At 52.2% G+C, this 71,375-nt stretch overlaps 2 protein-coding genes and 2 pseudogenes across 2 annotated transcripts; all 4 read left to right on the top strand.

Annotated features, from left to right (window-relative positions):
• Positions 1-1,615: 1,615 nt before the first annotated feature.
• On the top strand, positions 1,616-3,499 carry LOC145715433 (ubiquitin carboxyl-terminal hydrolase 17-like protein 6). The gene has a single exon (XM_081795443.1). It carries the CDS (start codon positions 1,892-1,894, stop codon positions 3,497-3,499), a length of 1,608 nt encoding a protein of 535 aa, XP_081651569.1. The 5' UTR covers positions 1,616-1,891.
• Positions 3,500-21,856: 18,357 nt separating this feature from the next.
• LOC144616088 (ubiquitin carboxyl-terminal hydrolase 17-like protein 6) lies at positions 21,857-23,726 on the top strand. Its single transcript, XM_081795444.1, has one exon. It carries the CDS (start codon positions 22,119-22,121, stop codon positions 23,724-23,726), a length of 1,608 nt encoding a protein of 535 aa, XP_081651570.1. The 5' UTR covers positions 21,857-22,118.
• Positions 23,727-42,245: 18,519 nt separating this feature from the next.
• Positions 42,246-43,935, top strand: LOC145715434 (ubiquitin carboxyl-terminal hydrolase 17-like protein 6; annotated as a pseudogene).
• Positions 43,936-61,559: 17,624 nt separating this feature from the next.
• Positions 61,560-64,413, top strand: LOC145715420 (ubiquitin carboxyl-terminal hydrolase 17-like protein 6; annotated as a pseudogene).
• Positions 64,414-71,375: the final 6,962 nt, after the last annotated feature.

Below are 71,375 nucleotides of genomic sequence, written 5' to 3' on the forward strand. Positions count from 1 at the left end.
CACTCAGACAGGAGCAGGTGTCTCGTCTTGGGACAGGGGTCAGCTTTATGCTCCAGGAAGGTCTGGAATGGACTGGCTCAAGTCACTACGTTAAATAGGGCAACTTGCTTTGCTCAGACCAGTCACGTGAGACTTCCTACCATCTAACACCGTCCAGTGAAAACACAACCGGTTTTCTAGGACGAGATGACAACCAAAGGGAGAGATGATTCCTTGCAGAAACAGGTCCAAACGTGGCGCCTGCCAACGGATATTTGAAGAACAGGGAAAGGTGTGCTTGTGCCCTGGCCTCGCTCGCCCCCCTCCTCTGCCCACTCTCTGGTAGATTCTCCTTGGGGTGTGGTCCTGAGAGTGGCTGGCGCCAGGCTGGCCCGGTGGAGCAAAGGCCTGGACGTGAGGCCGGGCCAACCGAGGGCGGAGAGCACTGGGATGAGGTGTGGGCATGGGTGTGGCAGGGGTAAGGATGCTGCGGGTAAAGGTGGGGCCGTGGTCCGGTCCCATGCAGTGAGGCCAGGCAGAGGCTGAAGGAAGCCGTGGGTGGGGCTGGAGGGCACCAGGCAGGGAGAGGGCCGTGTCTTCAGGCTGTGGTCACAAGAGTCTGAAGACTCCTTTTGTGCATCCCATTGTGTGTCCTCCTTGACCTCTTGCCCCTTTCCTTCCCCTCACATGAGTGTGTTTGGCACTGAGACACCTCACGTGCTCGCAGCCTTTTCCTCCTAGTTGGTGACCCTGAGGAGGTGACTGTTTAATTGAGGATCCTCTCTCCCTCTCTCTCTGTCTCTCCCTGGCTTGTCCACATGAGCGCTCTCTCTCGCTCTCTGTCTCTCTCTGTCTCTCTGTCTCTCTCTCTCTCTGTCTCTCTCTCAAAATAAATCAATTAAAATGTTAAAAGTGAAAAGCAAACAAACATTAGAGAAGAAAGCACATTTTCAGTAGACCTGGTCAGTTCTGAAATCTGGTCTAGAGATACTGACACATTAAAGCCACAGTTTCCTCGAGGGGACATTGTTCCTTGCATGTCTAAATTCCCATTTCAAACCGTCTATAAATGTCACAAATCCACAACAAACATGTCCTGAACCACGGGAACCTATACCTACCTTGCTATGTGATTTGCTAGGAATACCAGTGACAATTTGGCAAATGATGGGTTTAGGATTTGTTCTCCTATTGGGAAGGGAGCTACAAAATGAAGAAAGCATTTACAAAGCCCGAAACCAGGCAAAGGATATTTCTTGGGACAATTTCTCGGCCACCCCTTGGTAGACAGACGTGTTTCAAAGGACCTTCGTGATAGTTGTATACACGGATCCTATGGAGACAGTTCAGGAGTTTTAGAATCAAATCCATGGACAGTCATCATTCCAGAATAATTTGCTGGTGTCCCATGCATTCTGGCTGACGGAGAGGAGGTGCTCCTACATGATACCAGAGCTCAATCGGTAAAATGATTTCCATAGCCTAACAAATTCATGGCCGTCATTCCTTGACACTTTGTGTTATCTAAAAGCAAAGTGGATACTCAAAAGAGGATTTCCTCTAGGTTGGAAATGCTCAAGTCCGTCTGTCCAGAGAGGGAGCAATGGAAATGAGGGAGGTGGAGAAAGTGGTGAAACGTGTGTGTGTGTGTGTGTGTGTGTGTGTGTGTGTGCCTCTTGAGGAGGGAGGGGCAGGAGGAAGGCTGGGCTGAGTGGTCTGTCTGCAGAAGAGTGGCCACACCCTAAGACCCTTCATCCAACTCCAGCTGGTGGCTGATTGGATGACGTGGTCCTAGTCAGGTGGGTGGGGCGAGCTTTACGAGGGCTGAGGAGAGGGCCACAGCTATCATTCTGAGACTGGCCTCCTGAGAGAAGCATCGCTCTGCAACGTGAGGCTCCACGTTTCAGGAGACATGGAGACGCCCTCTTCCCACTGCCCAGAGGAGTCTCAGTTCCATGTCTTTCCAAACCTCAAACCTTGCGGGTCAAATACGGGTGGTGCTGAAGGCCACAGAGGACCCACTCTGCCTGAGAAGCCGTCACCGTCATCGCACACACCCTGCGACCTGCCGAACGGTTGGGCTCCCGCGTCAATAGGTCTGCCCCCCGCAAAGAAACCCGTGAGTTGGAGGAGACCTTCTGTGGTTGGGGCCGGCCTGCAGAACCTGGGGAACACGTGCTATGCGAATGCGGCGCTGCAGTGTCTGACGTACACACCACCCCTCGCCGGCTACATGCTGTCCCAGGAGCACTCCCGAAGCTGTGGGAGGCAGCCATTCTGCGTGCTGTGTGCTCTGCAGGCTCACGTGACCCGGGCCCTCTGCCGTCCGGGAGATGTGATCCGGCCTCCGCCAAAACTGCTCGCTGCCTTCCACACACACAGGCAGGAGGATGCCCATGAGTTTCTGATGTTCACTCTGGATGCTATGCAGCAAGCGTGTTTGCGTGAGGACAAGCCTTCAGAGCCTCAGGCTCAGGACGCCACCCTCATCCGGCAAATCTTTGGCGGGTACTGGAGGTCTCAAATCCAGTGTCTCCACTGCCAGGGTGTCTCCAGCACTTTGGACCCTTACCTGGACATTAGCCTGGATATCAGGGCGGCTCAGAGTGTGAGCCAAGCTTTGCAACACTTGGTGAAGCCCGAACAGTTGGATGGTGAAAATGACTATCGTTGTAGTACTTGTCTCGACAAGGTACCCGCTTCCAAGACGTTGACTTTGCACACTTGCTCCAAGGTCCTGATGCTGGTATTGAAACGATTCTGCCATTTCACGGGCAGCAAACTGGCTAAGGAAGTGCAATATCCTGAGCGCCTTGACATGCGACGATACGTGTCTGGGCAGAACGGGGGGTCGCTGACTTATGTGCTCTATGCCGTGCTGGTGCACGCGGGCTGGAATTGTCACAGCGGACATTACTTCTGTTACATCAAAGCTGGGAACGGCCAGTGGTACAAAATGGATGATGCGAAGGTGACCGCCAGTGATGCGACGTCTGCCCTGAGCCAACATGCCTATGTCCTCTTTTACATCCAGAAGAGTGAATTGGAAAGAGACCGTGGGAGTGAGCCAGGTGCTGGGGAATCCACATCCCTCCAGGCTGACCACGCAGGCACGGCTGCGGCCCAAGGGGGGCCCGAAACCGACCCCGACATCGAGGTGCCACAATTGGAGGATCACGTGGAAGAGACACCACCGCCAGCAATCACGTTAGACCAGTGGAGATTCCTCCAAGAAAGCCACCGTCCCAAGTCCGAATTCAACCTCAGGAAATTAGAATTTGCCCTTCCCCCCGGTGCAGTCCTAATTCACCAGTCCAAATACAGAGACGAGATGGGAAAGGATCACCGTGAACCAAACATCTACCGGCTCAACAGTTCAGCCAGGGACATCCCACCTCAGAGCGCAACGGCCATTAACCGAGTCCCTTGTCTCCCAGGCAGAGCCAGAGCTACCAAGAGGAAGAACAAGAAGGGACAGAGGTCTCAGGAAGCAGTGCAGGGATCCCACTACAGGCCTTGAGATACACGCCTGCCCACGTGCACACTCACCCGCCCTCACTCACTACTCACTCACTCACTCACAGTCCCTTGTAGGCCATATTTTGTGTGTTGTAGGTGGGTGCGATCCAGACATGTGGAGGGACCATGAATCTGGCTGGATTCATGGGCTATGGCGTTCCAGTGGACCTGGAGAATCCTGAGCTTTAAGGCTGGCTGTCTGTAATGAGGTTATTGGAGAGGTGTGGATTATGCTGGGGACTCGCAAGGTTTCTCCCCTCCATCAGCACCGAGGATCATTGGGCACTCTCAGAGCCTGAAAGGGTCAGAGGGAGTGGCCAATGAGGCATGAAGGTGGAAACAAGGCAGAGCCCCGGGAGTCCCTGTGAAAATGCCTGGGACTCACGGTCCCATCATCCCATTCCCTACTCTCTGTGTATCGGTAAAGTCCATGTGCCCAAACATGTGCGTGTGGGGACTCTCGGTGATATCCCAACATGCACCGGCAGGGGAAGGAGTTTGAAACAATCTCAGTGCTTCCACACGGAGAAGTGGCAAATGACCAGGAAACGGGAAGAACTCTAGCTCTACGTGGGAGCAGACAGCCTTTTCAGGAATGTTTTGTGTCAGAAGGAGAGGAGCAGAAGGAAACACGAATTCATAACTGTGCAAAGTGTTTCCTTGTATACATAATCTATTTTGTAAAGTCTCCACATGTTCATGTGAACATTGGCTAATTGCCTGGAAATGGCAAAGAGCAAATAAATGCTTATTTCTCAGGAGACGGGTGGGTGGAGCCATCCTGGCCCATGTTCATTAGATTCGGTTCCCTTAACAATCCCCCTCCCATGAGGCTGCAGAGCAAATGGGGGAAAGGAACCTTCTCCCACCTCTTATTGCTCAGCCACCAAGCAGCTCTACCTTGTTCCGCAGAGTTGACCACCATCCCCCCATCGGACAATCTCCTCCACAAGGGAGGAGGCTCAGGGATTTCTGGTCAGTTGCATTGCAATCTTGGTCCTCGGTTGTACACCTCAGAAAAACAGTCTCAAGTGGACACCGAGGCAACAATGTGGTATTTCAGGTCAGGGTATGGATGGATGCTCTAAGTCACAACTGTATTTCATTTCTCAGGAGCGAGAGACTCACTAAATACATTGTTGAATGGGAATTAGTGCATCATCCTTCAATTCCCCCCAGGGGAGGGGGGCCATATAGGAGATCTCTGGTCGTTTGCCAATGGCACTGACAGGGTAAAGCCTGTTGTTGCTGCTGCTGCTGCTGCTGTTGTTGTTGTTGTTTCCAGTCTGCATTAAACATACATACCACACTTAGTGGGAACTAACGTCAGCATGTGAATTTTGTACAGGAAATCTTATTGAATTCTGGATGTTCAAATATCAGAGCCGATAGAGGAAAAATACTTTTTCTTCATCTACTTTTAAAATTTATTGGTCTGTTGTTTTCATGTTTTAAACATGAAATAAAACGTTTAAATAAACAGAGAGAGACACACACACAAAAACAGAGACAGAGTGTTGGCATGGGAGGGACAGAGAGAGAGAAACACAGAATCCAAAGCAGCTCCAGGCTCTGAGCTGTCAGCACAGAGCCCAACGTGGAGCTCAACCCCACGAACCATGAGATCCTGACCTGAGCTGAGGTTGGACACTCAACCGACTGAGGCACCCATTCCCCCCTCCATTTTCCAAATTGAAATCAAATTTAGTTAACATTGAGTGCAGTCTTGGTTTCAGGGGTGCAATTTAGGGCTTCGTCACTTACATGAAACACCCACTGCCAACCCCCACAGGAGCCCTCCATAACGCCCGTTGCAAAGGGAGCCCACCCACTCCTCCCCTCGAGCAACCCTCACTTTCTTCTCTACACTTAAGGGTTCTCCTGGGGCACGTGGGTGTCTCAGCCGGTGTGCACTCTGATTCCGTCAGCTCATGATCTAAGGCTTTGAGACTTCAAGCCCCGTGTCCGGCGCTGTGATGACAGCTCAGAGCCTGGAGCCTGCTCTGGATTCTGGGTGCACGCCTCTCTCTGACACTCCCCTCGTCATGCTCTGTATCTCTGTCTCTGTCTCTGTCTCTGTCTCTGTCTCTCTCTCTCTCTCTCTAAGATAAAGAGAAAACAAAATTTTTTGAAGAGTCTCCTATGGCTTGCCCCCCGCTGTGATTTTATCTTATTTTATTTATTCTTCGCTTGCCCTAGGTTCTTCTATTTTGTTTTTTATTCCACAGATGAGCGATGACATGGCACTTTCTCAGTCAAAGAGTTCGACAGGGCTAGCTGGATGTTAGATCTCAAAAGACATGCACACGTGAAATCTATCCTTCCTGTGGATTTGATTCTAAAGTGGGCAGAATCGTGGGTAAAGCGCAAACAGTGTATGTGCAACTGAGCCACGAAGGGAAAAGCCACAGAAAATAACCATGCTAGGTCATCCTGTAGAAATTTGGGGATCCAACTTTCTCTTCCTGGATTCAAACCTGAATATCACACGCACACACACACACACACACACGGACAATATTTGATCTGGATCTCAAGACGGCCTCCATAAGCATCCAGTCAGCTCCCCAGATGACTAGGACCAGCTCTTCCTGGGTGGCCGTGTGTCACGTGTTCCACCCACACATGATGAAGTCCACACCTCTGGCTCTGTAATCCGTGGGGGAGGTCACAAGAGGGAGTCTTGCACACTGCTCTCTGTCCAGCAGGGGGCGCCGCTGGCCAGCACGGGCATTGCCTAGACTTCCAGGAGGACCTGGCTTTGGGCACTTGCTCAGGCTGGCAGGTCGGAGTCTCCATGCCTTGCGCTGCAGCCTGAGCATTTCGTGGGGCATAAAGGCGACCATGAACATTTACAGAAGGTCTGGTGGGTCTAGGATTCCCTCCTTGTGACTTCACTTTGGCCGTGCTGGACCCTGGACTCTGAGCTAAAATAGACAACCTTGAGCTGCTCGGGCCACTGGTGACGATATATTTTCCAGGCATTCCAGGAACTTTTCTTTCAAAATATAAATCCAGTGAAGTCAAGACATTCAATTTTAAAAACTGTTGACAATTAGCAAAGAAGATTGCATATGGAAAACCAGGAGGTGGCCTCACGTGCGGTGATGTGGGAGCAATCATGGCAATGGGAACAGCGTTATTTGGTCTCGCCAAATCCAGCCAGCCTAATCTGGATTTCTCACGGAAAGCTTAATTCAGAGAAGTCACCCTGCAATTCCTAAGGGTATTGGTGACGATACAGAAAAGGCAGTGTGGGGGGAGGGGCCAAGATGGCAGAAGAGCATGGAAGTGTTCTTTGCGTCTTGCATCCATAACATGCAGCCACATCAACACAAAACCATCCTGCACGCCTCGAAAACTGATCTGAGGATTCACGCAACAGGTTGCCCAACCTGAACCACAGAACTCAGTGGGGACGAGGCGCAGAGAGGTGACCTGGGGAAGAGAGAAGCCACAGAGGGCAGGGAGCTGTTTTTGCCTGCAGAGAGAGGACGGAGACAGGGGCAGAATATGGGGAAAGCAATCCCCTCGCCCTCCCCTCCCCCCGCCAAAAGCAGCTGGGGAGGAAGTGGAAATGTGGAAAGAGCCACAGGCACTGAACCAAAAAGGGAGGAAGGAGAAAGGAGCGGGTTTCAATTCCATGAAGACTGTACAAACAGGGGGAGGGCAGAGTGCGAAACTCCGCATCTGATACCTGGCGGTGCTCTGGTCGGAAGGGCGAATCCCGAGAGCAGAGTGAAGACTGGAGGGGTGGAGGAGGGGTGTCTCGAACCACACGGAGAAAGGCGGTTCCCCTGCTGCGAGGACACGAGGTAGTCTGTGTGGCCACCCCAGCCGACCCCAGAGGTCCCAGCAGACCCCGGAGAACAGCCACATTCGCTGGTGCTGGAACAAGGTCGTTAAGGGGGAAGCCCGCTACCAGAGGTGTGTGGTGATTTTCCATAATCCTCGAAACGCTGCTGCTACACCATCGCGCGAACGTTTTCGGGCGCAGGCTGGCACCCAGCCTCAGTCTCTGGGCATCGGCAGCGGCACGGTGTTGCCGATGTTCCCGGGTGCGGCCGGCACCCGGCCACTGCTCGCTGAGACCCTGACGCAGAGGATCTGAGCAGGTCTCAGCCGCGGGCCCTCACAAGGGAGGGGTCGGGAAACACAGCCGCCTGGGAGGTAAATCCCACGAGGAAGGTGCCGCCTGGCAACCTGACGGCTGGGCCACGGACAGTGTAAAAGCGGCGAGTGGACAGAAGCCGGAGAGAAAGGACGGGGGTAGGATTGCTGGTCGCAGACAGCCGAGTTCAGATACTACAGACTGGGCACCTGAGTGACGCCAAGGGCTCCGCTCCCGCGCATGCGCATATGCACCTCCAAGCGCCCCAGCAATCCGCACTTGTAGGCTAGCTGCGCCATCTAGTGGAGAACAGAGCCGTGACACTTAGCACCGCCCAACTGGGCCAACCTGGCTCTTCAGGAACCCAAGTCTCTCCGCCTTCTGAGTGTATGGACTACAAAGTGCTTCATCCTTTGACTTCTAGGGGACAACAATGTAACTTCAATCGTATTTCAGTCTGTTCGCTGGTCCATCTCTTTTCTTGTCTTTTTCATTTCTTTTCTTTTTCATGAAGACAGAAAGAGAAAAAATATGTGGTTATTTTCCAGGGTTTAAAATAATTTCCTTGAGTTTTTGTCGACTATATTCGTTCAATTTTTTGTAAATGTGTCAAATTCCATTTGAATTCCATCATTTCAGTTTATCCTATTTCACTGTGTTCTTTTTTCCAAATTTTCCAACGGTTTCCTTTTTTTATGTTCTTTCCCTTCTTCCTCTAATCTATCAAGCCCATTTCAACAACCAGACCACAACTCACCTAGGATCTAGCACCATTTGGGTGATTCGTGTGTGTGTGTTGTTTCTTATTTTTTAGTTTTGAATTCTTTTATCTTATTCATTCCTTTCCTTCGGTCAAAAGGACGAAGCAACGGAATTCACCCCAACAGAAAGAGCAGGAAGAAAGGACAGCCAGGCCCTTAACCAACACAGATAGAAACAAGCAAGATGTTTGAACCAGAATTTAGAATCACGATACTAAGAACACCAGCTGGGGTCGAAAGTAGATGAGAATGCCTTTCTGCGGGGATAAACGAAGGCAAAGCTAGCCAGGATGAAATAAACAAGGCTACAAGCGAGCTGCGATCTGGAACAGATGCCACAGCGGCAAGGATGATAAGGCTGAGCAGGAAACCAGCGATAGAGGGGACAAAGCAATGGAGAATAACGAAGCAGAAGGAAAGAGGGAGACTAAAGCAAAAGAGCAGGATTTAAGAATTCGGGAACTCAGCGACTCATTGAAAAGGAATAACATCACAATCATAGGGGTCCCAGAAGACGAGGAGAGAGAAAAGGGGGTAGAAGGGTTATGTGAGCACATCACAGCAGAAAACTTTCCTAACCTGGGAAAGACACACAAAATCCAGGAAGCACAGAAGACTCCCATTAGATTCGACAACGTCCAACCATCAACAAGGCAGAGCCTAGTGGAGTTCACAAAATACTCAGGCAAGGAAAGAATCAGGAAAGCAGCAAGGGAAACAAAAGTCCTTCCCCTACAAGGGACGACTGACCACATTTGCAGCAGACCTATCCACAGAAACCTGGCAGCCCAGAAATGAGTGGCAGGCTATATTCATCGCACTGAATCCTAAAAGTATGCGGCCAAAACTTATTTGTCCAGCAAAGCTGTCATTCCAAATAGAAGTAGAGATGGAAAGTGTCCCAAGCAAAAATTAAAGGAGTTCCTGACCACTCCACCAGCCCTGCAAGACATTTGAAGGCGGACTCTCCCAGGGGACAAAAGACATAAAAGAAAAAAACAGACCACAGGCAGAAAACACTGGCAAGGATCAGCGAACACCACCAGCAACTCCTCCAACTCTACAAGCAACACAATGGCAATAACTTCATACCTTTCAGTACTCACTCCAAACGTCAATGGACTCAATGCTCCAATCAAAACACATAGGGTAACAGAATGGGTGAGAAAAGAAGATCGTCCATATGCTGCTTACAAGGGACCCACTTGAGACCTAAAGACGCCTTCAGATTGAAAGCAAGGGGATGGAAAACCATCTCTCAGGCTCATGGTTGGCAAAAGAAAGCAGGAGTAGCCATACTTATATCGGACAATCTAGACTTTAAAATAAAGACTCTAACGAGACACGTAGAAGGGCGTTATATCATAATTATTGGGTCTGTGCACCAAGAAGACCTCACGATTGTAAACATTTGTGCACCAAATGTGGTGCGCCCAAATAGATACATCAATGCATCACAAACATAAAGAAACTCATTGAGAATGATACCATACTAGGAGGGAACGTCAACACCCCACTTACAGCAACGGACAGCTCACCTAAACCCACAATCAACAAGGAAGCAATGGTTTTGAATGACACACTGGACCAGATGGACTTGACAGATATTGTCAGAACATTTCATCCTAAAGCAGGCAAATATACATTCTTCTCCAGTGCACACGGAACATTCTCCACAATAGATCACATACTGGGACACAAATCAGCCCTCAACAAGGACAAAAAGATCGACACCATATCGTGCATATTCTCAGACCACAATGCTATGAAACTCGAAATCACGACAAGAAACAATGTGGAAATGTAACAAATACTTGGAGACTAAAGAACACCCTACTTAAGAGTGAATGGGCTAACCAAGAAGTTAAAGAGGAAATTAAACAGTCCATGGAAGCAAAGGAGAACGGTAACACCACAGGCCAAAACCTCTGGGACGCAGCAAAGGGGGTCATTCGAGGGAAGTATATAGCAATCCAGGCCTTCCGAAAGAAAGAAGAAACGGCTCAGAGACACAACCTAACCGTTCACCTTAAAGTGTTGGAAAAAGAACAGCAAAGAAAACCCCAAACCGGCAGAGACAGGATATAATGCAGATTAGAGCAGAAATCAATGCTATGGAAACCAAAAAAAAAAAAAACAAAACAAAACAAAACACAAAAACAAACACAAGTACAAAAAGAAAACAAAACAAAACAAAACCAACGACACTAGAACGGATCAGTGAAACCAGAGCTGATTCGTTGAAAGAATTCACAAAATTGATAAATCCCTAGCCAGTTTGCTCAAAAAGAAAAAGGAAAGGACCCAAAGAAAGGCAATCAAGAATGAAAGAGGAGAGATCACAACCAACACAGCAGAAATACAAACAATACTACGAGAATATTGTGAGCAATTATACACCAATAAAATGGGCAATCTGGGAGAAATGGACAACTCCCAAGAAACATATAAACTACCAAAACTGAAACAGGAAGAAAGAAAATTTGAACAGACCAAAAGAAGTAAAGAAAATGAATTAGTAATCAAAAATCTCCCCCTCCCCCCACCCCCCACGAAAAGAAAAATACAGAGTCCAGGGCCAGACGGCTTTCCAGGGGAATTCTCCCAAACATTTAGAGAAGAGTTCACATCTATTCTCTTGAAGCTGCTCCAAAAGAGAGAAACGGAAGGAACACTTCCAAGCTCTTTCTACGAAGCCACTATTTCCTTGATTCCAAACCCAGACAGAGACCCCATGACGAAGGAGAACGATGGGCCCATTTCCCTGAGGAACATGGATGCAAAACTGCTCAACAAGTTGTCAGCCGATCGGATCCAACAGTAATATATCCAAAAAATGATTCGCCACGACCAGGTGGGATCTATACCTGGGATGGAGATCTGGTTCGATATGCACAAAACAATCAATGTGATTCATCACATCTAAGAAAAGAAAGGACAAGAACCACACGATCCTCTCAATCAATGCGGAGAAAGCATGGGACAAAATACAACATCCTATCTTGATACAAACCCTCAAGAAAGTAGGGCTAGAAGGACCATATAAGTCATATACGAAAGACCCAACGCGAATATCATCCCCCATGGGGAAAACCTGAGAGCTTTCCCCCTAAGGACAGGGACAAGACAGGGAGGTCCACTCTTGCCACTGTTATTCACCATCGCATTGGAAGCCTTAGCCTCAGCCATCAGACAACACAAAGAACTCAAAGGCCTCCAAATTGGCCGGGAGACGTCAAACGTTCCCTCTTGGTGGACGACATGATACTCCATATGGAAAACCCAAAAGATTCCACCACAAACTGCTAGAACTGATCCATGAATTCAGCAAAGTTGCAGGATGTGAAATCAATGCACAGAAACGGGCTGCATTCCGATACACCAATGATGAAGCAACAGGAAGAAAAATCAAGCATCGGTCCCATTGACAATTGCACCCAAAATCATAAAATACCTAGGAATAAATCTAACCAAAGAGATGAAAAACCTATACACTGACAACTACATGAAATTTTAGAAGACAGAAAACATAATGGAAAAAGATTCCACGCTCCTGGTTGGGAGGAACAAATATGGGTAAAATGTCAGTACCACCCAAAGCAATCGACATACTCCAAGCAACACCTATCCAAAGAACACCAGCACTCCTCGCAGAGCTGGAACAGACAATCCTAGAATTTGCATGGGCCCAGAAAAGACCCTGAAGAGCCAAAGCACTGTTGAAAAAGAAAGGAAAGCTCGATGCATCACAATCGCAGTCCTCAAGCTGTAATTGCACAGCTGTCATCATCAAGACAGTATGGTACTGGCACAAAAACGGACACTCAGCTCAAGAGAACAGAAATGGACCCACAAATGGATGGCCAACGACTCCTTGACAAAGCAGGAAAGAATATCCAATGGAATAAAGACAGTCTCTTCAACAAGCGGTGCTGGGAAAACTGGACAGCGACATGCAGAAAAAGGAACCCGCACCACTTTCTGACACCGTACACATAAAGAAACTCAAAAGGGAGGAACGTCCTAAGTGTAAGACAGGAAGCCATCAAAACCCTCGAGGAGAAAGCAGGGAAAAGCCTCTGTGATCTGGGCCACAGCAACTTCTTACTCAACGCGTCTCCGGAGGCAAGGGAAACAAAAGGAAAAACGACCTATTGAGAACTCATCCAAAGAAAACTCTCCTGCGCCGTGAAGGAAACAGATCAGCTACACTAACAAATCAGCTCAATCATCAATGGTAGAAGATATTTGCAAACGACACATCAGAGAAAGGCTCAGTAGACAAATCGATAAAGAACTGATCACACTCAACAGCCAAAAACCAACGAATCCAGCGAAGAAATGGGCAAAAGTCATGAATAGACACTGCTCCAGGAAGACATCCAGATGGTCAACTGACACATGAAAAAATGCTCAACCTCACTCATCACCAGGGAAATCCATATCAAGATCACAATGAGCTACCACTTCACACATAATGTGTCATAATGGCTAACATTAACAAGTCAGGCAACAACCGATGTTGGCCAGGGTGCGGAGCAACAGGATCTCTTTTGCACTGCTGGTGGGAATGCAAACTGGCGCCGCCACTCTGGAAAACAGCATGGAGGTTCCTCAAAAAACTGAAAGCACAGCGACCCTACAAGCCAGCAATTGCACGACTAGGTATTTATCCAAGGGATATGGGTGTGCTGTTTCCAAGGGGCACCTGCACCCAAACGCCCCCAAAAGCTTCCAGCAGCACTATCAACAATAGCCAAAGGATGGAAAGAGCCCGAATGTCCATAGATGCATGGAATGGAAAAAGAAGAGGTGGCACATAGAGATACAATGGAACATTACGAGGCGATCGAAAGGAAAAACAGGGTGCCATTCGCAACGATGTGGCTACAAGGAGAGGGTATTCTCCTCAGCGAAATGAGTCAGAGAAAGACAACTATCACATGACTTCACTCATATGAAGGCTCTAAGGTGCAAAACAGATGAGCATCAGGGAAGGGAAGGAAAAATAATATAAAAACAGGGAGGGGTACAAAACCAAGCAGGGAGGGGGCCAACGGATATTTGAAGAACAGGGAAAGGTGTGCTTGTGCCCTGGCCTCGCCCGCCCCCTCCCCCGCCCCCACTCTCTGGGGGCTTCTCCCTGGGGAGTGGTCCTGAGAGTGTCCGGCACCAGGCTGGCCCCGTGGAGCCACGGCCTGGAAGCGAGGCCAAGCCAACGGAGGTTTGAGAGCACTGGGAAAGGGTGTGGGCACGGGTGTGGCAGGGGTAAGGATGCTGCGTGTAAGGGTGGGGCCGGGGTATGGTGCCATGGAGTGAGGAGGCCAGGCAGAGGCTGAAGGAAGCGGTGGGCGGGGCTGGAGGGCACCAGGTTGGGGGAGGGCCCTGCCTTGAGGGCAGTGGACAGAGGCCACAGGAGCAGCCTCCCGGAGAAGATAGGAAAGGCCAAAGAAAAGCGCACACGACGCGCAATACACGCCAATGTTCAAGGAGGGAAACCATCCAGGGTGCCCACGGCACTGCCGACGCAGGCCCTCCACCTCGGCCAGTGGGGCCGCTAGCTTTTGCACTGCTGTGGGAGAAAGGTGCTCGCTTGCATGACACTCAGGAATGCCCCGCCGATGGGGTTGCACCTTGTCCCTTGGGTCTGGCCCTTCGGGATCCCAAAGACATCTCCCTGACACAGTGTCCGTGGCTGAGGCCAGCCAGGCCAGGCCAGGAGAAACGGTGGCAATCACACCAACATCCCCCAATGGGAGCAAAAGCGAAACAGAACGTCCGAGTTGATGGGCAACAACAAAGAGCCCCAAACGAGGGGCGTCGGACACAGGGAGCGCCCCCCCCCCCCCCGCGTCAACACAGGGACTTGTCAGGAACAGCGACTTGGGTCACGAGACCAAGTGCCAAGGCAGCTGGTTCCCAGGGGACACGGGACATAGGATCCCATTCCTCCGAAGGTCCCAGCAAGCGCAGTCACCGCCCTAGAGACAGAAAGGGGAACGGGGAGGGCAGGGCAGGGTGTGGAGTGAAGGGACACTGCAAATAGCTCATGGACACACCGCTCCCGTTGGGAAAGGGAGAAGCTTGGACACGGAGGACGCCGAAGGGGCCCCCAACCACAGGAACGTACGTGAGGCCAGGGGCCCCGCAAGCTTCCCTGGAGGCCCACGAGAAACACCAGTTTACGAATGAAACAGGCATGCACACACGAGTCTCTTTTTCCAAGGGTGAAGATGTGTTCTGAAACGTCTATCTCCACATGCATGCATACCAGTTACAACGGCAAGAAATCGCTAAACCTCCAGGATTCGTTCCTAGTGTGGAGACGTGAGGAGCACCAAGGTGATGGGCTGCCTGGGATTAAAGTGCCCGAGAGGTCACGTGACCTTGGGCGGGTCTAAGAGTCCGGGAAGGAAGGAAGTGTCCCTCACTGACCGTCCCTCGGGCACGCCGGACGGACGCTGAGTCTCCGCCACGGCAGTCCGCCTGCCACCCGCCGCTCTGGACGTCTCGGTGTCTCCTGACACACAGGAGGAGCACGTTGGCGTTTCAGGTGGGTTGGGACGATGTGGGGCTCACACGAGCTGGCACGGAAGTGGGACAGGGAGGAAATGGAGGTTGTGATGCGCCTCGACTCACCAGGTGAAGGACGCTTTAGTGTTGAAGACGAGTGTGAGAACAGAGACTGAGGAAAGGCGTGGCTCTCGGTGTTCCTGAGCACATGAGGTTCTGCTTCCAAAGGAACTGAACCCCAGAGTCGGACTGGTGTGAGGGCGTGCGGGAGCAGTGACAGCATCCTGCTCCATGTCGCCGTGGGGCCTGAGAGCCTAAGGAATTTTCTTGTTCACCCGAATTTCACGGCAAATACTCATTTGCCACGGCTGACACGTGAGTTCAGCGTGGGGCCCCGTCAAGGCCACATGAAAGGAAAGGGTTCAGGCCCTGCGTGGGGAAGCTTCCAGTCGAGTCGAGCAGAAACGAAACGTTTTCATTGACTTTGTCTTTGAGGGTGGTTTCTCTGGGGGTCAAGTAGGAGAGGTACATTCTGGAGAGGCAAGCATCCTTCTCGGTGCACATGCAACCCTGGGTGCCACAGGGAGTATCGCCGTAGCGTGGATTGCGGTGTCCGTGGGGGCCAGGACTTTGTGTGTGGTCTTCCTTCCGGAGGGCCCTGGGAGAGACTTCCCGAAAGTCTCTCCGGTGAGTCACGCAAGACCACCTCCACGGCCTTGCCTGAGGGTGCCGTCCTGCGGGTGGGTCCACGGGAGAGCGTGTAGAACATGCAGGAGGGAGAGGTCCCACCTCCCAGGTGAGGACCGTGTCTGACCTGGTGGGCATGACGCCCCCTCGTGCCCGCTGGGGGAGGAAGGTTCATGAAGGAGTCGTTGTGTCTGTGGGAATGACTCTCCTTTTCCCATTGACTCAGCAAGTCCAGAAACCCATCTTCAAGCAAGGCTGACTTGACCCTTCAAGGAGATGGGGCAGATGGCGGGTGGGCACACCCAGCACGTACCTTCCAGACCCTTGAAAGCCCCAAACGGGAAGAGGCAACGGAGAGCAGCCATGGCGCCCAGGGTTCCCAGGCTAGAGGACGAGGATCCTCGGGTAAGTGGAGCCCTGGAGGCGTGGTGAACCAGTGGGTGGGTTGGAGGGGCTGGGTCGGGTGGGGGTGGGGGAGCCATGCCTCTGAAGCCGGGGATCGCACAGGACGAGGGAATGAAGACTCTGTGTCCGGAAGTCGGTCGTCCTTTCCTAGCCCACGGTGGCCTGCCTTGGCATCTCAGCAGCCTGCCCGTTGGGATAAGCTCCCTCGGCCGGAGGGTCACGTCCAGCCTGGTGTTTGTCCCCATCGTGGCGTGGGGCTCATTCTACGCGGCCTGAGACCTGCAATCCCAACTCCCGGTCCGTCCCTCACAGAGGCTTGGGTAGAATCCTAGGCACTTCCATCTCCTGGCACCTCCTGAGCCGTCCACGATGTGCCCTGTCCCACACCAGTCCTCCGCTCCCCGAGTGTGTCCTTGTCATGTCCTTTGCAGTAGGCCTGTGATTGGTGCTGATTCACTGAGCACCCCCCCCCCCTCCTTGGTCCGCAGCTCAAGTGTAAGGACTGCGGAGCCTTTGGGCACAACGCATCCAGCACCAGGTGCCCCATGAAGCGCTGGGACGGGTGCCTGGCCCCCCAGGCCTTTGTCCCCAGGAAGCCGAAGGAGAATGTGGAACCACGCCAGCAGCAGGACCAGCACAAGCCCGGGCCCTTCAACCAGGCTGCGAGGGACATGGAAGAGGGACAAAGGTGAGGATGCGGCCGGCTCCGGCCTGCCCGTGGGCTGGCAGCTCAGGTCGCTGAGTCTCTGTACCCGGACACTGGGTGCTGTGTCGTCTTCACACACACACAGGGGTGGGGGAGGCAGAGAAAGGAGCTCCCCGCCCCCCAGGGGACCTCACGAGCCTATTGTGCTGCTCTGGGGGAGTCCCTGAGGCTGTGTGTCCTGGGGTAGGGAGACAGGGGGAGGCGGCAAATGACAGGCAGTGGCGCACACGGCTCTCGACACGAGGACGTCTTGGGCCAACCTGGACGGCTCGCTGGAGTGGGAGCCAGGGGGGCAGATGAAGAAAGGAGATCTTGCCCAAGCCCCATCACTCGCTCCCCAGGTGAACACACGAAATGCCGCTCCTTCACCTTCCCGTTCTTGGTCGTGCAGGCGAGAAGCCCAGCAGAGGAAGGTGCTGCTGCAGAGATTCCCCAGGATAGCCCCTGGAAGGCAGCAGCGAGCCTGGAGGGACTCCACAGATTCCTGCGACTATGTGAGGGTGAGTGTCCCCCGTCCCTGCTCTCGTTCTCTCCTGGGGACGGGGATGTGACGGGCTTCCCGGCCCTCCTGGCTGAGGAAGGGGGTCCACCCCGATTGTCAACATTGGGATTTCCGTGCGGGTCCTTTCCAGCCACGTTTGCCGGGTGTCCATGATCCGGCAGGATTCCTTGCATGTGTGCTAACCGGGTGCCGGCTGGGCGTGCCAACATAATGTCGGGGCGCTGTGCCCACACCTAGGCCTCTTGGGAGGCACAGGCATCTTTCCCTGGTGACACATAGACCCGCCCCATTGGCCATCCAAACTCAGTAGCCCCCACCGCGAACCTCCACCTGCAGGACGCCTGTACTTTTCCTAGAAGCCTGAATGGACGTGCTTGTCCACTTCGGGAGGCAGGCACGATGCACAACCTTTCTGGTCCGTCGCTCCCATGGAATCAAAGCATCAAGGGGCTACTGCCCAGTGTTTCTTCCCGATCGACGCTGAGCTGGAGGCCCTTGTCCTCTGTCAGTACAATCCTTTCCCGTGTCTCCCGGTTGCTTGCGTTTCTGTCGGTCTCTTTGCTGTGCTTGTCGTGCATGTGTCCTTGGTGGGGAGGAAGGACTAATGGCCGTTGTCTGTGTGTTGTGTGTTCCCACAGCATCCGCACAGGCCGATGCCCGTGTACAGCACCAAGAGGGTGTCCGTGCTGGAGCCGCACGTCCCGGCTGAGCCTCCTAGCGGGACGCCTGACACGACACAGCTGTCCCCGTCGGCTGCTCCTCTCGGGAGACCTGCGGCGAGCACCTTCCCGCCTGCTGGCCGACAGGATGCCCAGCAAGTGGGGACCCCTGCCCCGCCTGCCCCGCCTGCCCCGGCACACCAACGCTCTGCCCGGGATCCAGGCCTCGGTGTCCAGCTGAGACAACACCGGCCCCGATGTGCCTCCCTCGAAGCTTCCAGGGCCGTCTCCAAGGCGGGTGGCATTGGCCACGCCCAGGCACCAGCCAAGCGTCCTGAGGGGAGCCCTGATCCTCCTCCAACCCGTTTGGCTGCGAGTCCCCAGCCCCACATCCAGACACCAGGCACGAGATGGGCCCCGCTCCCCGACGACACGTGCCAGAACCCCCGAAAGAAACCACGTTGCAGCCCCTTCCAGCCACCCCACAAGAGCACAGGGAGCACCCATGTGGGGCTGCGCCAGAGTCTGTGTCGTCCAGCAAGGACAAGTGCATGTGGTCCCACGGGGGCAGCCCAACTGACCAGGAAGACCCCTGCCTCGGTGCAAAGCAGGGGCCTCCAGCCTCCACGCCCCCAACCTCACCTGGACACTCTCCAGGCGTGCCCCTGGCCTCTGTGTCCGCCCTGTCCGCAGGCACCCGGCCAGCCCCTCCGAATGGTCCTCAGCCGCCTGGACAAAGGCGGCTGGAGCTCCAGGTTCATAGCAGCTCCCTGTCTGCCACCTCCCGAGAGGCCAGTCCCCCCTGGCCAGGGTCCACCCATCACACACCAGTCTGAGGGAGGCTGTGTGCCTGTCTCCCTGAGCATCCTCCACGATGACCTGCAGCTTTCCTCGTCCTTGGAGGAGAGCGACCGGGAGTGAGACACCTCATGTCCTCGGACACTCGTCCTCTGGCCCTTGTGACCCCGAGCAGGTGACTGCGGAGCGGAGGCCAAGGCAGGGCCGTGACCTAGTTTTGCTAAAGCAGCAATTCCCCCAAAGACCTGCAAGGACAAAAACTTGCGTCCACACTGTGTTTGGTGTCCTGCTTGGGGCGGGGAGTGGGTTGAGCGCCCACGTGCAGACGCTCATGGCGCACTTTTCCTTTATGCAGCTACACCTTCTGGTTCACCGGCTCCGTCTCAATCAACAAGGTCTCGTTTCTTCCGTTTCAATAGATTCTATGAGAAATTCAGCGCCAGGATTGCAAGAGGTCGTCCACTCGAATGTCAACTTAAGGATCTGCGAAATGAATGTGTATCGGGTTTGCGAATGTCTGAATTTGGGGACACCGGAGGAATGATTCCAGTCTGGGCTGGGCAAGTGGAGGCAATCTTTCGTTTTAGAATAGTTCACTGATATCGTTTTTCTGCAGATCATATCGGGGACTATTTTACATGCTGTCTGCATTTTTGTTTTTCCCTGGTAGTGCAACATTGTGTGTAGTGTTACCACAGCTAATAAAATTTGCTCAGAGACGACCGAATGTGCATGGTTTTCTTTTTTGTGTGTACACTGTAGTTTCCCGTCACATAGAGTAGAATCCTGCATTTGTTCCCAAGTGCACTTGGGACTTGGATCCTCACCTAGTGGAGAACAACTAAGGATTCAGAAGCAGCAAAGAAACACGGGTTAACCTCTCTTCTCCTTTCAAGATAAAGTCTCTCCAAGTGTCCTGGGAACAAGACAATGCTAGAGGTGAATTCGAAACCGATGAGGGTCGGGATGCCTGAGTGGCTCAGTCAGAGAAGTGTCTGACCTGGAGGCGGCTCACGTCATGATCTCAGGGTTGGGGAGATTGAACTTTGAGTTTCCCTCCCTCCTCGGGATCGCCTCTCTCCTTTTCTCTCTAACCCTCCCCCACATTCTCCCTCCCTCCCTCTCTCTCTCTCTCTCTCTCTCTCTCTCTCTCTCTGTCTCTCTGTCTGTCTCTCTCTCTGTCTGTCGACATAAAAACCCATGAACCGAAAGAACATGTGCATGGGAAATCACTCAGCATTAGGGGCTGCTGTCCACATGTCTCTCAAAGGCATTTTCATTCACAAGTCACGTCAAGGAGGGTGGCATAGAAGAGATACAAAGGAAAGGATGAGAAAGACATTCCACAGATAGATACTAGAGAGGGGAAGGAGACACGAGAGTTAGGAGATAGACACGTAGAGTGATGAGCGATTGATGAGAGAGGACAGAGAATTAGGTGGTCAAAGGTTCTTTGGAAGCCATTCTGCAGGCCTCTTTGCCCACGTGGCAGGTGGCCGGGGCTGAGGCTAGAGAAGCAAGGGGGTGTTCGTGGAGTCTGAAGACCGGCAGGCTCCAGACCCGGGGAGAATGGCCTTGTCGGGGCCAGGCACTCAGACAGGAGCAGGTGTCTCGTCTTGGGACAGGGGTCAGCTTTATGCTCCAGGAAGGTCTGGAATGGACTGGCTCAAGTCACTACGTTAAATAGGGCAACTTGCTTTGCTCAGACCAGTCACGTGAGACTTCCTACCATCTAACACCGTCCAGTGAAAACACAACCGGTTTTCTAGGACGAGATGACAACCAAAGGGAGAGATGATTCCTTGCAGAAACAGGTCCAAACGTGGCGCCTGCCAACGGATATTTGAAGAACAGGGAAAGGTGTGCTTGTGCCCTGGCCTCGCTCGCCCCCCTCCTCTGCCCACTCTCTGGTAGATTCTCCTTGGGGTGTGGTCCTGAGAGTGGCTGGCGCCAGGCTGGCCCAGTGGAGCAAAGGCCTGGACGTGAGGCCGGGCCAACCGAGGGCGGAGAGCACTGGGATGAGGTGTGGGCATGGGTGTGGCAGGGGTAAGGATGCTGCGGGTAAAGGTGGGGCCGTGGTCCGGTCCCATGCAGTGAGGCCAGGCAGAGGCTGAAGGAAGCCGTGGGTGGGGCTGGAGGGCACCAGGCAGGGAGAGGGCCGTGTCTTCAGGCTGTGGTCACAAGAGTCTGAAGACTCCTTTTGTGCATCCCATTGTGTGTCCTCCTTGACCTCTTGCCCCTTTCCTTCCCCTCACATGAGTGTGTTTGGCACTGAGACACCTCACGTGCTCGCAGCCTTTTCCTCCTAGTTGGTGACCCTGAGGAGGTGACTGTTTAATTGAGGATCCTCTCTCCCTCTCTCTCTGTCTCTCCCTGGCTTGTCCACATGAGCGCTCTCTCTCGCTCTCTGTCTCTCTCTGTCTCTCTGTCTCTCTCTCTCTCTGTCTCTCTCTCAAAATAAATCAATTAAAATGTTAAAAGTGAAAAGCAAACAAACATTAGAGAAGAAAGCACATTTTCAGTAGACCTGGTCAGTTCTGAAATCTGGTCTAGAGATACTGACACATTAAAGCCACAGTTTCCTCGAGGGGACATTGTTCCTTGCATGTCTAAATTCCCATTTCAAACCGTCTATAAATGTCACAAATCCACAACAAACATGTCCTGAACCACGGGAACCTATACCTACCTTGCTATGTGATTTGCTAGGAATACCAGTGACAATTTGGCAAATGATGGGTTTAGGATTTGTTCTCCTATTGGGAAGGGAGCTACAAAATGAAGAAAGCATTTACAAAGCCCGAAACCAGGCAAAGGATATTTCTTGGGACAATTTCTCGGCCACCCCTTGGTAGACAGACGTGTTTCAAAGGACCTTCGTGATAGTTGTATACACGGATCCTATGGAGACAGTTCAGGAGTTTTAGAATCAAATCCATGGACAGTCATCATTCCAGAATAATTTGCTGGTGTCCCATGCATTCTGGCTGACGGAGAGGAGGTGCTCCTACATGATACCAGAGCTCAATCGGTAAAATGATTTCCATAGCCTAACAAATTCATGGCCGTCATTCCTTGACACTTTGTGTTATCTAAAAGCAAAGTGGATACTCAAAAGAGGATTTCCTCTAGGTTGGAAATGCTCAAGTCCGTCTGTCCAGAGAGGGAGCAATGGAAATGAGGGAGGTGGAGAAAGTGGTGAAACGTGTGTGTGTGTGTGTGTGTGTGTGTGTGTGTGCCTCTTGAGGAGGGAGGGGCAGGAGGAAGGCTGGGCTGAGTGGTCTGTCTGCAGAAGAGTGGCCACACCCTAAGACCCTTCATCCAACTCCAGCTGGTGGCTGATTGGATGACGTGGTCCTAGTCAGGTGGGTGGGGCGAGCTTTACGAGGGCTGAGGAGAGGGCCACAGCTATCATTCTGAGACTGGCCTCCTGAGAGAAGCATCGCTCTGCAACGTGAGGCTCCACGTTTCAGGAGACATGGAGACGCCCTCTTCCCACTGCCGAGAGGAGTCTCAGTTCCATGTCTTTCCAAACCTCAAACCTTGCGGGTCAAATACGGGTGGTGCTGAAGGCCACAGAGGACCCACTCTGCCTGAGAAGCCGTCACCGTCATCGCACACACCCTGCGACCTGCCGAACGGTTGGGCTCCCGCGTCAATAGGTCTGCCCCCCGCAAAGAAACCCGTGAGTTGGAGGAGACCTTCTGTGGTTGGGGCCGGCCTGCAGAACCTGGGGAACACGTGCTATGCGAATGCGGCGCTGCAGTGTCTGACGTACACACCACCCCTCGCCGGCTACATGCTGTCCCAGGAGCACTCCCGAAGCTGTGGGAGGCAGCCATTCTGCGTGCTGTGTGCTCTGCAGGCTCACGTGACCCGGGCCCTCTGCCGTCCGGGAGATGTGATCCGGCCTCCGCCAAAACTGCTCGCTGCCTTCCACACACACAGGCAGGAGGATGCCCATGAGTTTCTGATGTTCACTCTGGATGCTATGCAGCAAGCGTGTTTGCGTGAGGACAAGCCTTCAGAGCCTCAGGCTCAGGACGCCACCCTCATCCGGCAAATCTTTGGCGGGTACTGGAGGTCTCAAATCCAGTGTCTCCACTGCCAGGGTGTCTCCAGCACTTTGGACCCTTACCTGGACATTAGCCTGGATATCAGGGCGGCTCAGAGTGTGAGCCAAGCTTTGCAACACTTGGTGAAGCCCGAACAGTTGGATGGTGAAAATGACTATCGTTGTAGTACTTGTCTCGACAAGGTACCCGCTTCCAAGACGTTGACTTTGCACACTTGCTCCAAGGTCCTGATGCTGGTATTGAAACGATTCTGCCATTTCACGGGCAGCAAACTGGCTAAGGAAGTGCAATATCCTGAGCGCCTTGACATGCGACGATACGTGTCTGGGCAGAACGGGGGGTCGCTGACTTATGTGCTCTATGCCGTGCTGGTGCACGCGGGCTGGAATTGTCACAGCGGACATTACTTCTGTTACATCAAAGCTGGGAACGGCCAGTGGTACAAAATGGATGATGCGAAGGTGACCGCCAGTGATGCGACGTCTGCCCTGAGCCAACATGCCTATGTCCTCTTTTACATCCAGAAGAGTGAATTGGAAAGAGACCGTGGGAGTGAGCCAGGTGCTGGGGAATCCACATCCCTCCAGGCTGACCACGCAGGCACGGCTGCGGCCCAAGGGGGGCCCGAAACCGACCCCGACATCGAGGTGCCACAATTGGAGGATCACGTGGAAGAGACACCACCGCCAGCAATCACGTTAGACCAGTGGAGATTCCTCCAAGAAAGCCACCGTCCCAAGTCTGAATTCAACCTCAGGAAATTAGAATTTGCCCTTCCCCCCGGTGCAGTCCTAATTCACCAGTCCAAATACAGAGACGAGATGGGAAAGGATCACCGTGAACCAAACATCTACCGGCTCAACAGTTCAGCCAGGGACATCCCACCTCAGAGCGCAACGGCCATTAACCGAGTCCCTTGTCTCCCAGGCAGAGCCAGAGCTACCAAGAGGAAGAACAAGAAGGGACAGAGGTCTCAGGAAGCAGTGCAGGGATCCCACTACAGGCCTTGAGATACACGCCTGCCCACGTGCACACTCACCCGCCCTCACTCACTACTCACTCACTCACTCACAGTCCCTTGTAGGCCATATTTTGTGTGTTGTAGGTGGGTGCGATCCAGACATGTGGAGGGACCATGAATCTGGCTGGATTCATGGGCTATGGCGTTCCAGTGGACCTGGAGAATCCTGAGCTTTAAGGCTGGCTGTCTGTAATGAGGTTATTGGAGAGGTGTGGATTATGCTGGGGACTCGCAAGGTTTCTCCCCTCCATCAGCACCGAGGATCATTGGGCACTCTCAGAGCCTGAAAGGGTCAGAGGGAGTGGCCAATGAGGCATGAAGGTGGAAACAAGGCAGAGCCCCGGGAGTCCCTGTGAAAATGCCTGGGACTCACGGTCCCATCATCCCATTCCCTACTCTCTGTGTATCGGTAAAGTCCATGTGCCCAAACATGTGCGTGTGGGGACTCTCGGTGATATCCCAACATGCACCGGCAGGGGAAGGAGTTTGAAACAATCTCAGTGCTTCCACACGGAGAAGTGGCAAATGACCAGGAAACGGGAAGAACTCTAGCTCTACGTGGGAGCAGACAGCCTTTTCAGGAATGTTTTGTGTCAGAAGGAGAGGAGCAGAAGGAAACACGAATTCATAACTGTGCAAAGTGTTTCCTTGTATACATAATCTATTTTGTAAAGTCTCCACATGTTCATGTGAACATTGGCTAATTGCCTGGAAATGGCAAAGAGCAAATAAATGCTTATTTCTCAGGAGACGGGTGGGTGGAGCCATCCTGGCCCATGTTCATTAGATTCGGTTCCCTTAACAATCCCCCTCCCATGAGGCTGCAGAGCAAATGGGGGAAAGGAACCTTCTCCCACCTCTTATTGCTCAGCCACCAAGCAGCTCTACCTTGTTCCGCAGAGTTGACCACCATCCCCCCATCGGACAATCTCCTCCACAAGGGAGGAGGCTCAGGGATTTCTGGTCAGTTGCATTGCAATCTTGGTCCTCGGTTGTACACCTCAGAAAAACAGTCTCAAGTGGACACCGAGGCAACAATGTGGTATTTCAGGTCAGGGTATGGATGGATGCTCTAAGTCACAACTGTATTTCATTTCTCAGGAGCGAGAGACTCACTAAATACATTGTTGAATGGGAATTAGTGCATCATCCTTCAATTCCCCCCAGGGGAGGGGGGCCATATAGGAGATCTCTGGTCGTTTGCCAATGGCACTGACAGGGTAAAGCCTGTTGTTGCTGCTGCTGCTGCTGCTGTTGTTGTTGTTGTTTCCAGTCTGCATTAAACATACATACCACACTTAGTGGGAACTAACGTCAGCATGTGAATTTTGTACAGGAAATCTTATTGAATTCTGGATGTTCAAATATCAGAGCCGATAGAGGAAAAATACTTTTTCTTCATCTACTTTTAAAATTTATTGGTCTGTTGTTTTCATGTTTTAAACATGAAATAAAACGTTTAAATAAACAGAGAGAGACACACACACAAAAACAGAGACAGAGTGTTGGCATGGGAGGGGCAGAGAGAGAGAAACACAGAATCCAAAGCAGCTCCAGGCTCTGAGCTGTCAGCACAGAGCCCAACGTGGAGCTCAACCCCACGAACCATGAGATCCTGACCTGAGCTGAGGTTGGACACTCAACCGACTGAGGCACCCATTCCCCCCTCCATTTTCCAAATTGAAATCAAATTTAGTTAACATTGAGTGCAGTCTTGGTTTCAGGGGTGCAATTTAGGGCTTCGTCACTTACATGAAACACCCACTGCCAACCCCCACAGGAGCCCTCCATAACGCCCGTTGCAAAGGGAGCCCACCCACTCCTCCCCTCGAGCAACCCTCACTTTCTTCTCTACACTTAAGGGTTCTCCTGGGGCACGTGGGTGTCTCAGCCGGTGTGCACTCTGATTCCGTCAGCTCATGATCTAAGGCTTTGAGACTTCAAGCCCCGTGTCCGGCGCTGTGATGACAGCTCAGAGCCTGGAGCCTGCTCTGGATTCTGGGTGCACGCCTCTCTCTGACACTCCCCTCGTCATGCTCTGTATCTCTGTCTCTGTCTCTGTCTCTGTCTCTGTCTCTCTCTCTCTCTCTCTCTAAGATAAAGAGAAAACAAAATTTTTTGAAGAGTCTCCTATGGCTTGCCCCCCGCTGTGATTTTATCTTATTTTATTTATTCTTCGCTTGCCCTAGGTTCTTCTATTTTGTTTTTTATTCCACAGATGAGCGATGACATGGCACTTTCTCAGTCAAAGAGTTCGACAGGGCTAGCTGGATGTTAGATCTCAAAAGACATGCACACGTGAAATCTATCCTTCCTGTGGATTTGATTCTAAAGTGGGCAGAATCGTGGGTAAAGCGCAAACAGTGTATGTGCAACTGAGCCACGAAGGGAAAAGCCACAGAAAATAACCATGCTAGGTCATCCTGTAGAAATTTGGGGATCCAACTTTCTCTTCCTGGATTCAAACCTGAATATCACACGCACACACACACACACACACACGGACAATATTTGATCTGGATCTCAAGACGGCCTCCATAAGCATCCAGTCAGCTCCCCAGATGACTAGGACCAGCTCTTCCTGGGTGGCCGTGTGTCACGTGTTCCACCCACACATGATGAAGTCCACACCTCTGGCTCTGTAATCCGTGGGGGAGGTCACAAGAGGGAGTCTTGCACACTGCTCTCTGTCCAGCAGGGGGCGCCGCTGGCCAGCACGGGCATTGCCTAGACTTCCAGGAGGACCTGGCTTTGGGCACTTGCTCAGGCTGGCAGGTCGGAGTCTCCATGCCTTGCGCTGCAGCCTGAGCATTTCGTGGGGCATAAAGGCGACCATGAACATTTACAGAAGGTCTGGTGGGTCTAGGATTCCCTCCTTGTGACTTCACTTTGGCCGTGCTGGACCCTGGACTCTGAGCTAAAATAGACAACCTTGAGCTGCTCGGGCCACTGGTGACGATATATTTTCCAGGCATTCCAGGAACTTTTCTTTCAAAATATAAATCCAGTGAAGTCAAGACATTCAATTTTAAAAACTGTTGACAATTAGCAAAGAAGATTGCATATGGAAAACCAGGAGGTGGCCTCACGTGCGGTGATGTGGGAGCAATCATGGCAATGGGAACAGCGTTATTTGGTCTCGCCAAATCCAGCCAGCCTAATCTGGATTTCTCACGGAAAGCTTAATTCAGAGAAGTCACCCTGCAATTCCTAAGGGTATTGGTGACGATACAGAAAAGGCAGTGTGGGGGGAGGGGCCAAGATGGCAGAAGAGCATGGAAGTGTTCTTTGCGTCTTGCATCCATAACATGCAGCCACATCAACACAAAACCATCCTGCACGCCTCGAAAACTGATCTGAGGATTCACGCAACAGGTTGCCCAACCTGAACCACAGAACTCAGTGGGGACGAGGCGCAGAGAGGTGACCTGGGGAAGAGAGAAGCCACAGAGGGCAGGGAGCTGTTTTTGCCTGCAGAGAGAGGACGGAGACAGGGGCAGAATATGGGGAAAGCAATCCCCTCGCCCTCCCCTCCCCCCGCCAAAAGCAGCTGGGGAGGAAGTGGAAATGTGGAAAGAGCCACAGGCACTGAACCAAAAAGGGAGGAAGGAGAAAGGAGCGGGTTTCAATTCCATGAAGACTGTACAAACAGGGGGAGGGCAGAGTGCGAAACTCCGCATCTGATACCTGGCGGTGCTCTGGTCGGAAGGGCGAATCCCGAGAGCAGAGTGAAGACTGGAGGGGTGGAGGAGGGGTGTCTCGAACCACACGGAGAAAGGCGGTTCCCCTGCTGCGAGGACACGAGGTAGTCTGTGTGGCCACCCCAGCCGACCCCAGAGGTCCCAGCAGACCCCGGAGAACAGCCACATTCGCTGGTGCTGGAACAAGGTCGTTAAGGGGGAAGCCCGCTACCAGAGGTGTGTGGTGATTTTCCATAATCCTCGAAACGCTGCTGCTACACCATCGCGCGAACGTTTTCGGGCGCAGGCTGGCACCCAGCCTCAGTCTCTGGGCATCGGCAGCGGCACGGTGTTGCCGATGTTCCCGGGTGCGGCCGGCACCCGGCCACTGCTCGCTGAGACCCTGACGCAGAGGATCTGAGCAGGTCTCAGCCGCGGGCCCTCACAAGGGAGGGGTCGGGAAACACAGCCGCCTGGGAGGTAAATCCCACGAGGAAGGTGCCGCCTGGCAACCTGACGGCTGGGCCACGGACAGTGTAAAAGCGGCGAGTGGACAGAAGCCGGAGAGAAAGGACGGGGGTAGGATTGCTGGTCGCAGACAGCCGAGTTCAGATACTACAGACTGGGCACCTGAGTGACGCCAAGGGCTCCGCTCCCGCGCATGCGCATATGCACCTCCAAGCGCCCCAGCAATCCGCACTTGTAGGCTAGCTGCGCCATCTAGTGGAGAACAGAGCCGTGACACTTAGCACCGCCCAACTGGGCCAACCTGGCTCTTCAGGAACCCAAGTCTCTCCGCCTTCTGAGTGTATGGACTACAAAGTGCTTCATCCTTTGACTTCTAGGGGACAACAATGTAACTTCAATCGTATTTCAGTCTGTTCGCTGGTCCATCTCTTTTCTTGTCTTTTTCATTTCTTTTCTTTTTCATGAAGACAGAAAGAGAAAAAATATGTGGTTATTTTCCAGGGTTTAAAATAATTTCCTTGAGTTTTTGTCGACTATATTCGTTCAATTTTTTGTAAATGTGTCAAATTCCATTTGAATTCCATCATTTCAGTTTATCCTATTTCACTGTGTTCTTTTTTCCAAATTTTCCAACGGTTTCCTTTTTTTATGTTCTTTCCCTTCTTCCTCTAATCTATCAAGCCCATTTCAACAACCAGACCACAACTCACCTAGGATCTAGCACCATTTGGGTGATTCGTGTGTGTGTGTTGTTTCTTATTTTTTAGTTTTGAATTCTTTTATCTTATTCATTCCTTTCCTTCGGTCAAAAGGACGAAGCAACGGAATTCACCCCAACAGAAAGAGCAGGAAGAAAGGACAGCCAGGCCCTTAACCAACACAGATAGAAACAAGCAAGATGTTTGAACCAGAATTTAGAATCACGATACTAAGAACACCAGCTGGGGTCGAAAGTAGATGAGAATGCCTTTCTGCGGGGATAAACGAAGGCAAAGCTAGCCAGGATGAAATAAACAAGGCTACAAGCGAGCTGCGATCTGGAACAGATGCCACAGCGGCAAGGATGATAAGGCTGAGCAGGAAACCAGCGATAGAGGGGACAAAGCAATGGAGAATAACGAAGCAGAAGGAAAGAGGGAGACTAAAGCAAAAGAGCAGGATTTAAGAATTCGGGAACTCAGCGACTCATTGAAAAGGAATAACATCACAATCATAGGGGTCCCAGAAGACGAGGAGAGAGAAAAGGGGGTAGAAGGGTTATGTGAGCACATCACAGCAGAACACTTTCCTAACCTGGGAAAGACACACAAAATCCAGGAAGCACAGAAGACTCCCATTAGATTCGACAACGTCCAACCATCAACAAGGCAGAGCCTAGTGGAGTTCACAAAATACTCAGGCAAGGAAAGAATCAGGAAAGCAGCAAGGGAAACAAAAGTCCTTCCCCTACAAGGGACGACTGACCACATTTGCAGCAGACCTATCCACAGAAACCTGGCAGCCCAGAAATGAGTGGCAGGCTATATTCATCGCACTGAATCCTAAAAGTATGCGGCCAAAACTTATTTGTCCAGCAAAGCTGTCATTCCAAATAGAAGTAGAGATGGAAAGTGTCCCAAGCAAAAATTAAAGGAGTTCCTGACCACTCCACCAGCCCTGCAAGACATTTGAAGGCGGACTCTCCCAGGGGACAAAAGACATAAAAGAAAAAAACAGACCACAGGCAGAAAACACTGGCAAGGATCAGCGAACACCACCAGCAACTCCTCCAACTCTACAAGCAACACAATGGCAATAACTTCATACCTTTCAGTACTCACTCCAAACGTCAATGGACTCAATGCTCCAATCAAAACACATAGGGTAACAGAATGGGTGAGAAAAGAAGATCGTCCATATGCTGCTTACAAGGGACCCACTTGAGACCTAAAGACGCCTTCAGATTGAAAGCAAGGGGATGGAAAACCATCTCTCAGGCTCATGGTTGGCAAAAGAAAGCAGGAGTAGCCATACTTATATCGGACAATCTAGACTTTAAAATAAAGACTCTAACGAGACACGTAGAAGGGCGTTATATCATAATTATTGGGTCTGTGCACCAAGAAGACCTCACGATTGTAAACATTTGTGCACCAAATGTGGTGCGCCCAAATAGATACATCAATGCATCACAAACATAAAGAAACTCATTGAGAATGATACCATACTAGGAGGGAACGTCAACACCCCACTTACAGCAACGGACAGCTCACCTAAACCCACAATCAACAAGGAAGCAATGGTTTTGAATGACACACTGGACCAGATGGACTTGACAGATATTGTCAGAACATTTCATCCTAAAGCAGGCAAATATACATTCTTCTCCAGTGCACACGGAACATTCTCCACAATAGATCACATACTGGGACACAAATCAGCCCTCAACAAGGACAAAAAGATCGACACCATATCGTGCATATTCTCAGACCACAATGCTATGAAACTCGAAATCACGACAAGAAACAATGTGGAAATGTAACAAATACTTGGAGACTAAAGAACACCCTACTTAAGAGTGAATGGGCTAACCAAGAAGTTAAAGAGGAAATTAAACAGTCCATGGAAGCAAAGGAGAACGGTAACACCACAGGCCAAAACCTCTGGGACGCAGCAAAGGGGGTCATTCGAGGGAAGTATATAGCAATCCAGGCCTTCCGAAAGAAAGAAGAAACGGCTCAGAGACACAACCTAACCGTTCACCTTAAAGTGTTGGAAAAAGAACAGCAAAGAAAACCCCAAACCAGCAGAGACAGGATATAATGCAGATTAGAGCAGAAATCAATGCTATGGAAACCAAAAAAAAAAAAAACAAAACAAAACAAAACACAAAAACAAACACAAGTACAAAAAGAAAAAAAAACAAAACAAAACCAACGACACTAGAACGGATCAGTGAAACCAGAGCTGATTCGTTGAAATAATTCACAAAATTGATAAATCCCTAGCCAGTTTGCTCAAAAAGAAAAAGGAAAGGACCCAAAGAAAGGCAATCAAGAATGAAAGAGGAGAGATCACAACCAACACAGCAGAAATACAAACAATACTACGAGAATATTGTGAGCAATTATACACCAATAAAATGGGCAATCTGGGAGAAATGGACAACTCCCAAGAAACATATAAACTACCAAAACTGAAACAGGAAGAAAGAAAATTTGAACAGACCAAAAGAAGTAAAGAAAATGAATTAGTAATCAAAAATCTCCCCCTCCCCCCACCCCCCACGAAAAGAAAAATACAGAGTCCAGGGCCAGACGGCTTTCCAGGGGAATTCTCCCAAACATTTAGAGAAGAGTTCACATCTATTCTCTTGAAGCTGCTCCAAAAGAGAGAAACGGAAGGAACACTTCCAAGCTCTTTCTACGAAGCCACTATTTCCTTGATTCCAAACCCAGACAGAGACCCCATGACGAAGGAGAACGATGGGCCCATTTCCCTGAGGAACATGGATGCAAAACTGCTCAACAAGTTGTCAGCCGATCGGATCCAACAGTAATATATCCAAAAAATGATTCGCCACGACCAGGTGGGATCTATACCTGGGATGGAGATCTGGTTCGATATGCACAAAACAATCAATGTGATTCATCACATCTAAGAAAAGAAAGGACAAGAACCACACGATCCTCTCAATCAATGCGGAGAAAGCATGGGACAAAATACAACATCCTATCTTGATACAAACCCTCAAGAAAGTAGGGCTAGAAGGACCATATAAGTCATATACGAAAGACCCAACGCGAATATCATCCCCCATGGGGAAAACCTGAGAGCTTTCCTCCTAAGGACAGGGACAAGACAGGGAGGTCCACTCTTGCCACTGTTATTCACCATCGCATTGGAAGCCTTAGCCTCAGCCATCAGACAACACAAAGAACTCAAAGGCCTCCAAATTGGCCGGGAGACGTCAAACGTTCCCTCTTGGTGGACGACATGATACTCCATATGGAAAACCCAAAAGATTCCACCACAAACTGCTAGAACTGATCCATGAATTCAGCAAAGTTGCAGGATGTGAAATCAATGCACAGAAACGGGCTGCATTCCGATACACCAATGATGAAGCAACAGGAAGAAAAATCAAGCATCGGTCCCATTGACAATTGCACCCAAAATCATAAAATACCTAGGAATAAATCTAACCAAAGAGATGAAAAACCTATACACTGACAACTACATGAAATTTTAGAAGACAGAAAACATAATGGAAAAAGATTCCACGCTCCTGGTTGGGAGGAACAAATATGGGTAAAATGTCAGTACCACCCAAAGCAATCGACATACTCCAAGCAACACCTATCCAAAGAACACCAGCACTCCTCGCAGAGCTGGAACAGACAATCCTAGAATTTGCATGGGCCCAGAAAAGACCCTGAAGAGCCAAAGCACTGTTGAAAAAGAAAGGAAAGCTCGATGCATCACAATCGCAGTCCTCAAGCTGTAATTGCACAGCTGTCATCATCAAGACAGTATGGTACTGGCACAAAAACGGACACTCAGCTCAAGAGAACAGAAATGGACCCACAAATGGATGGCCAACGACTCCTTGACAAAGCAGGAAAGAATATCCAATGGAATAAAGACAGTCTCTTCAACAAGCGGTGCTGGGAAAACTGGACAGCGACATGCAGAAAAAGGAACCCGCACCACTTTCTGACACCGTACACATAAAGAAACTCAAAAGGGAGGAACGTCCTAAGTGTAAGACAGGAAGCCATCAAAACCCTCGAGGAGAAAGCAGGGAAAAGCCTCTGTGATCTGGGCCACAGCAACTTCTTACTCAACGCGTCTCCGGAGGCAAGGGAAACAAAAGGAAAAACGACCTATTGAGAACTCATCCAAAGAAAACTCTCCTGCGCCGTGAAGGAAACAGATCAGCTACACTAACAAATCAGCTCAATCATCAATGGTAGAAGATATTTGCAAACGACACATCAGAGAAAGGCTCAGTAGACAAATCGATAAAGAACTGATCACACTCAACAGCCAAAAACCAACGAATCCAGCGAAGAAATGGGCAAAAGTCATGAATAGACACTGCTCCAGGAAGACATCCAGATGGTCAACTGACACATGAAAAAATGCTCAACCTCACTCATCACCAGGGAAATCCATATCAAGATCACAATGAGCTACCACTTCACACATAATGTGTCATAATGGCTAACATTAACAAGTCAGGCAACAACCGATGTTGGCCAGGGTGCGGAGCAACAGGATCTCTTTTGCACTGCTGGTGGGAATGCAAACTGGCGCCGCCACTCTGGAAAACAGCATGGAGGTTCCTCAAAAAACTGAAAGCACAGCGACCCTACGAGCCAGCAATTGCACGACTAGGTATTTATCCAAGGGATATGGGTGTGCTGTTTCCAAGGGGCACCTGCACCCAAACGCCCCCAAAAGCTTCCAGCAGCACTATCAACAATAGCCAAAGGATGGAAAGAGCCCGAATGTCCATAGATGCATGGAATGGAAAAAGAAGAGGTGGCACATAGAGATACAATGGAACATTACGAGGCGATCGAAAGGAAAAACAGGGTGCCATTCGCAACGATGTGGCTACAAGGAGAGGGTATTCTCCTCAGCGAAATGAGTCAGAGAAAGACAACTATCACATGACTTCACTCATATGAAGGCTCTAAGGTGCAAAACAGATGAGCATCAGGGAAGGGAAGGAAAAATAATATAAAAACAGGGAGGGGTACAAAACCAAGCAGGGAGGGGGCCAACGGATATTTGAAGAACAGGGAAAGGTGTGCTTGTGCCCTGGCCTCGCCCGCCCCCTCCCCCGCCCCCACTCTCTGGGGGCTTCTCCCTGGGGAGTGGTCCTGAGAGTGTCCGGCACCAGGCTGGCCCCGTGGAGCCACGGCCTGGAAGCGAGGCCAAGCCAACGGAGGTTTGAGAGCACTGGGAAAGGGTGTGGGCATGGGTGTGGCAGGGGTAAGGATGCTGCGTGTAAGGGTGGGGCCGGGGTATGGTGCCATGGAGTGAGGAGGCCAGGCAGAGGCTGAAGGAAGCGGTGGGCGGGGCTGGAGGGCACCAGGTTGGGGGAGGGCCCTGCCTTGAGGGCAGTGGACAGAGGCCACAGGAGCAGCCTCCCGGAGAAGATAGGAAAGGCCAAAGAAAAGCGCACACGACGCGCAATACACGCCAATGTTCAAGGAGGGAAACCATCCAGGGTGCCCACGGCACTGCCGACGCAGGCCCTCCACCTCGGCCAGTGGGGCCGCTAGCTTTTGCACTGCTGTGGGAGAAAGGTGCTCGCTTGCATGACACTCAGGAATGCCCCGCCGATGGGGTTGCACCTTGTCCCTTGGGTCTGGCCCTTCGGGATCCCAAAGACATCTCCCTGACACAGTGTCCGTGGCTGAGGCCAGCCAGGCCAGGCCAGGAGAAACGGTGGCAATCACACCAACATCCCCCAATGGGAGCAAAAGCGAAACAGAACGTCCGAGTTGATGGGCAACAACAAAGAGCCCCAAACGAGGGGCGTCGGACACAGGGAGCGCCCCCCCCCCCCCGCGTCAACACAGGGACTTGTCAGGAACAGCGACTTGGGTCACGAGACCAAGTGCCAAGGCAGCTGGTTCCCAGGGGACACGGGACATAGGATCCCATTCCTCCGAAGGTCCCAGCAAGCGCAGTCACCGCCCTAGAGACAGAAAGGGGAACGGGGAGGGCAGGGCAGGGTGTGGAGTGAAGGGACACTGCAAATAGCTCATGGACACACCGCTCCCGTTGGGAAAGGGAGAAGCTTGGACACGGAGGACGCCGAAGGGGCCCCCAACCACAGGAACGTACGTGAGGCCAGGGGCCCCGCAAGCTTCCCTGGAGGCCCACGAGAAACACCAGTTTACGAATGAAACAGGCATGCACACACGAGTCTCTTTTTCCAAGGGTGAAGATGTGTTCTGAAACGTCTATCTCCACATGCATGCATACCAGTTACAACGGCAAGAAATCGCTAAACCTCCAGGATTCGTTCCTAGTGTGGAGACGTGAGGAGCACCAAGGTGATGGGCTGCCTGGGATTAAAGTGCCCGAGAGGTCACGTGACCTTGGGCGGGTCTAAGAGTCCGGGAAGGAAGGAAGTGTCCCTCACTGACCGTCCCTCGGGCACGCCGGACGGACGCTGAGTCTCCGCCACGGCAGTCCGCCTGCCACCCGCCGCTCTGGACGTCTCGGTGTCTCCTGACACACAGGAGGAGCACGTTGGCGTTTCAGGTGGGTTGGGACGATGTGGGGCTCACACGAGCTGGCACGGAAGTGGGACAGGGAGGAAATGGAGGTTGTGATGCGCCTCGACTCACCAGGTGAAGGACGCTTTAGTGTTGAAGACGAGTGTGAGAACAGAGACTGAGGAAAGGCGTGGCTCTCGGTGTTCCTGAGCACATGAGGTTCTGCTTCCAAAGGAACTGAACCCCAGAGTCGGACTGGTGTGAGGGCGTGCGGGAGCAGTGACAGCATCCTGCTCCATGTCGCCGTGGGGCCTGAGAGCCTAAGGAATTTTCTTGTTCACCCGAATTTCACGGCAAATACTCATTTGCCACGGCTGACACGTGAGTTCAGCGTGGGGCCCCGTCAAGGCCACATGAAAGGAAAGGGTTCAGGCCCTGCGTGGGGAAGCTTCCAGTCGAGTCGAGCAGAAACGAAACGTTTTCATTGACTTTGTCTTTGAGGGTGGTTTCTCTGGGGGTCAAGTAGGAGAGGTACATTCTGGAGAGGCAAGCATCCTTCTCGGTGCACATGCAACCCTGGGTGCCACAGGGAGTCTCGCCGTAGCGTGGATTGCGGTGTCCGTGGGGGCCAGGACTTTGTGTGTGGTCTTCCTTCCGGAGGGCCCTGGGAGAGACTTCCCGAAAGTCTCTCCGGTGAGTCACGCAAGACCACCTCCACGGCCTTGCCTGAGGGTGCCGTCCTGCGGGTGGGTCCACGGGAGAGCGTGTAGAACATGCAGGAGGGAGAGGTCCCACCTCCCAGGTGAGGACCGTGTCTGACCTGGTGGGCATGACGCCCCCTCGTGCCCGCTGGGGGAGGAAGGTTCATGAAGGAGTCGTTGTGTCTGTGGGAATGACTCTCCTTTTCCCATTGACTCAGCAAGTCCAGAAACCCATCTTCAAGCAAGGCTGACTTGACCCTTCAAGGAGATGGGGCAGATGGCGGGTGGGCACACCCAGCACGTACCTTCCAGACCCTTGAAAGCCCCAAACGGGAAGAGGCAACGGAGAGCAGCCATGGCGCCCAGGGTTCCCAGGCTAGAGGACGAGGATCCTCGGGTAAGTGGAGCCCTGGAGGCGTGGTGAACCAGTGGGTGGGTTGGAGGGGCTGGGTCGGGTGGGGGTGGGGGAGCCATGCCTCTGAAGCCGGGGATCGCACAGGACGAGGGAATGAAGACTCTGTGTCCGGAAGTCGGTCGTCCTTTCCTAGCCCACGGTGGCCTGCCTTGGCATCTCAGCAGCCTGCCCGTTGGGATAAGCTCCCTCGGCCGGAGGGTCACGTCCAGCCTGGTGTTTGTCCCCATCGTGGCGTGGGGCTCATTCTACGCGGCCTGAGACCTGCAATCCCAACTCCCGGTCCGTCCCTCACAGAGGCTTGGGTAGAATCCTAGGCACTTCCATCTCCTGGCACCTCCCGAGCCGTCCACGATGTGCCCTGTCCCACACCAGTCCTCCGCTCCCCGAGTGTGTCCTTGTCATGTCCTTTGCAGTAGGCCTGTGATTGGTGCTGATTCACTGAGCACCCCCCCCCCCCTCCTTGGTCCGCAGCTCAAGTGTAAGGACTGCGGAGCCTTTGGGCACAACGCATCCAGCACCAGGTGCCCCATGAAGCGCTGGGACGGGTGCCTGGCCCCCCAGGCCTTTGTCCCCAGGAAGCCGAAGGAGAATGTGGAACCACGCCAGCAGCAGGACCAGCACAAGCCCGGGCCCTTCAACCAGGCTGCGAGGGACATGGAAGAGGGACAAAGGTGAGGATGCGGCCGGCTCCGGCCTGCCCGTGGGCTGGCAGCTCAGGTCGCTGAGTCTCTGTACCCGGACACTGGGTGCTGTGTCGTCTTCACACACACACAGGGGTGGGGGAGGCAGAGAAAGGAGCTCCCCGCCCCCCAGGGGACCTCACGAGCCTATTGTGCTGCTCTGGGGGAGTCCCTGAGGCTGTGTGTCCTGGGGTAGGGAGACAGGGGGAGGCGGCAAATGACAGGCAGTGGCGCACACGGCTCTCGACACGAGGACGTCTTGGGCCAACCTGGACGGCTCGCTGGAGTGGGAGCCAGGGGGGCAGATGAAGAAAGGAGATCTTGCCCAAGCCCCATCACTCGCTCCCCAGGTGAACACACGAAATGCCGCTCCTTCACCTTCCCGTTCTTGGTCGTGCAGGCGAGAAGCCCAGCAGAGGAAGGCGCTGCTGCAGAGATTCCCCAGGATAGCCCCTGGAAGGCAGCAGCGAGCCTGGAGGGACTCCACAGATTCCTGCGACTATGTGAGGGTGAGTGTCCCCCGTCCCTGCTCTCGTTCTCTCCTGGGGACGGGGATGTGACGGGCTTCCCGGCCCTCCTGGCTGAGGAAGGGGGTCCACCCCGATTGTCAACATTGGGATTTCCGTGCGGGTCCTTTCCAGCCACGTTTGCCGGGTGTCCATGATCCGGCAGGATTCCTTGCATGTGTGCTAACCGGGTGCCGGCTGGGCGTGCCAACATAATGTCGGGGCGCTGTGCCCACACCTAGGCCTCTTGGGAGGCACAGGCATCTTTCCCTGGTGACACATAGACCCGCCCCATTGGCCATCCAAACTCAGTAGCCCCCACCGCGAACCTCCACCTGCAGGACGCCTGTACTTTTCCTAGAAGCCTGAATGGACGTGCTTGTCCACTTCGGGAGGCAGGCACGATGCACGACCTTTCTGGTCCGTCGCTCCCATGGAATCAAAGCATCAAGGGGCTACTGCCCAGTGTTTCTTCCCGATCGACGCTGAGCTGGAGGCCCTTGTCCTCTGTCAGTACAATCCTTTCCCGTGTCTCCCGGTTGCTTGCGTTTCTGTCGGTCTCTTTGCTGTGCTTGTCGTGCATGTGTCCTTGGTGGGGAGGAAGGACTAATGGCCGTTGTCTGTGTGTTGTGTGTTCCCACAGCATCCGCACAGGCCGATGCCCGTGTACAGCACCAAGAGGGTGTCCGTGCTGGAGCCGCACGTCCCGGCTGAGCCTCCTAGCGGGACGCCTGACACGACACAGCTGTCCCCGTCGGCTGCTCCTCTCGGGAGACCTGCGGCGAGCACCTTCCCGCCTGCTGGCCGACAGGATGCCCAGCAAGTGGGGACCCCTGCCCCGCCTGCCCCGCCTGCCCCGGCACACCAACGCTCTGCCCGGGATCCAGGCCTCGGTGTCCAGCTGAGACAACACCGGCCCCGATGTGCCTCCCTCGAAGCTTCCAGGGCCGTCTCCAAGGCGGGTGGCATTGGCCACGCCCAGGCACCAGCCAAGCGTCCTGAGGGGAGCCCTGATCCTCCTCCAACCCGTTTGGCTGCGAGTCCCCAGCCCCACATCCAGACACCAGGCACGAGATGGGCCCCGCTCCCCGACGACACGTGCCAGAACCCCCGAAAGAAACCACGTTGCAGCCCCTTCCAGCCACCCCACAAGAGCACAGGGAGCACCCATGTGGTGCTGCGCCAGAGTCTGTGTCGTCCAGCAAGGACAAGTGCATGTGGTCCCACGGGGGCAGCCCAACTGACCAGGAAGACCCCTGCCTCGGTGCAAAGCAGGGGCCTCCAGCCTCCACGCCCCCAACCTCACCTGGACACTCTCCAGGCGTGCCCCTGGCCTCTGTGTCCGCCCTGTCCGCAGGCACCCGGCCAGCCCCTGCGAATGGTCTTCAGCCGCCTGGACAAAGGCGGCTGGAGCTCCAGGTTCATAGCAGCTCCCTGTCTGCCACCTCCCGAGAGGCCAGTCCCCCCTGGCCAGGGTCCACCCATCACACACCAGTCTGAGGGAGGCTGTGTGCCTGTCTCCCTGAGCATCCTCCACGATGACCTGCAGCTTTCCTCGTCCTCGGAGGAGAGCGACCGGGAGTGAGACACCTCATGTCCTCGGACACTCGTCCTCTGGCCCTTGTGACCCCGAGCAGGTGACTGCGGAGCGGAGGCCAAGGCAGGGCCGTGACCTAGTTTTGCTAAAGCAGCAATTCCCCCAAAGACCTGCAAGGACAAAAACTTGCGTCCACACTGTGTTTGGTGTCCTGCTTGGGGCGGGGAGTGGGTTGAGCGCCCACGTGCAGACGCTCATGGCGCACTTTTCCTTTATGCAGCTACACCTTCTGGTTCACCGGCTCCGTCTCAATCAACAAGGTCTCGTTTCTTCCGTTTCAATAGATTCTATGAGAAATTCAGCGCCAGGATTGCAAGAGGTCGTCCACTCGAATGTCAACTTAAGGATCTGCGAAATGAATGTGTATCGGGTTTGCGAATGTCTGAATTTGGGGACACCGGAGGAATGATTCCAGTCTGGGCTGGGCAAGTGGAGGCAATCTTTCGTTTTAGAATAGTTCACTGATATCGTTTTTCTGCAGATCATATCGGGGACTATTTTACATGCTGTCTGCATTTTTGTTTTTCCCTGGTAGTGCAACATTGTGTGTAGTGTTACCACAGCTAATAAAATTTGCTCAGAGACGACCGAATGTGCATGGTTTTCTTTTTTGTGTGTACACTGTAGTTTCCCGTCACATAGAGTAGAATCCTGCATTTGTTCCCAAGTGCACTTGGGACTTGGATCCTCACCTAGTGGAGAACAACTAAGGATTCAGAAGCAGCAAAGAAACACGGGTTAACCTCTCTTCTCCTTTCAAGATAAAGTCTCTCCAAGTGTCCTGGGAACAAGACAATGCTAGAGGTGAATTCGAAACCGATGAGGGTCGGGATGCCTGAGTGGCTCAGTCAGAGAAGTGTCTGACCTGGAGGCGGCTCACGTCATGATCTCAGGGTTGGGGAGATTGAACTTTGAGTTTCCCTCCCTCCTCGGGATCGCCTCTCTCCTTTTCTCTCTAACCCTCCCCCACATTCTCCCTCCCTCCCTCCCTCTCTCTCTCTCTCTCTCTCTCTCTGTCTCTCTGTCTGTCTCTCTCTCTGTCTGTCGACATAAAAACCCATGAACCGAAAGAACATGTGCATGGGAAATCACTCAGCGTTAGGGGCTGCTGTCCACATGTCTCTCAAAGGCATTTTCATTCACAAGTCACGTCAAGGAGGGTGGCATAGAAGAGATACAAAGGAAAGGATGAGAAAGACATTCCACAGATAGATACTAGACAGGGGAAGGAGACACGAGAGTTAGGAGATAGACACGTAGAGTGATGAGCGATTGATGAGAGAGGACAGAGAATTAGGTGGTCAAAGGTTCTTTGGAAGCCATTCTGCAGGCCTCTTTGCCCACGTGGCAGGTGGCCGGGGCTGAGGCTAGAGAAGCAAGGGGGTGTTCGTGGAGTCTGAAGACCGGCAGGCTCCAGACCCGGGGAGAATGGCCTTGTCGGGGCCAGGCACTCAGACAGGAGCAGGTGTCTCGTCTTGGGACAGGGGTCAGCTTTATGCTCCAGGAAGGTCTGGAATGGACTGGCTCAAGTCACTACGTTAAATAGGGCAACTTGCTTTGCTCAGACCAGTCACGTGAGACTTCCTACCATCTAACACCGTCCAGTGAAAACACAACCGGTTTTCTAGGACGAGATGACAACCAAAGGGAGAGATGATTCCTTGCAGAAACAGGTCCAAACGTGGCGCCTGCCAACGGATATTTGAAGAACAGGGAAAGGTGTGCTTGTGCCCTGGCCTCGCTCGCCCCCCTCCTCTGCCCACTCTCTGGTAGATTCTCCTTGGGGTGTGGTCCTGAGAGTGGCTGGCGCCAGGCTGGCCCGGTGGAGCAAAGGCCTGGACGTGAGGCCGGGCCAACCGAGGGCGGAGAGCACTGGGATGAGGTGTGGGCATGGGTGTGGCAGGGGTAAGGATGCTGCGGGTAAAGGTGGGGCCGTGGTCCGGTCCCATGCAGTGAGGCCAGGCAGAGGCTGAAGGAAGCCGTGGGTGGGGCTGGAGGGCACCAGGCAGGGAGAGGGCCGTGTCTTCAGGCTGTGGTCACAAGAGTCTGAAGACTCCTTTTGTGCATCCCATTGTGTGTCCTCCTTGACCTCTTGCCCCTTTCCTTCCCCTCACACGAGTGTGTTTGGCACTGAGACACCTCACGTGCTCGCAGCCTTTTCCTCCTAGTTGGTGACCCTGAGGAGGTGACTGTTTAATTGAGGATCCTCTCTCCCTCTCTCTCTGTCTCTCCCTGGCTTGTCCACATGAGCGCTCTCTCTCGCTCTCTGTCTCTCTCTGTCTCTCTGTCTCTCTCTCTCTCTCTGTCTCTCTCTCAAAATAAATCAATTAAAATGTTAAAAGTGAAAAGCAAACAAACATTAGAGAAGAAAGCACATTTTCAGTAGACCTGGTCAGTTCTGAAATCTGGTCTAGAGATACTGACACATTAAAGCCACAGTTTCCTCGAGGGGACATTGTTCCTTGCATGTCTAAATTCCCATTTCAAACCGTCTATAAATGTCACAAATCCACAACAAACATGTCCTGAACCACGGGAACCTATACCTACCTTGCTATGTGATTTGCTAGGAATACCAGTGACAATTTGGCAAATGATGGGTTTAGGATTTGTTCTCCTATTGGGAAGGGAGCTACAAAATGAAGAAAGCATTTACAAAGCCCGAAACCAGGCAAAGGATATTTCTTGGGACAATTTCTCGGCCACCCCTTGGTAGACAGACGTGTTTCAAAGGACCTTCGTGATAGTTGTATACACAGATCCTATGGAGACAGTTCAGGAGTTTTAGAATCAAATCCATGGACGGTCATCATTCCAGAATAATTTGCTGGTGTCCCATGCATTCTGGCTGACGGAGAGGAGGTGCTCCTACATGATACCAGAGCTCAATTGGTAAAATGATTTCCATAGCCTAACAAATTCATGGCCGTCATTCCTTGACACTTTGTGTTATCTAAAAGCAAAGTGGATACTCAAAAAAGGATTTCCTCTAGGTTGGAAATGCTCAAGTCCGTCTGTCCAGAGAGGGAGCAATGGAAATGAGGGAGGTGGAGAAAGTGGTGAAACGTGTGTGTGTGTGTGTGTGTGTGTGTGTGTGTGCCTCTTGAGGAGGGAGGGGCAGGAGGAAGGCTGGGCTGAGTGGTCTGTCTGCAGAAGAGTGGCCACACCCTAACACCCTTCATCCAACTCCAGCTGGTGGCTGATTGGATGACGTGGTCCTAGTCAGGTGGGTGGGGCGAGCTTTACGAGGGCTGAGGAGAGGGCCACAGCTATCATTCTGAGACTGGCCTCCTGAGAGAAGCATCGCTCTGCAACGTGAGGCTCCACGTTTCAGGAGACATGGAGACGCCCTCTTCCCACTGCCCAGAGGAGTCTCAGTTCCATGTCTTTCCAAACCTCAAACCTTGCGGGTCAAATACGGGTGGTGCTGAAGGCCACAGAGGACCCACTCTACCTGAGAAGCCGTCACCGTCATCGCACACACCCTGCGACCTGCCGAACGGTTGGGCTCCCGCGTCAATAGGTCTGCCCCCCGCAGAGAAACCCGTGAGTTGGAGGAGACCTTCTGTGGTTGGGGCTGGCCTGCACAACCTGGGGAACACGTGCTATGCGAATGCGGCGCTGCAGTGTCTGACGTACACACCACCCCTCGCCGGCTACATGCTGTCCCAGGAGCACTCCCGAAGCTGTGGGAGGCAGCCATTCTGCAGGCTCACGTGACCCGGGCCCTCTGCCGTCCGGGAGATGTGATCCGGCCTCCGCCAAAACTGCTCGCTGCCTTCCACACACACAGGCAGGAGGATGCCCATGAGTTTCTGATGTTCACTCTGGATGCTATGCAGCAAGCGTGTTTGCGTGAGGACAAGCCTTCAGAGCCTCAGGCTCAGGACGCCACCCTCATCCGGCAAATCTTTGGCGGGTACTGGAGGTCTCAAATCCAGTGTCTCCACTGCCAGGGTGTCTCCAGCACTTTGGACCCTTACCTGGACATTAGCCTGGATATCAGGGCGGCTCAGAGTGTGAGCCAAGCTTTGCAACACTTGGTGAAGCCCGAACAGTTGGATGGTGAAAATGCCTATCGTTGTAGTACTTGTCTCGACAAGGTACCTGCTTCCAAGACGTTGATTTTGCACACTTGCTCCAAGGTCCTGATGCTGGTATTGAAACGATTCTGCCATTTCACGGGCAGCAAACTGGCTAAGGAAGTGCAATATCCTGAGCGCCTTGACATGCGACGATACGTGTCTGGGCAGAACGGGGGGTCGCTGACTTATGTGCTCTATGCCGTGCTGGTGCACGCGGGCTGGAATTGTCACAGCGGACATTACTTCTGTTACATCAAAGCTGGGAACGGCCAGTGGTACAAAATGGATGATGCGAAGGTGACCGCCAGTGATGCGACGTCTGCCCTGAGCCAACATGCCTATGTCCTCTTTTACATCCAGAAGAGTGAATTGGAAAGAGACCGTGGGAGTGAGCCAGGTGCTGGGGAATCCACATCCCTCCAGGCTGACCACGCAGGCACGGCTGCGGCCCAAGGGGGGCCCGAAACCGACCCCGACATCGAGGTGCCACAATTGGAGGATCACGTGGAAGAGACACCACCGCCAGCAATCACGTTAGACCAGTGGAGATTCCTCCAAGAAAGCCACCGTCCCAAGTCTGAATTCAACCTCAGGAAATTAGAATTTGCCCTTCCCCCCGGTGCAGTCCTAATTCACCAGTCCAAATACAGAGACGAGATGGGAAAGGATCACCGTGAACCAAACATCTACCGGCTCAACAGTTCAGCCAGGGACATCCCACCTCAGAGCGCAACGGCCATTAACCGAGTCCCTTGTCTCCCAGGCAGAGCCAGAGCTACCAAGAGGAAGAACAAGAAGGGACAGAGGTCTCAGGAAGCAGTGCAGGGATCCCACTACAGGCCTTGAGATACACGCCTGCCCACGTGCACACTCACCCGCCCTCACTCACTACTCACTCACTCACAGTCCCTTGTAGGCCATATTTTGTGTGTTGTAGGTGGGTGCGATCCAGACATGTGGAGGGACCATGAATCTGGCTGGATTCGTGGGCTATGGCGTTCCAGTGGACCTGGAGAATCCTGAGCTTTAAGGCTGGCTGTCTGTAATGAGGTTATTGGAGAGGTGTGGATTATGCTGGGGACTCGCAAGGTTTCTCCCCTCCATCAGCACCGAGGATCATTGGGCACTCTCAGAGCCTGTAAGGGTCAGAGGGAGTGGCCAATGAGGCATGAAGGTGGAAACAAGGCAGAGCCCCGGGAGTCCCTGTGAAAATGCCTGGGACTCACGGTCCCATCATCCCATTCCCTACTCTCTGTGTATCGGTAAAGTCCATGTGCCCAAACATGTGCGTGTGGGGACTCTCGGCGATATCCCAACATGCACCGGCAGGGGAAGGAGTTTGAAACAATCTCAGTGCTTCCACACGGAGAAGTGGCAAATGACCAGGAAACGGGAAGAACTCTAGCTCTACGTGGGAGCAGACAGCCTTTTCAGGAATGTTTTGTGTCAGAAGGAGAGGAGCAGAAGGAAACACGAATTCATAACTGTGCAAAGTGTTTCCTTGTATACATAATCTATTTTGTAAAGTCTCCACATGTTCATGTGAACATTGGCTAATTGCCTGGAAATGGCAAAGAGCAAATAAATGCTTATTTCTCAGGAGACGGGTGGGTGGAGCCATCCTGGCCCATGTTCATTAGATTCGGTTCCCTTAACAATCCCCCTCCCATGAGGCTGCAGAGCAAATGGGGGAAAGGAACCTTCTCCCACCTCTTATTGCTCAGCCACCAAGCAGCTCTACCTTGTTCCGCAGAGTTGACCACCATCCCCCCATCGGACAATCTCCTCCACAAGGGAGGAGGCTCAGGGATTTCTGGTCAGTTGCATTGCAATCTTGGTCCTCGGTTGTACACCTCAGAAAAACAGTCTCAAGTGGACACCGAGGCAACAATGTGGTATTTCAGGTCAGGGTATGGATGGATGCTCTAAGTCACAACTGTATTTCATTTCTCAGGAGCGAGAGACTCACTAAATACATTGTTGAATGGGAATTAGTGCATCATCCTTCAATTCCCCCCAGGGGAGGGGGGCCATATAGGAGATCTCTGGTCGTTTGCCAATGGCACTGACAGGGTAAAGCCTGTTGTTGCTGCTGCTGCTGCTGCTGCTGCTGCTGCTGTTGTTGTTGTTGTTTCCAGTCTGCATTAAACATACATACCACACTTAGTGGGAACTAACGTCAGCATGTGAATTTTGTACAGGAAATCTTATTGAATTCTGGATGTTCAAATATCAGAGCCGATAGAGGAAAAATACTTTTTCTTCATCTACTTTTAAAATTTATTGGTCTGTTGTTTTCATGTTTTAAACATGAAATAAAACGTTTAAATAAACAGAGAGAGACACACACACAAAAACAGAGACAGAGTGTTGGCATGGGAGGGGCAGAGAGAGAGAAACACAGAATCCAAAGCAGCTCCAGGCTCTGAGCTGTCAGCACAGAGCCCAACGTGGAGCTCAACCCCACGAACCATGAGATCCTGACCTGAGCTGAGGTTGGACACTCAACCGACTGAGGCACCCATTCCCCCCTCCATTTTCCAAATTGAAATCAAATTTAGTTAACATTGAGTGCAGTCTTGGTTTCAGGGGTGGAATTTAGGGCTTCGTCACTTACATGAAACACCCACTGCCAACCCCCACAGGGGCCCTCCATAACGCCCGTTGCAAAGGGAGCCCACCCACTCCTCCCCTCGAGCAACCCTCACTTTCTTCTCTACACTTAAGGGTTCTCCTGGGGCACGTGGGTGTCTCAGCCGGTGTGCACTCTGATTCCGTCAGCTCATGATCTAAGGCTTTGAGACTTCAAGCCCCGTGTCCGGCGCTGTGATGACAGCTCAGAGCCTGGAGCCTGCTCTGGATTCTGGGTGCACGCCTCTCTCTGACACTCCCCTCGTCATGCTCTGTATCTCTGTCTCTGTCTCTGTCTCTGTCTCTCTCTCTCTCTCTCTCTCTCTCTCTCTCTAAGATAAAGAGAAAACAAAATTTTTTGAAGAGTCTCCTATGGCTTGCCCCCCGCTGTGATTTTATCTTATTTTATTTATTCTTCGCTTGCCCTAGGTTCTTCTATTTTGTTTTTTATTCCACAGATGAGCGATGACATGGCACTTTCTCAGTCAAAGAGTTCAACAGGGCTAGCTGGATGTTAGATCTCAAAAGACATGCACACGTGAAATCTATCCTTCCTGTGGATTTGATTCTAAAGTGGGCAGAATCGTGGGTAAAACGCAAACAGTGTATGTGCAACTGAGCCACGAAGGGAAAAGCCACAGAAAATAACCATGCTAGGTCATCCTGTAGAAATTTTGGGATCCAACTTTCTCTTCCTGGATTCAAACCTGAATATCACACGCACACACACACACACACACACGGACAATATTTGATCTGGATCTCAAGACGGCCTCCATAAGCATCCAGTCAGCTCCCCAGATGACTAGGACCAGCTCTTCCTGGGTGGCCGTGTGTCACGTGTTCCACCCACACATGATGAAGTCCACACCTCTGGCTCTGTAATCCGTGGGGGAGGTCACAAGAGGGAGTCTTGCACACTGCTCTCTGTCCAGCAGGGGGCGCCGCTGGCCAGCACGGGCATTGCCTAGACTTCCAGGAGGACCTGGCTTTGGGCACTTGCTCAGGCTGGCAGGTCGGAGTCTCCATGCCTTGCGCTGCAGCCTGAGCATTTCGTGGGGCATGAAGGCGACCATGAACATTTACAGAAGGTCTGGTGGGTCTAGGATTCCCTCCTTGTGACTTCACTTTGGCCGTGCTGGACCCTGGACTCTGAGCTAAAATAGACAACCTTGAGCTGCTCGGGCCACTGGTGACGATATATTTTCCAGGCATTCCAGGAACTTTTCTTTCAAAATATAAATCCAGTGAAGTCAAGACATTCAATTTTAAAAACTGTTGACAATTAGCAAAGAACATTGCATATGGAAAACCAGGAGGTGGCCTCACGTGCGGTGATGTGGGAGCAATCATGGCAATGGGAACAGCGTTATTTGGTCTCGCCAAATCCAGCCAGCCTAATCTGGATTTCTCACGGAAAGCTTAATTCAGAGAAGTCACCCTGCAATTCCTAAGGGTATTGGTGACGATACAGAAAAGGCAGTGTGGGGGGAGGGGCCAAGATGGCAGAAGAGCATGGAAGTGTTCTTTGCGTCTTGCATCCATAACATGCAGCCACATCAACACAAAACCATCCTGCACGCCTCGAAAACTGATCTGAGGATTCACGCAACAGGTTGCCCAACCTGAACCGCAGAACTCAGTGGGGACGAGGCGCAGAGAGGTGACCTGGGGAAGAGAGAAGCCACAGAGGGCAGGGAGCTGTTTTTGCCTGCAGAGAGAGGACGGAGACAGGGGCAGAATATGGGGAAAGCAATCCCCTCGCCCTCCCCTCCCCCCGCCAAAAGCAGCTGGGGAGGAAGTGGAAATGTGGAAAGAGCCACAGGCACTGAACCAAAAAGGGAGGAAGGAGAAAGGAGCGGGTTTCAATTCCATGAAGACTGTACAAACAGGGGGAGGGCAGAGTGCGAAACTCCGCATCTGATACCTGGCGGTGCTCTGGTCGGAAGGGCGAATCCCGAGAGCAGAGTGAAGACTGGAGGGGTGGAGGAGGGGTGTCTCGAACCACACGGAGAAAGGCGGTTCCCCTGCTGCGAGGACACGAGGTAGTCTGTGTGGCCACCCCAGCCGACCCCAGAGGTCCCAGCAGACCCCGGAGAACAGCCACATTCGCTGGTGCTGGAACAAGGTCGTTAAGGGGGAAGCCCGCTACCAGAGGTGTGTGGTGATTTTCCATAATCCTCGAAACGCTGCTGCTACACCATCGCGCGAACGTTTTCGGGCGCAGGCTGGCACCCAGCCTCAGTCTCTGGGCATCGGCAGCGGCACGGTGTTGCCGATGTTCCCGGGTGCGGCCGGCACCCGGCCACTGCTCGCTGAGACCCTGACGCAGAGGATCTGAGCAGGTCTCAGCCGCGGGCCCTCAGAAGGGAGGGGTCGGGAAACACAGCCGCCTGGGAGGTAAATCCCACGAGGAAGGTGCCGCCTGGCAACCTGACGGCTGGGCCACGGACAGTGTAAAAGCGGCGAGTGGACAGAAGCCGGAGAGAAAGGACGGGGGTAGGATTGCTGGTCGCAGACAGCCGAGTTCAGATACTACAGACTGGGCACCTGAGTGACGCCAAGGGCTCCGCTCCCGCGCATGCGCATATGCACCTCCAAGCGCCCCAGCAATCCGCACTTGTAGGCTAGCTGCGCCATCTAGTGGAGAACAGAGCCGTGACACTTAGCACCGCCCAACTGGGCCAACCTGGCTCTTCAGGAACCCAAGTCTCTCCGCCTTCTGAGTGTATGGACTACAAAGTGCTTCATCCTTTGACTTCTAGGGGACAACAATGTAACTTCAATCGTATTTCAGTCTGTTCGCTGGCCCATCTCTTTTCTTGTCTTTTTCATTTCTTTTCTTTTTCATGAAGACAGAAAGAGAAAAAATATGTGGTTATTTTCCAGGGTTTAAAATAATTTCCTTGAGTGTTTGTCGACTATATTCGTTCAATTTTTTGTAAATGTGTCAAATTCCATTTGAATTCCATCATTTCAGTTTATCCTATTTCACTGTGTTCTTTTTTCCAAATTTTCCAACGGTTTCCTTTTTTTATGTTCTTTCCCTTCTTCCTCTAATCTATCAAGCCCATTTCAACAACCAGACCACAACTCACCTAGGATCTAGCACCATTTGTGTGATTCGTGTGTGTGTGTTGTTTCTTATTTTTTAGTTTTGAATTCTTTTATCTTATTCATTCCTTTCTTTCGGTCAAAAGGACGAAGCAACGGAATTCACCCCAACAGAAAGAGCAGGAAGAAAGGACAGCCAGGCCCTTAACCAACACAGATAGAAACAAGCAAGATGTTTGAACCAGAATTTAGAATCACGATACTAAGAACACCAGCTGGGGTCGAAAGTAGATGAGAATGCCTTTCTGTGGGGAAAAACGAAGGCAAAGCTAGCCAGGATGAAATAAACAAGGCTACAAGCGAGCTGCGATCTGGAACAGATGCCACAGCGGCAAGGATGATAAGGCTGAGCAGGAAACCAGCGATAGAGGGGACAAAGCAATGGAGAATAACGAAGCAGAAGGAAAGAGGGAGACTAAAGCAAAAGAGCAGGATTTAAGAATTCGGGAACTCAGCGACTCATTGAAAAGGAATAACATCACAATCATAGGGGTCCCAGAAGACGAGGAGAGAGAAAAGGGGGTAGAAGGGTTATGTGAGCACATCACAGCAGAAAACTTTCCTAACCTGGGAAAGACACACAAAATCCAGGAAGCACAGAAGACTCCCATTAGATTCGACAACGTCCAACCATCAACAAGGCAGAGCCTAGTGGAGTTCACAAAATACTCAGGCAAGGAAAGAATCAGGAAAGCAGCAAGGGAAACAAAAGTCCTTCCCCTACAAGGGACGACTGACCACATTTGCAGCAGACCTATCCACAGAAACCTGGCAGCCCAGAAATGAGTGGCAGGCTATATTCATTGCACTGAATCCTAAAAGTATGCGGCCAAAACTTATTTGTCCAGCAAAGCTGTCATTCCAAATAGAAGTAGAGATGGAAAGTGTCCCAAGCAAAAATTAAAGGAGTTCCTGACCACTCCACCAGCCCTGCAAGACATTTGAAGGCGGACTCTCCCAGGGGACAAAAGACATAAAAGAAAAAAACAGACCACGGGCAGAAAACACTGGCAAGGATCAGCGAACACCACCAGCAACTCCTCCAACTCTACAAGCAACACAATGGCAATAACTTCATACCTTTCAGTACTCACTCCAAACGTCAATGGACTCAATGCTCCAATCAAAACACATAGGGTAACAGAATGGGTGAGAAAAGAAGATCGTCCATATGCTGCTTACAAGGGACCCACTTGAGACCTAAAGACGCCTTCAGATTGAAAGCAAGGGGATGGAAAACCATCTCTCATGCTCATGGTTGGCAAAAGAAAGCAGGAGTAGCCATACTTATATCGGACAATCTAGACTTTAAAATAAAGACTCTAACGAGACACGTAGAAGGCCGTTATATCATAATTATTGGGTCTGTGCACCAAGAAGACCTCACGATTGTAAACATTTGTGCACCAAATGTGGTGCGCCCAAATAGATACATCAATGCATCACAAACATAAAGAAACTCATTGAGAATGATACCATACTAGGAGGGAACGTCAACACCCCACTTACAGCAGCGGACAGCTCACCTAAACCCACAATCAACAAGGAAGCAATGGTTTTGAATGACACACTGGACCAGATGGACTTGACAGATATTGTCAGAACATTTCATCCTAAAGCAGGCAAATATACATTCTTCTCCAGTGCACACGGAACATTCTCCACAATAGATCACATACTGGGACACAAATCAGCCCTCAACAAGGACAAAAAGATCGACACCATATCGTGCATATTCTCAGACCACAGTGCTATGAAACTCGAAATCACGACAAGAAACAATGTGGAAATGTAACAAATACTTGGAGACTAAAGAACACCCTACTTAAGAGTGAATGGGCTAACCAAGAAGTTAAAGAGGAAATTAAACAGTCCATGGAAGCAAAGGAGAACGGTAACACCACAGGCCAAAACCTCTGGGACGCAGCAAAGGGGGTCATTCGAGGGAAGTATATAGCAATCCAGGCCTTCCGAAAGAAAGAAGAAACGGCTCAGAGACACAACCTAACCGTTCACCTTAAAGTGTTGGAAAAAGAACAGCAAAGAAAACCCCAAACCGGCAGAGACAGGATATAATGCAGATTAGAGCAGAAATCAATGCTATGGAAACCAAAAAAAAAAAAAAAACAAAACACAAAAACAAACACAAGTACAAAAAGAATAAACAAAACAAAACCAACGACACTAGAACGGATCAGTGAAACCAGAGCTGATTCGTTGAAAGAATTCACAAAATTGATAAATCCCTAGCCAGTTTGCTCAAAAAGAAAAAGGAAAGGACCCAAAGAAAGGCAATCAAGAATGAAAGAGGAGAGATCACAACCAACACAGCAGAAATACAAACAATACTACGAGAATATTGTGAGCAATTATACACCAATAAAATGGGCAATCTGGGAGAAATGGACAACTCCCAAGAAACATATAAACTACCAAAACTGAAACAGGAAGAAAGAAAATTTGAACAGACCAAAAGAAGTAAAGAAAATGAATTAGTAATCAAAAATCTCCCCCTCCCCCCACCCCCCACGAAAAGAAAAATACAGAGTCCAGGGCCAGACGGCTTTCCAGGGGAATTCTCCCAAACATTTAGAGAAGAGTTCACATCTATTCTCTTGAAGCTGCTCCAAAAGAGAGAAACGGAAGGAACACTTCCAAGCTCTTTCTACGAAGCCAGTATTTCCTTGATTCCAAACCCAGACAGAGACCCCATGACGAAGGAGAACGATGGGCCCATTTCCCTGAGGAACATGGATGCAAAACTGCTCAACAAGTTGTCAGCCGATCGGATCCAACAGTAATATATCCAAAAAATGATTCGCCACGACCAGGTGGGATCTATACCTGGGATGGAGATCTGGTTCGATATGCACAAAACAATCAATGTGATTCATCACATCTAAGAAAAGAAAGGACAAGAACCACACGATCCTCTCAATCAATGCGGAGAAAGCATGGGACAAAATACAACATCCTATCTTGATACAAACCCTCAAGAAAGTAGGGCTAGAAGGACCATATAAGTCATATACGAAAGACCCAACGCGAATATCATCCCCCATGGGGAAAACCTGAGAGCTTTCCCCCTAAGGACAGGGACAAGACAGGGAGGTCCACTCTTGCCACTGTTATTCACCATCGCATTGGAAGCCTTAGCCTCAGCCATCAGACAACACAAAGAACTCAAAGGCCTCCAAATTGGCCGGGAGAGGTCAAACGTTCCCTCTTGGTGGACGACATGATACTCCATATGGAAAACCCAAAAGATTCCACCACAAACTGCTAGAACTGATCCATGAATTCAGCAAAGTTGCAGGATGTGAAATCAATGCACAGAAACGGGCTGCATTCCGATACACCAATGATGAAGCAACAGGAAGAAAAATCAAGCATCGGTCCCATTGACAATTGCACCCAAAATCATAAAATACCTAGGAATAAATCTAACCAAAGAGATGAAAAACCTATACACTGACAACTACATGAAATTTTAGAAGACAGAAAACATAATGGAAAAAGATTCCACGCTCCTGGTTGGGAGGAACAAATATGGGTAAAATGTCAGTACCACCCAAAGCAATCGACATACTCCAAGCAACACCTATCCAAAGAACACCAGCACTCCTCGCAGAGCTGGAACAGACAATCCTAGAATTGCATGGGCCCAGAAAAGACCCTGAAGAGCCAAAGCACTGTTGAAAAAGAAAGGAAAGCTCGATGCATCACAATCGCAGTCCTCAAGCTGTAATTGCACAGCTGTCATCATCAAGACAGTATGGTACTGGCACAAAAACGGACACTCAGCTCAAGAGAACAGAAATGGACCCACAAATGGATGGCCAACGACTCCTTGACAAAGCAGGAAAGAATATCCAATGGAATAAAGACAGTCTCTTCAACAAGCGGTGCTGGGAAAACTGGACCGCGACATGCAGAAAAAGGAACCCGCACCACTTTCTGACACCGTACACATAAAGAAACTCAAAAGGGAGGAACGTCCTAAGTGTAAGACAGGAAGCCATCAAAACCCTCGAGGAGAAAGCAGGGAAAAGCCTCTGTGATCTGGGCCACAGCAACTTCTTACTCAACGCGTCTCCGGAGGCAAGGGAAACAAAAGGAAAAACGACCTATTGAGAACTCATCCAAAGAAAACTCTCCTGCGCCGTGAAGGAAACAGATCAGCTACACTAACAAATCAGCTCAATCATCAATGGTAGAAGATATTTGCGAACGACACATCAGAGAAAGGCTCAGTAGACAAATCGATAAAGAACTGATCACACTCAACAGCCAAACCCAACGAATCCAGCGAAGAAATGGGCAAAAGTCATGAATAGACACTGCTCCAGGAAGACATCCAGATGGTCAACTGACACATGAAAAAATGCTCAACCTCACTCATCACCAGGGAAATCCATATCAAGATCACAATGAGCTACCACTTCACACATAATGTGTCATAATGGCTAACGTTAACAAGTCAGGCAACAACCGATGTTGGCCAGGGTGCGGAGCAACAGGATCTCTTTTGCACTGCTGGTGGGAATGCAAACTGGCGCCGCCACTCTGGAAAACAGCATGGAGGTTCCTCAAAAAACTGAAAGCACAGCGACCCTACGAGCCAGCAATTGCACGACTAGGTATTTATCCAAGGGATATGGGTGTGCTGTTTCCAAGGGGCACCTGCACCCAAACGCCCCCAAAAGCTTCCAGCAGCACTATCAACAATAGCCAAAGGATGGAAAGAGCCCGAATGTCCATAGATGCATGGAATGGAAAAAGAAGAGGTGGCACATAGAGATACAATGGAACATTACGAGGCGATCGAAAGGAAAAACAGGGTGCCATTCGCAACGATGTGGCTACAAGGAGAGGGTATTCTCCTCAGCGAAATGAGTCAGAGAAAGACAACTATCACATGACTTCACTCATATGAAGGCTCTAAGGTGCAAAACAGATGAGCATCAGGGAAGGGAAGGAAAAATAATATAAAAACAGGGAGGGGTACAAAACCAAGCAGGGAGGGGGCCAACGGATATTTGAAGAACAGGGAAAGGTGTGCTTGTGCCCTGGCCTCGCCCGCCCCCTCCCCCGCCCCCACTCTCTGGGGGCTTCTCCCTGGGGAGTGGTCCTGAGAGTGTCCGGCACCAGGCTGGCCCCGTGGAGCCACGGCCTGGAAGCGAGGCCAAGCCAACGGAGGTTTGAGAGCACTGGGAAAGGGTGTGGGCACGGGTGTGGCAGGGGTAAGGATGCTGCGTGTAAGGGTGGGGCCGGGGTATGGTGCCATGGAGTGAGGAGGCCAGGCAGAGGCTGAAGGAAGCGGTGGGCGGGGCTGGAGGGCACCAGGTTGGGGGAGGGCCCTGCCTTGAGGGCAGTGGACAGAGGCCACAGGAGCAGCCTCCCGGAGAAGATAGGAAAGGCCAAAGAAAAGCGCACACGACGCGCAATACACGCCAATGTTCAAGGAGGGAAACCATCCAGGGTGCCCACGGCACTGCCGACGCAGGCCCTCCACCTCGGCCAGTGGGGCCGCTAGCTTTTGCACTGCTGTGGGAGAAAGGTGCTCGCTTGCATGACACTCAGGAATGCCCCGCCGATGGGGTTGCACCTTGTCCCTTGGGTCTGGCCCTTCGGGATCCCAAAGACCTCTCCCTGACACAGTGTCCGTGGCTGAGGCCAGCCAGGCCAGGCCAGGAGAAACGGTGGCAATCACACCAACATCCCCCAATGGGAGCAAAAGCGAAACAGAACGTCCGAGTTGATGGGCAACAACAAAGAGCCCCAAACGAGGGGCGTCGGACACAGGGAGCGCCCCCCCCCCCCGCCCCGCGTCAACACAGGGACTTGTCAGGAACAGCGACTTGGGTCACGAGACCAAGTGCCAAGGCGGCTGGTTCCCAGGGGACACGGGACATAGGATCCCATTCCTCCGAAGGTGCCAGCAAGCGCAGTCACCGCCCTAGAGACAGAAAGGGGAACGGGGAGGGCAGGGCAGGGTGTGGAGTGAAGGGACACTGCAAATAGCTCATGGACACACCGCTCCCGTTGGGAAAGGGAGAAGCTTGGACACGGAGGACGCCGAAGGGGCCCCCAACCACAGGAACGTACGTGAGGCCAGGGGCCCCGCAAGCTTCCCTGGAGGCCCACGAGAAACACCAGTTTACGAATGAAACAGGCATGCACACACGAGTCTCTTTTTCCAAGGGTGAAGATGTGTTCTGAAACGTCTATCTCCACATGCATGCATACCAGTTACAACGGCAAGAAATCGCTAAACCTCCAGGATTCGTTCCTAGTGTGGAGACGTGAGGAGCACCAAGGTGATGGGCTGCCTGGGATTAAAGTGCCCGAGAGGTCACGTGACCTTGGGCGGGTCTAAGAGTCCGGGAAGGAAGGAAGTGTCCCTCACTGACCGTCCCTCGGGCACGCCGGACGGACGCTGAGTCTCCGCCACGGCAGTCCGCCTGCCACCCGCCGCTCTGGACGTCTCGGTGTCTCCTGACACACAGGAGGAGCACGTTGGCGTTTCAGGTGGGTTGGGACGATGTGGGGCTCACACGAGCTGGCACGGAAGTGGGACAGGGAGGAAATGGAGGTTGTGATGCGCCTCGACTCACCAGGTGAAGGACGCTTTAGTGTTGAAGACGAGTGTGAGAACAGAGACTGAGGAAAGGCGTGGCTCTCGGTGTTCCTGAGCACATGAGGTTCTGCTTCCAAAGGAACTGAACCCCAGAGTCGGACTGGTGTGAGGGCGTGCGGGAGCAGTGACAGCATCCTGCTCCATGTCGCCGTGGGGCCTGAGAGCCTAAGGAATTTTCTTGTTCACCCGAATTTCACGGCAAATACTCATTTGCCACGGCTGACACGTGAGTTCAGCGTGGGGCCCCGTCAAGGCCACATGAAAGGAAAGGGTTCAGGCCCTGCGTGGGGAAGCTTCCAGTCGAGTCGAGCAGAAACGAAACGTTTTCATTGACTTTGTCTTTGAGGGTGGTTTCTCTGGGGGTCAAGTAGGAGAGGTACATTCTGGAGAGGCAAGCATCCTTCTCGGTGCACATGCAACCCTGGGTGCCACAGGGAGTATCGCCGTAGCGTGGATTGCGGTGTCCGTGGGGGCCAGGACTTTGTGTGTGGTCTTCCTTCCGGAGGGCCCTGGGAGAGACTTCCCGAAAGTCTCTCCGGTGAGTCACGCAAGACCACCTCCACGGCCTTGCCTGAGGGTGCCGTCCTGCGGGTGGGTCCACGGGAGAGCGTGTAGAACATGCAGGAGGGAGAGGTCCCACCTCCCAGGTGAGGACCGTGTCTGACCTGGTGGGCATGACGCCCCCTCGTGCCCGCTGGGGGAGGAAGGTTCATGAAGGAGTCGTTGTGTCTGTGGGAATGACTCTCCTTTTCCCATTGACTCAGCAAGTCCAGAAACCCATCTTCAAGCAAGGCTGACTTGACCCTTCAAGGAGATGGGGCAGATGGCGGGTGGGCACACCCAGCACGTACCTTCCAGACCCTTGAAAGCCCCAAACGGGAAGAGGCAACGGAGAGCAGCCATGGCGCCCAGGGTTCCCAGGCTAGAGGACGAGGATCCTCGGGTAAGTGGAGCCCTGGAGGCGTGGTGAACCAGTGGGTGGGTTGGAGGGGCTGGGTCGGGTGGGGGTGGGGGAGCCATGCCTCTGAAGCCGGGGATCGCACAGGACGAGGGAATGAAGACTCTGTGTCCGGAAGTCGGTCGTCCTTTCCTAGCCCACGGTGGCCTGCCTTGGCATCTCAGCAGCCTGCCCGTTGGGATAAGCTCCCTCGGCCGGAGGGTCACGTCCAGCCTGGTGTTTGTCCCCATCGTGGCGTGGGGCTCATTCTACGCGGCCTGAGACCTGCAATCCCAACTCCCGGTCCGTCCCTCACAGAGGCTTGGGTAGAATCCTAGGCACTTCCATCTCCTGGCACCTCCCGAGCCGTCCACGATGTGCCCTGTCCCACACCAGTCCTCCGCTCCCCGAGTGTGTCCTTGTCATGTCCTTTGCAGTAGGCCTGTGATTGGTGCTGATTCACTGAGCACCCCCCCCCCCTCCTTGGTCCGCAGCTCAAGTGTAAGGACTGCGGAGCCTTTGGGCACAACGCATCCAGCACCAGGTGCCCCATGAAGCGCTGGGACGGGTGCCTGGCCCCCCAGGCCTTTGTCCCCAGGAAGCCGAAGGAGAATGTGGAACCACGCCAGCAGCAGGACCAGCACAAGCCCGGGCCCTTCAACCAGGCTGCGAGGGACATGGAAGAGGGACAAAGGTGAGGATGCGGCCGGCTCCGGCCTGCCCGTGGGCTGGCAGCTCAGGTCGCTGAGTCTCTGTACCCGGACACTGGGTGCTGTGTCGTCTTCACACACACACAGGGGTGGGGGAGGCAGAGAAAGGAGCTCCCCGCCCCCCAGGGGACCTCACGAGCCTATTGTGCTGCTCTGGGGGAGTCCCTGAGGCTGTGTGTCCTGGGGTAGGGAGACAGGGGGAGGCGGCAAATGACAGGCAGTGGCGCACACGGCTCTCGACACGAGGACGTCTTGGGCCAACCTGGACGGCTCGCTGGAGTGGGAGCCAGGGGGGCAGATGAAGAAAGGAGATCTTGCCCAAGCCCCATCACTCGCTCCCCAGGTGAACACACGAAATGCCGCTCCTTCACCTTCCCGTTCTTGGTCGTGCAGGCGAGAAGCCCAGCAGAGGAAGGCGCTGCTGCAGAGATTCCCCAGGATAGCCCCTGGAAGGCAGCAGCGAGCCTGGAGGGACTCCACAGATTCCTGCGACTATGTGAGGGTGAGTGTCCCCCGTCCCTGCTCTCGTTCTCTCCTGGGGACGGGGATGTGACGGGCTTCCCGGCCCTCCTGGCTGAGGAAGGGGGTCCACCCCGATTGTCAACATTGGGATTTCCGTGCGGGTCCTTTCCAGCCACGTTTGCCGGGTGTCCATGATCCGGCAGGATTCCTTGCATGTGTGCTAACCGGGTGCCGGCTGGGCGTGCCAACATAATGTCGGGGCGCTGTGCCCACACCTAGGCCTCTTGGGAGGCACAGGCATCTTTCCCTGGTGACACATAGACCCGCCCCATTGGCCATCCAAACTCAGTAGCCCCCACCGCGAACCTCCACCTGCAGGACGCCTGTACTTTTCCTAGAAGCGTGAATGGACGTGCTTGTCCACTTCGGGAGGCAGGCACGATGCACAACCTTTCTGGTCCGTCGCTCCCATGGAATCAAAGCATCAAGGGGCTACTGCCCAGTGTTTCTTCCCGATCGACGCTGAGCTGGAGGCCCTTGTCCTCTGTCAGTACAATCCTTTCCCGTGTCTCCCGGTTGCTTGCGTTTCTGTCGGTCTCTTTGCTGTGCTTGTCGTGCATGTGTCCTTGGTGGGGAGGAAGGACTAATGGCCGTTGTCTGTGTGTTGTGTGTTCCCACAGCATCCGCACAGGCCGATGCCCGTGTACAGCACCAAGAGGGTGTCCGTGCTGGAGCCGCACGTCCCGGCTGAGCCTCCTAGCGGGACGCCTGACACGACACAGCTGTCCCCGTCGGCTGCTCCTCTCGGGAGACCTGCGGCGAGCACCTTCCCGCCTGCTGGCCGACAGGATGCCCAGCAAGTGGGGACCCCTGCCCCGCCTGCCCCGCCTGCCCCGGCACACCAACGCTCTGCCCGGGATCCAGGCCTCGGTGTCCAGCTGAGACAACACCGGCCCCGATGTGCCTCCCTCGAAGCTTCCAGGGCCGTCTCCAAGGCGGGTGGCATTGGCCACGCCCAGGCACCAGCCAAGCGTCCTGAGGGGAGCCCTGATCCTCCTCCAACCCGTTTGGCTGCGAGTCCCCAGCCCCACATCCAGACACCAGGCACGAGATGGGCCCCGCTCCCCGACGACACGTGCCAGAACCCCCGAAAGAAACCACGTTGCAGCCCCTTCCAGCCACCCCACAAGAGCACAGGGAGCACCCATGTGGGGCTGCGCCAGAGTCTGTGTCGTCCAGCAAGGACAAGTGCATGTGGTCCCACGGGGGCAGCCCAACTGGCCAGGAAGACCCCTGCCTCGGTGCAAAGCAGGGGCCTCCAGCCTCCACGCCCCCAACCTCACCTGGACACTCTCCAGGCGTGCCCCTGGCCTCTGTGTCCGCCCTGTCCGCAGGCACCCGGCCAGCCCCTGCGAATGGTCTTCAGCCGCCTGGACAAAGGCGGCTGGAGCTCCAGGTTCATAGCAGCTCCCTGTCTGCCACCTCCCGAGAGGCCAGTCCCCCCTGGCCAGGGTCCACCCATCACACACCAGTCTGAGGGAGGCTGTGTGCCTGTCTCCCTGAGCATCCTCCACGATGACCTGCAGCTTTCCTCGTCCTCGGAGGAGAGCGACCGGGAGTGAGACACCTCATGTCCTCGGACACTCGTCCTCTGGCCCTTGTGACCCCGAGCAGGTGACTGCGGAGCGGAGGCCAAGGCAGGGCCGTGACCTAGTTTTGCTAAAGCAGCAATTCCCCCAAAGACCTGCAAGGACAAAAACTTGCGTCCACACTGTGTTTGGTGTCCTGCTTGGGGCGGGGAGTGGGTTGAGCGCCCACGTGCAGACGCTCATGGCGCACTTTTCCTTTATGCAGCTACACCTTCTGGTTCACCGGCTCCGTCTCAATCAACAAGGTCTCGTTTCTTCCGTTTCAATAGATTCTATGAGAAATTCAGCGCCAGGATTGCAAGAGGTCGTCCACTCGAATGTCAACTTAAGGATCTGCGAAATGAATGTGTATCGGGTTTGCGAATGTCTGAATTTGGGGACACCGGAGGAATGATTCCAGTCTGGGCTGGGCAAGTGGAGGCAATCTTTCGTTTTAGAATAGTTCACTGATATCGTTTTTCTGCAGATCATATCGGGGACTATTTTACATGCTGTCTGCATTTTTGTTTTTCCCTGGTAGTGCAACATTGTGTGTAGTGTTACCACAGCTAATAAAATTTGCTCAGAGACGACCGAATGTGCATGGTTTTCTTTTTTGTGTGTACACTGTAGTTTCCCGTCACATAGAGTAGAATCCTGCATTTGTTCCCAAGTGCACTTGGGACTTGGATCCTCACCTAGTGGAGAACAACTAAGGATTCAGAAGCAGCAAAGAAACACGGGTTAACCTCTCTTCTCCTTTCAAGATAAAGTCTCTCCAAGTGTCCTGGGAACAAGACAATGCTAGAGGTGAATTCGAAACCGATGAGGGTCGGGATGCCTGAGTGGCTCAGTCAGAGAAGTGTCTGACCTGGAGGCGGCTCACGTCATGATCTCAGGGTTGGGGAGATTGAACTTTGAGTTTCCCTCCCTCCTCGGGATCGCCTCTCTCCTTTTCTCTCTAACCCTCCCCCACATTCTCCCTCCCTCCCTCTCTCTCTCTCTCTCTCTCTCTCTCTCTCTGTCTCTCTGTCTGTCTCTCTCTCTGTCTGTCGACATAAAAACCCATGAACCGAAAGAACATGTGCATGGGAAATCACTCAGCGTTAGGGGCTGCTGTCCACATGTCTCTCAAAGGCATTTTCATTCACAAGTCACGTCAAGGAGGGTGGCATAGAAGAGATACAAAGGAAAGGATGAGAAAGACATTCCACAGATAGATACTAGAGAGGGGAAGGAGACACGAGAGTTAGGAGATAGACACGTAGAGTGATGAGCGATTGATGAGAGAGGACAGAGAATTAGGTGGTCAAAGGTTCTTTGGAAGCCATTCTGCAGGCCTCTTTGCCCACGTGGCAGGTGGCCGGGGCTGAGGCTAGAGAAGCAAGGGGGTGTTCGTGGAGTCTGAAGACCGGCAGGCTCCAGACCCGGGGAGAATGGCCTTGTCGGGGCCAGGCACTCAGACAGGAGCAGGTGTCTCGTCTTGGGACAGGGGTCAGCTTTATGCTCCAGGAAGGTCTGGAATGGACTGGCTCAAGTCACTACGTTAAATAGGGCAACTTGCTTTGCTCAGACCAGTCACGTGAGACTTCCTACCATCTAACACCGTCCAGTGAAAACACAACCGGTTTTCTAGGACGAGATGACAACCAAAGGGAGAGATGATTCCTTGCAGAAACAGGTCCAAACGTGGCGCCTGCCAACGGATATTTGAAGAACAGGGAAAGGTGTGCTTGTGCCCTGGCCTCGCTCGCCCCCCTCCTCTGCCCACTCTCTGGTAGATTCTCCTTGGGGTGTGGTCCTGAGAGTGGCTGGCGCCAGGCTGGCCCGGTGGAGCAAAGGCCTGGACGTGAGGCCGGGCCAACCGAGGGCGGAGAGCACTGGGATGAGGTGTGGGCATGGGTGTGGCAGGGGTAAGGATGCTGCGGGTAAAGGTGGGGCCGTGGTCCGGTCCCATGCAGTGAGGCCAGGCAGAGGCTGAAGGAAGCCGTGGGTGGGGCTGGAGGGCACCAGGCAGGGAGAGGGCCGTGTCTTCAGGCTGTGGTCACAAGAGTCTGAAGACTCCTTTTGTGCATCCCATTGTGTGTCCTCCTTGACCTCTTGCCCCTTTCCTTCCCCTCACATGAGTGTGTTTGGCACTGAGACACCTCACGTGCTCGCAGCCTTTTCCTCCTAGTTGGTGACCCTGAGGAGGTGACTGTTTAATTGAGGATCCTCTCTCCCTCTCTCTCTGTCTCTCCCTGGCTTGTCCACATGAGCGCTCTCTCTCGCTCTCTGTCTCTCTCTGTCTCCCTGTCTCTCTCTCTCTCTGTCTCTCTCTCAAAATAAATCAATTAAAATGTTAAAAGTGAAAAGCAAACAAACATTAGAGAAGAAAGCACATTTTCAGTAGACCTGGTCAGTTCTGAAATCTGGTCTAGAGATACTGACACATTAAAGCCACAGTTTCCTCGAGGGGACATTGTTCCTTGCATGTCTAAATTCCCATTTCAAACCGTCTATAAATGTCACAAATCCACAACAAACATGTCCTGAACCACGGGAACCTATACCTACCTTGCTATGTGATTTGCTAGGAATACCAGTGACAATTTGGCAAATGATGGGTTTAGGATTTGTTCTCCTATTGGGAAGGGAGCTACAAAATGAAGAAAGCATTTACAAAGCCCGAAACCAGGCAAAGGATATTTCTTGGGACAATTTCTCGGCCACCCCTTGGTAGACAGACGTGTTTCAAAGGACCTTCGTGATAGTTGTATACACAGATCCTATGGAGACAGTTCAGGAGTTTTAGAATCAAATCCATGGACAGTCATCATTCCAGAATAATTTGCTGGTGTCCCATGCATTCTGGCTGACGGAGAGGAGGTGCTCCTACATGATACCAGAGCTCAATTGGTAAAATGATTTCCATAGCCTAACAAATTCATGGCCGTCATTCCTTGACACTTTGTGTTATCTAAAAGCAAAGTGGATACTCAAAAAAGGATTTCCTCTAGGTTGGAAATGCTCAAGTCCGTCTGTCCAGAGAGGGAGCAATGGAAATGAGGGAGGTGGAGAAAGTGGTGAAACGTGTGTGTGTGTGTGTGTGTGTGTGTGTGTGTGTGCCTCTTGAGGAGGGAGGGGCAGGAGGAAGGCTGGGCTGAGTGGTCTGTCTGCAGAAGAGTGGCCACACCCTAAGACCCTTCATCCAACTCCAGCTGGTGGCTGATTGGATGACGTGGTCCTAGTCAGGTGGGTGGGGCGAGCTTTACGAGGGCTGAGGAGAGGGCCACAGCTATCATTCTGAGACTGGCCTCCTGAGAGAAGCATCGCTCTGCAACGTGAGGCTCCACGTTTCAGGAGACATGGAGACGCCCTCTTCCCACTGCCGAGAGGAGTCTCAGTTCCATGTCTTTCCAAACCTCAAACCTTGCGGGTCAAATACGGGTGGTGCTGAAGGCCACAGAGGACCCACTCTACCTGAGAAGCCGTCACCGTCATCGCACACACCCTGCGACCTGCCGAACGGTTGGGCTCCCGCGTCAATAGGTCTGCCCCCCGCAAAGAAACCCGTGAGTTGGAGGAGACCTTCTGTGGTTGGGGCTGGCCTGCACAACCTGGGGAACACGTGCTATGCGAATGCGGCGCTGCAGTGTCTGACGTACACACCACCCCTCGCCGGCTACATGCTGTCCCAGGAGCACTCCCGAAGCTGTGGGAGGCAGCCATTCTGCAGGCTCACGTGACCCGGGCCCTCTGCCGTCCGGGAGATGTGATCCGGCCTCCGCCAAAACTGCTCGCTGCCTTCCACACACACAGGCAGGAGGATGCCCATGAGTTTCTGATGTTCACTCTGGATGCTATGCAGCAAGCGTGTTTGCGTGAGGACAAGCCTTCAGAGCCTCAGGCTCAGGACGCCACCCTCATCCGGCAAATCTTTGGTGGGTACTGGAGGTCTCAAATCCAGTGTCTCCACTGCCAGGGTGTCTCCAGCACTTTGGACCCTTACCTGGACATTAGCCTGGATATCAGGGCGGCTCAGAGTGTGAGCCAAGCTTTGCAACACTTGGTGAAGCCCGAACAGTTGGATGGTGAAAATGCCTATCGTTGTAGTACTTGTCTCGACAAGGTACCCGCTTCCAAGACGTTGACTTTGCACACTTGCTCCAAGGTCCTGATGCTGGTATTGAAACGATTCTGCCATTTCACGGGCAGCAAACTGGCTAAGGAAGTGCAATATCCTGAGCGCCTTGACATGCGACGATACGTGTCTGGGCAGAACGGGGGGTCGCTGACTTATGTGCTCTATGCCGTGCTGGTGCACGCGGGCTGGAATTGTCACAGCGGACATTACTTCTGTTACATCAAAGCTGGGAACGGCCAGTGGTACAAAATGGATGATGCGAAGGTGACCGCCAGTGATGCGACGTCTGCCCTGAGCCAACATGCCTATGTCCTCTTTTACATCCAGAAGAGTGAATTGGAAAGAGACCGTGGGAGTGAGCCAGGTGCTGGGGAATCCACATCCCTCCAGGCTGACCACGCAGGCACGGCTGCGGCCCAAGGGGGGCCCGAAACCGACCCCGACATCGAGGTGCCACAATTGGAGGATCACGTGGAAGAGACACCACCGCCAGTAATCACGTTAGACCAGTGGAGATTCCTCCAAGAAAGCCACCGTCCCAAGTCTGAATTCAACCTCAGGAAATTAGAATTTGCCCTTCCCCCCGACGCAGTCCTAATTCACCAGTCCAAATACAGAGACGAGATGGGAAAGGATCACCGTGAACCAAACATCTACCGGCTCAACAGTTCAGCCAGGGACATCCCACCTCAGAGGGCAACGGCCATTAACCGAGTCCCTTGTCTCCCAGGCAGAGCCAGAGCTACCAAGAGGAAGAACAAGAAGGGACAGAGGTCTCAGGAAGCAGTGCAGGGATCCCACTACAGGCTTTGAGATACACGCCTGCCCACGTGCACACTCACCCGCCCTCACTCACTACTCACTCACTCACAGTCCCTTGTAGGCCATATTTTGTGTGTTGTAGGTGGGTGCGATCCAGACATGTGGAGGGACCATGAATCTGGCTGGATTCATGGGCTATGGCGTTCCAGTGGACCTGGAGAATCCTGAGCTTTAAGGCTGGCTGTCTGTAATGAGGTTATTGGAGAGGTGTGGATTATGCTGGGGACTCGCAAGGTTTCTCCCCTCCATCAGCACCGAGGATCATTGGGCACTCTCAGAGCCTGTAAGGGTCAGAGGGAGTGGCCAATGAGGCATGAAGGTGGAAACAAGGCAGAGCCCCGGGAGTCCCTGTGAAAATGCCTGGGACTCACGGTCCCATCATCCCATTCCCTACTCTCTGTGTATCGGTAAAGTCCATGTGCCCAAACGTGTGCGTGTGGGGACTCTCGGTGATATCCCAACATGCACCGGCAGGGGAAGGAGTTTGAAACAATCTCAGTGCTTCCACACGGAGAAGTGGCAAATGACCAGGAAACGGGAAGAACTCTAGCTCTACGTGGGAGCAGACAGCCTTTTCAGGAATGTTTTGTGTCAGAAGGAGAGGAGCAGAAGGAAACACGAATTCATAACTGTGCAAAGTGTTTCCTTGTATACATAATCTATTTTGTAAAGTCTCCACATGTTCATGTGAACATTGGCTAATTGCCTGGAAATGGCAAAGAGCAAATAAATGCTTATTTCTCAGGAGACGGGTGGGTGGAGCCATCCTGGCCCATGTTCATTAGATTCGGTTCCCTTAACAATCCCCCTCCCATGAGGCTGCAGAGCAAATGGGGGAAAGGAACCTTCTCCCACCTCTTATTGCTCAGCCACCAAGCAGCTCTACCTTGTTCCGCAGAGTTGACCACCATCCCCCCATCGGACAATCTCCTCCACAAGGGAGGAGGCTCAGGGATTTCTGGTCAGTTGCATTGCAATCTTGGTCCTCGGTTGTACACCTCAGAAAAACAGTCTCAAGTGGACACCGAGGCAACAATGTGGTATTTCAGGTCAGGGTATGGATGGATGCTCTAAGTCACAACTGTACTTCATTTCTCAGGAGCGAGAGACTCACTAAATACATTGTTGAATGGGAATTAGTGCATCATCCTTCAATTCCCCCCAGGGGAGGGGGGCCATATAGGAGATCTCTGGTCGTTTGCCAATGGCACTGACAGGGTAAAGCCTGTTGTTGCTGCTGCTGCTGCTGCTGCTGCTGCTGTTGTTGTTGTTGTTGTTGTTTCCAGTCTGCATTAAACATACATACCACACTTAGTGGGAACTAACGTCAGCATGTGAATTTTGTACAGGAAATCTTATTGAATTCTGGATGTTCAAATATCAGAGCCGATAGAGGAAAAATACTTTTTCTTCATCTACTTTTAAAATTTATTGGTCTGTTGTTTTCATGTTTTAAACATGAAATAAAACGTTTAAATAAACAGAGAGAGACACACACACAAAAACAGAGACAGAGTGTTGGCATGGGAGGGGCAGAGAGAGAGAAACACAGAATCCAAAGCAGCTCCAGGCTCTGAGCTGTCAGCACAGAGCCCAACGTGGAGCTCAACCCCACGAACCATGAGATCCTGACCTGAGCTGAGGTTGGACACTCAACCGACTGAGGCACCCATTCCCCCCTCCATTTTCCAAATTGAAATCAAATTTAGTTAACATTGAGTGCAGTCTTGGTTTCAGGGGTGGAATTTAGGGCTTCGTCACTTACATGAAACACCCACTGCCAACCCCCACAGGGGCCCTCCATAACGCCCGTTGCAAAGGGAGCCCACCCACTCCTCCCCTCGAGCAACCCTCACTTTCTTCTCTACACTTAAGGGTTCTCCTGGGGCACGTGGGTGTCTCAGCCGGTGTGCACTCTGATTCCGTCAGCTCATGATCTAAGGCTTTGAGACTTCAAGCCCCGTGTCCGGCGCTGTGATGACAGCTCAGAGCCTGGAGCCTGCTCTGGATTCTGGGTGCACGCCTCTCTCTGACACTCCCCTCGTCATGCTCTGTATCTCTGTCTCTGTCTCTGTCTCTCTCTCTCTCTCTCTCTCTCTCTAAGATAAAGAGAAAACAAAATTTTTTGAAGAGTCTCCTATGGCTTGCCCCCCGCTGTGATTTTATCTTATTTTATTTATTCTTCGCTTGCCCTAGGTTCTTCTATTTTGTTTTTTATTCCACAGATGAGCGATGACATGGCACTTTCTCAGTCAAAGAGTTCGACAGGGCTAGCTGGATGTTAGATCTCAAAAGACATGCACACGTGAAATCTATCCTTCCTGTGGATTTGATTCTAAAGTGGGCAGAATCGTGGGTAAAACGCAAACAGTGTATGTGCAACTGAGCCACGAAGGGAAAAGCCACAGAAAATAACCATGCTAGGTCATCCTGTAGAAATTTTGGGATCCAACTTTCTCTTCCTGGATTCAAACCTGAATATCACACGCACACACACACACACACACACACACGGACAATATTTGATCTGGATCTCAAGACGGCCTCCATAAGCATCCAGTCAGCTCCCCAGATGACTAGGACCAGCTCTTCCTGGGTGGCCGTGTGTCACGTGTTCCACCCACACATGATGAAGTCCACACCTCTGGCTCTGTAATCCGTGGGGGAGGTCACAAGAGGGAGTCTTGCACACTGCTCTCTGTCCAGCAGGGGGCGCCGCTGGCCAGCACGGGCATTGCCTAGACTTCCAGGAGGACCTGGCTTTGGGCACTTGCTCAGGCTGGCAGGTCGGAGTCTCCATGCCTTGCGCTGCAGCCTGAGCATTTCGTGGGGCATAAAGGCGACCATGAACATTTACAGAAGGTCTGGTGGGTCTAGGATTCCCTCCTTGTGACTTCGCTTTGGCCGTGCTGGACCCTGGACTCTGAGCTAAAATAGACAACCTTGAGCTGCTCGGGCCACTGGTGACGATATATTTTCCAGGCATTCCAGGAACTTTTCTTTCAAAATATAAATCCAGTGAAGTCAAGACATTCAATTTTAAAAACTGTTGACAATTAGCAAAGAAGATTGCATATGGAAAACCAGGAGGTGGCCTCACGTGCGGTGATGTGGGAGCAATCATGGCAATGGGAACAGCGTTATTTGGTCTCGCCAAATCCAGCCAGCCTAATCTGGATTTCTCACGGAAAGCTTAATTCAGAGAAGTCACCCTGCAATTCCTAAGGGTATTGGTGACGATACAGAAAAGGCAGTGTGGGGGGAGGGGCCAAGATGGCAGAAGAGCATGGAAGTGTTCTTTGCGTCTTGCATCCATAACATGCAGCCACATCAACACAAAACCATCCTGCACGCCTCGAAAACTGATCTGAGGATTCACGCAACAGGTTGCCCAACCTGAACCACAGAACTCAGTGGGGACGAGGCGCAGAGAGGTGACCTGGGGAAGAGAGAAGCCACAGAGGGCAGGGAGCTGTTTTTGCCTGCAGAGAGAGGACGGAGACAGGGGCAGAATATGGGGAAAGCAATCCCCTCGCCCTCCCCTCCCCCCGCCAAAAGCAGCTGGGGAGGAAGTGGCAATGTGGAAAGAGCCACAGGCACTGAACCAAAAAGGGAGGAAGGAGAAAGGAGCGGGTTTCAATTCCATGAAGACTGTACAAACAGGGGGAGGGCAGAGTGCGAAACTCCGCATCTGATACCTGGCGGTGCTCTGGTCGGAAGGGCGAATCCCGAGAGCAGAGTGAAGACTGGAGGGGTGGAGGAGGGGTGTCTCGAACCACACGGAGAAAGGCGGTTCCCCTGCTGCGAGGACACGAGGTAGTCTGTGTGGCCACCCCAGCCGACCCCAGAGGTCCCAGCAGACCCCGGAGAACAGCCACATTCGCTGGTGCTGGAACAAGGTCGTTAAGGGGGAAGCCCGCTACCAGAGGTGTGTGGTGATTTTCCATAATCCTCGAAACGCTGCTGCTACACCATCGCGCGAACGTTTTCGGGCGCAGGCTGGCACCCAGCCTCAGTCTCTGGGCATCGGCAGCGGCACGGTGTTGCCGATGTTCCCGGGTGCGGCCGGCACCCGGCCACTGCTCGCTGAGACCCTGACGCAGAGGATCTGAGCAGGTCTCAGCCGCGGGCCCTCAGAAGGGAGGGGTCGGGAAACACAGCCGCCTGGGAGGTAAATCCCACGAGGAAGGTGCCGCCTGGCAACCTGACGGCTGGGCCACGGACAGTGTAAAAGCGGCGAGTGGACAGAAGCCGGAGAGAAAGGACGGGGGTAGGATTGCTGGTCGCAGACAGCCGAGTTCAGATACTACAGACTGGGCACCTGAGTGACGCCAAGGGCTCCGCTCCCGCGCATGCGCATATGCACCTCCAAGCGCCCCAGCAATCCGCACTTGTAGGCTAGCTGCGCCATCTAGTGGAGAACAGAGCCGTGACACTTAGCACCGCCCAACTGGGCCAACCTGGCTCTTCAGGAACCCAAGTCTCTCCGCCTTCTGAGTGTATGGACTACAAAGTGCTTCATCCTTTGACTTCTAGGGGACAACAATGTAACTTCAATCGTATTTCAGTCTGTTCGCTGGCCCATCTCTTTTCTTGTCTTTTTCATTTCTTTTCTTTTTCATGAAGACAGAAAGAGAAAAAATATGTGGTTATTTTCCAGGGTTTAAAATAATTTCCTTGAGTGTTTGTCGACTATATTCGTTCAATTTTTTGTAAATGTGTCAAATTCCATTTGAATTCCATCATTTCAGTTTATCTTATTTCACTGTGTTCTTTTTTCCAAATTTTCCAACGGTTTCCTTTTTTTATGTTCCTTCCCTTCTTCCTCTAATCTATCAAGCCCATTTCAACAACCAGACCACAACTCACCTAGGATCTAGCATCATTTGTGTGATTCGTGTGTGTGTGTTGTTTCTTATTTTTTAGTTTTGAATTCTTTTATCTTATTCATTCCTTTCCTTCGGTCAAAAGGACGAAGCAACGGAATTCACCCCAACAGAAAGAGCAGGAAGAAAGGACAGCCAGGCCCTTAACCAACACAGATAGAAACAAGCAAGATGTTTGAACCAGAATTTAGAATCACGATACTAAGAACACCAGCTGGGGTCGAAAGTAGATGAGAATGCCTTTCTGTGGGGATAAACGAAGGCAAAGCTAGCCAGGATGAAATAAACAAGGCTACAAGCGAGCTGCGATCTGGAACAGATGCCACAGCGGCAAGGATGATAAGGCTGAGCAGGAAACCAGCGATAGAGGGGACAAAGCAATGGAGAATAACGAAGCAGAAGGAAAGAGGGAGACTAAAGCAAAAGAGCAGGATTTAAGAATTCGGGAACTCAGCGACTCATTGAAAAGGAATAACATCACAATCATAGGGGTCCCAGAAGACGAGGAGAGAGAAAAGGGGGTAGAAGGGTTATGTGAGCACATCACAGCAGAAAACTTTCCTAACCTGGGAAAGACACACAAAATCCAGGAAGCACAGAAGACTCCCATTAGATTCGACAACGTCCAACCATCAACAAGGCAGAGCCTAGTGGAGTTCACAAAATACTCAGGCAAGGAAAGAATCAGGAAAGCAGCAAGGGAAACAAAAGTCCTTCCCCTACAAGGGACGACTGACCACATTTGCAGCAGACCTATCCACAGAAACCTGGCAGCCCAGAAATGAGTGGCAGGCTATATTCATTGCACTGAATCCTAAAAGTATGCGGCCAAAACTTATTTGTCCAGCAAAGCTGTCATTCCAAATAGAAGTAGAGATGGAAAGTGTCCCAAGCAAAAATTAAAGGAGTTCCTGACCACTCCACCAGCCCTGCAAGACATTTGAAGGCGGACTCTCCCAGGGGACAAAAGACATAAAAGAAAAAAACAGACCACGGGCAGAAAACACTGGCAAGGATCAGCGAACACCACCAGCAACTCCTCCAACTCTACAAGCAACACAATGGCAATAACTTCATACCTTTCAGTACTCACTCCAAACGTCAATGGACTCAATGCTCCAATCAAAACACATAGGGTAACAGAATGGGTGAGAAAAGAAGATCGTCCATATGCTGCTTACAAGGGACCCACTTGAGACCTAAAGACGCCTTCAGATTGAAAGCAAGGGGATGGAAAACCATCTCTCATGCTCATGGTTGGCAAAAGAAAGCAGGAGTAGCCATACTTATATCGGACAATCTAGACTTTAAAATAAAGACTCTAACGAGACACGTAGAAGGCCGTTATATCATAATTATTGGGTCTGTGCACCAAGAAGACCTCACGATTGTAAACATTTGTGCACCAAATGTGGTGCGCCCAAATAGATACATCAATGCATCACAAACATAAAGAAACTCATTGAGAATGATACCATACTAGGAGGGAACGTCAACACCCCACTTACAGCAACGGACAGCTCACCTAAACCCACAATCAACAAGGAAGCAATGGTTTTGAATGACACACTGGACCAGATGGACTTGACAGATATTGTCAGAACATTTCATCCTAAAGCAGGCAAATATACATTCTTCTCCAGTGCACACGGAACATTCTCCACAATAGATCACATACTGGGACACAAATCAGCCCTCAACAAGGACAAAAAGATCGACACCATATCGTGCATATTCTCAGACCACAGTGCTATGAAACTCGAAATCACGACAAGAAACAATGTGGAAATGTAACAAATACTTGGAGACTAAAGAACACCCTACTTAAGAGTGAATGGGCTAACCAAGAAGTTAAAGAGGAAATTAAACAGTCCATGGAAGCAAAGGAGAACGGTAACACCACAGGCCAAAACCTCTGGGACGCAGCAAAGGGGGTCATTCGAGGGAAGTATATAGCAATCCAGGCCTTCCGAAAGAAAGAAGAAACGGCTCAGAGACACAACCTAACCGTTCACCTTAAAGTGTTGGAAAAAGAACAGCAAAGAAAACCCCAAACCGGCAGAGACAGGATATAATGCAGATTAGAGCAGAAATCAATGCTATGGAAACCAAAAAAAAAAAAAAAAAAAAAAAAACAAAACACAAAAACAAACACAAGTACAAAAAGAAAAAAAAAAACAAAACAAAACCAACGACACTAGAACGGATCAGTGAAACCAGAGCTGATTCGTTGAAAGAATTCACAAAATTGATAAATCCCTAGCCAGTTTGCTCAAAAAGAAAAAGGAAAGGACCCAAGAAAGGCAATCAAGAATGAAAGAGGAGAGATC

This window comes from Panthera onca, chromosome B1, assembly GCF_046562875.1.
Source record: "Panthera onca isolate mPanOnc1 chromosome B1, mPanOnc1 haplotype 2, whole genome shotgun sequence".
Taxonomy (NCBI): domain Eukaryota; kingdom Metazoa; phylum Chordata; class Mammalia; order Carnivora; family Felidae; genus Panthera; species Panthera onca.

What these genes read in the sequence shown, in the direction of transcription:
- LOC144616088 (XM_081795444.1), top strand. Translation starts at nt 22,119, where the DNA reads ATGGAGACGCCCTCTTCCCACTGCCGAGAGGAGTCTCAGTTCCATGTC.
- LOC145715433 (XM_081795443.1), top strand. Translation starts at nt 1,892, where the DNA reads ATGGAGACGCCCTCTTCCCACTGCCCAGAGGAGTCTCAGTTCCATGTC.